This window comes from Triturus cristatus, chromosome 12 (genome assembly GCF_964204655.1).
Source record: "Triturus cristatus chromosome 12, aTriCri1.1, whole genome shotgun sequence".
Taxonomy (NCBI): Eukaryota; Metazoa; Chordata; class Amphibia; order Caudata; family Salamandridae; genus Triturus; species Triturus cristatus.
Genome location: NC_140595.1, coordinates 26,791,034 through 26,863,122, shown reverse-complemented (window position 1 = coordinate 26,863,122; position 72,089 = coordinate 26,791,034). Strand labels below are relative to the sequence as shown.

Below are 72,089 nucleotides of genomic sequence, written 5' to 3'. Positions count from 1 at the left end.
GGAGCACCCCGACCTTTGCCACCGCCTCCGCCACCGGACTGTGAAGCCGATGTTTCCTGTGAAGAACGAGGAGAACGTTGTTCAGAAACCTGAAATCTATCAGGAGACTTAATAGTAGCACGATCACGCAGATCATAAGTGCGCTCACTACCTGACTGAACGGGAGAGGCAGGCAGAGACCCCTGTTTCTGCTGCTGCTGCTTTCCCTGTTGTTTTGACCGCCAACTCTGTTTCGGAAAGTTTGGACGGTCATCCTTACCAGAGGCTTCCGCCTTACCCTGCTGCTTGATTTCGGGAGTTTTGATCACAGGTTTAACTCCTAAAGAGCTACGACCCAAATCTCTGTACGCCGACGAGATTATTTTCGCAAACTCCCGCGGCTTATCCTCATCAGCAACTTTCTTCAGTTCATTACGAACTTGGAACTGCATAGCATCACCCTTAAGGTTACACATTATCATGGTAGCCACCAGGTCAAACTGTCCGAGGAGCCGCATGCCTAATTCTATCGCAGACTCCGCTCCGTGGTTATCTTGAACACGTTTAATAACGGAGGGCAGCACCGACATAGACGGAGTGCCAAAGCACTGCGAGTACGTCGCTGCAAAGACCTTGCCCCAGTTTACACAATCATCAATGTCGGGGACCAAGTCTTTAGGCAAACTAATGGTAAGGATCCTGTGTTTCTCCACAGGTGTTGTATTCGGGTAAACCGCTTCTATTTGGTCAAATTTTTCAGCAAGCCAAAAAGGGAAATCATCCCTATTTTGGGGGCGCTTGCCCATAACAGAATTAACTATAACAGGACTAATGACCACCGCGTGGTGGTCAGTAGGCTGTCCCGCAACAGCAGGTGCCCCCGCCTGCACATTGCGTGACACGTACTGTACCAAAGCCCGATGTACTGTAATAAGGGCAGTGTGCAGTACACGCAAATCAGCCACCGGCACCGTTAGGTAACGGGGATGAGGCGTATATCCGGCTAGTACCGGCCAAGTGGCCCCTGCAATTGACAAAGGGCCCATTCTCGGCGGTATAACCGCATGGGGAAGGGCACCATTAAACCAAATAAGATGCTGCCAAGCAGATATCGGTATTTCTTGTGTCCTATACGGTGTATAGTTCGCTGGCACGGCAGTGGCAGTGTAAGTATGAAAGGAGTTATCGTCCTCACTCACCGCCGGAAGCGTCACCCAAGAGTAAAAACTCATAAGGATGAGCCGCATCGGCTCCTACCACAAAGATTACGTTCATACCAGTGTCCGGCACCCCATACTGCGTCAAATGACGTTTCAGAGCTGCACGGCTGTGCGCCGCTATATCTACCGCCATAAGGACAAGCTACACTCGAAGTAATCAGTAGCACAAGGGTTCAATAACCTTTTTAATGATCAAGCTTCAAGAAACCTATATCAACAGAAATAGGTAGGTTTAAATCCGTCAGACTTGTTATCCAGAAAGAAGAATGAGGGTGTTGTGGACTAATATAAGCACTACTAAGGCGTTTCAACTCATAGACCAAACGTTAGGTGCGCCATGTTGCAGGGATTCTGCTTATACACAGAACTATGCGTAGAACCCCAGGACCTCAGTGAATTGTGGTGTACCAGAAACCCACCTCAGAACCCAGAACCCAGTATCCGGCTAGCATAAGTGTCCCATTCGTTAGCCGCGATTTGGCTCGGCGGTCCCAATGAAAAGACAACCCAGAACAAGCGACTCAGTGTACTCTCAGGAATGGTGGGAATCGGAAATACCTGTTCGTATATTATTCTCACATCAGTCCACAACAAGAATAAACGGAGACACGGTGAAAATAAAAAGAGTTTATTTTATAGACCACGTGTCCTAAGATGCAGTACTTTGGCTAATACAAGCAGACAAATGATTATAATTAAAACCATCAGCATCGTTACAATACCATAGAATATAAAGGGAGTGATCATGCTATAAATGACAGTGGATACTACCACCTTCCCTTAACTAAGAAGCTAATATTATTATTATGCTAATAAAAGGTCTCTTAGGCTTGAACAGGGGACCCCATACCTCAAAGATCAGCTTAGTGAAATCACATCACAGGAGCATCAGAAGTCTTCTCGCAGGAAGGCTCGTCTTCGGTCTGAATATTAAACATGATGTCTGCAATATTAAAAGCAGCTACTTTCAGGTATTCGCAGCTGCCTGTGTGTTATGGCTAAATAGTGGGTCGATCAACCTAGAGTGGAAAACATGCATTGTCTAACAACCCAGACTGTTTGTTACACCATGTACAGACCAAGGTCGCTGCGCAGAGCTCGGGATGGTAACAACAGATTGCTCTTGTGTGAGGCAAAGCGCGAGTCAGCAGTTTGTTTAAACAGTAACATGAAGACGCAGTGTCGTGCGCAAAAGCAGCAAGATGGCTTTCTAACCTCTAACGTGGTTATGCTAACTTAACAATGTATGTACGTATTAAGGGATTCCTTACTACAGGGGATTGAAGTTATTCTTGTGACAATAGATTACAAAACGTTTCCACTTCTCTAATGACGTTCATGCAGTCAGGGGGAAGATTTAGATAACCGATATCTAGGATCTCAGGAGCCAGATAGCAAGGTTGAGCTGAGCTGGGTCCGGGTGCCTGATCTCTCCATGGTTCTGGGTTAAGAGGCGCGGAGAGAGGTGTAACTTTCGGTGCGGTACTACAGATAGTTCCATAAGTGTGGTGTACCACAGTTGTCTGGCTCAAGTTGGATCTACTAGTACGAGAGTGAGGGAGTGCTGTTGTAGTTTGCGCACCACTAATGGAATGAGTGGGAGAGGTGGAAAAGCATATGCAAATTTGCCTGACCGATTAATCCATATCGCATTGCCTTTGGACAATGGGTGTGGATATCTCGCGGTGAAGCTTGGGCATTTGGTGTTTCCGTGGGTGGCGAAGAGTTCTATCTGTGGATGCCCCCACATTTGAAAGTACTGGTGAAGAACTTGTGGATGGAGTTCCCACTCGTGAAGTTGTTGTGTTTGTCTGCTCAGCAGATCTGCCATAGTGTTTTGGACCCCTGTGACATGTTGAGCTAGGAGAAAGATTTTTTGGGGTATGGCCAATCTCCATATGCTCTGTGCTAGCTGAGAGAGCTGTGGAGAGTGTGTGCCGCCTTGTTTCTGTATATAGTACATGGCTGTCATGTTGTCTGTGCGGACTAAGACGGTCTTGCCTGAGACGTGTGGTTGAAAGGCTTTTAGTGCTAAGAATATGGCTAGTAACTCCAGATAATTGATGTGGAGTAACTTTTGTTGAGGTGTCCACCTGCCCTGCATGGTGTGATGTAATAGGTGAGCTTCCCAGCCGGAGAGCGATGCGTCGGCTGTCAGTACTATCTGAGGAACCGGGTCCAGGAACGGTCACTCTTTGGAAAGGTTTGTGGTGGTCCACCATTGCAGAGAGCGATGGGCCCGACGGTCTACCAACACCAGATCTGTAAATTGACCCTGTGCCTGGTTCCATTGGCGCGCTAAGCACTCTTGGAGGACGCATCTGGAATCTTGTGTGGGGTACTATGAAATAGAAGAGGCCATCATTCCCATTAGTTGCATGAACACTCGAGCTGGAAGAGAGTGCTCTGGCTGAAATTTGGCACAGAGAGCCTGAATGCTTGCTATCCTGGCCGTACTGGGGTAGGCTAGCGCTTTTGTGGGGTCTATGGTGGCACCGAGGTATAGCTTTACGAGGGATGGTTGTAGATGGGACTTCATGTGATTTATTGTGAAGCCCAGGTCGTGAAGTAATTGGCTAGTGGCTTGGGTGCATTGTACACATTGGTTGTATGAGCTGGCTTTTATGAGCCAGTCATCTAGGTATGGGAAGACATGAATGTGTTGCCATCGCAGGTGTGCCGCCACTACCGCTAGGCACTTGGTAAATACCCGTGGTGCTGTGGTGACTCCGAAGGGGAGCACTTTGAATTGATAGTGTTGGCCGTCCACCACAAATCTGAGAAACTTCCTGTGAGCGTTGTGAACAGGAATGTGGAAGTAGGCGTCTTTGAGGTCTAAAGTGGCCAGGAAGTCGTTTTGGGAGAGCAGTGGAAGTACCTGCTGGAGTGGGACCATGTGGAAATGGTCTGAGTGTATATATTGATTTAGGGGTCTGAGGTCTAGGATGGGCCTTAGGGTGTCGTCCCTTTTTGGGATGAGAAAATATAGGGAGTAAACTCCCATATTTTGTTGATTGGTAGGCCCTGGTTCTATCGCACCTTTTTGTAGGAGGGAGATTACCTCCTGCTTTAGTAATGTTAAATGTTCCTGTGACATTGGGCGTTGTTCGGTGGAATGTTGGGAGGAGGAGTAGATGTTAGTTCGAGGCAGTATCCGGATCGAATTATTTGGATTACCCATTTGTCTGAGGTGATTGTAGTCCAGACAGGAAGGACATTTTGGAGTCTTCCCCCGACCGGAGTGGGATGGTCTGGGGGGAGTGGAGGGAAGTCATTGGGTAGGGGTGGAGGCAGAGCAGGAGGCGTTTGTCTTGCCTCTGCTATTGTTGCCTCTGTAGCCGCCTCTTTGGTAACCCCATGTAAAGGTGGATTGGGTAAGGGCTTTATAGGAAGTGGAAGAGGTGTCGGAGGAGTAGCCTCTGGATGCGCTTCGAAAGGAAGAGCGGCAAAAGGAGCGTCTGGGAGGATGCGATTGTAAGGCTCCCATAGACTTAGCCGTATCAGTGTCTTTCTTCATTCTTTCTAGAGCCTCATACACTTTTGGGCCGAACACATGTTCCTGGTCAAAGGGGTGGTTCACAATGGAAGCTTGCACCTCTGGTTTGAAACCTGAAATCCGTAGTCAGGCATGGCGACAGAGGAGGACGCTGGTGTTAATTGCCCTAGAGGCGGTTTCAGCTGCATCTAGGGCACAGCGGACGGAGGTGTTGGTGATTGTTTTCCCCTCCTGGATTAGCTCAGTGGCTCTATTTCTGTATTTGTCAGAGAGGTGTTGCATTATGGCTCTTAGTTCGTCATAATGTGCCCTGTCATATCTTGCCAGAAGTGCTGGTGTGTTGGCGATGCGCCATATGTTGGCAGCCTGGGATGCAGTGCGCTTGCCCGACGCGTCCAAGAGTTTGGACTCTGTCAGGTGGTGGTGCCTCGCCTGATGCCTGAAAGTTTGCCCGCTTTCTTGCAGTAGACCCTACCAGGGAATCTACTGGTGCTGGCCCTCTGATGTATGCAAAAAAAAAAAAAAAAAAAAAGTGATGGACTGAATGCAGAACAATGTCTTACATTCACCCCAGTACAGAGATCTGGGCCTAAATCCATCGTTTTTTTGCTCACCATGCCGTTCCAGCTTGAACCCAGCCATATGCAAATCAGTCTTGACCCTGTGCCTCATGGGTACAGTCCAGCCCGAACTGCCAAGCCAGGTCCTCCCTGGACTGGAAACAAGCATCCTAGGACCGGTTTCGGGGCTTCGCCCCTCTTCAGCCAGGATAGCTTGATTCCAGTGGCATAGGTAGGATCTGTAGGGGCGGCCTTATATTTTTTGTCGATGCGAGGGTCGATGATCCTGGCTCTGACCGGGTCTCTAAAGACCTCCGGCGCATGTTTGATAACGCCTTTGAGCATGGGCAGGATGGAAGTGGCCCTGTGTGTTGTATCGAAGGTATCAAGGAGGAAGTCCTCCTCCACGGGGTCAGTATGGAGATCCACACTGTGGTAATGTGCAGCCCTTTGGAGTAGTTGGTTGAACCCCATTGAGTCTTCTGGTGGGGATGGTCTCGAAGGGTAGAGATCATCCTGTGGGACGTTGGGGATGTCTGGAATGTTATAGTCATCCCATGGGTCTGGGGAGCCTGTAGGAGTGGGGCCCCTGTAGGTTGGTCATGGGGCTCGTCCCCGGTGTCATCATATACATCATCATCATCATCCAGAGAGGGTGTGGGGGAATGGTGGGGGAGTAGGTGGAGAAGGGGGTGAAGGTATTCTCATAGGGGAGGTTGCAAAGACCTTCCTCTTTGGAAGTGGATGCAGGGCAGCTGTCTCTTTTTGATGCGGAGCATCAAATGTCCAGTCTTAGGGTCCTTGACCAGTGTTTTTTGTAATGGATCAGGCCTAATAGTTCTTCAGAGAGTGCCCGCTCCGTCGGTGCCGAAGGCATCGGGGCCATAGGTTTTTTTGTTTTGGAGTCTGCAACAGTTCGCCGTTTTGAACTGTGCGGCTTTGGAAGGGCCGGTTGGTCACTCGGTTCCGAGATGCTTTTCGGCTTCGAGGTGTGGGTGTCTATGGCTTTGTGTTTTTTGGTCTGCTCTGAAGACTGTCGGCACCGAGGTGCTGGTTTTCGGCGCAGAGTGCTTCGGTGTGGAGCTTGGTGCCGAGGAGGAGGCCATTTTCTTTTTCGGCGTGGGTGCAGAGGAGTGTTTCTCAGCACCGATAGTGGGCTAGCTCGAGCCGCCTGAAGGCTTGATAGGCTTCTTTACCGGTCCCGAAGGCGTGGTGTGGGAAGCAGTGTCCTTGGTCGTGCCTAGGCGCGAGGGCGAAGGTGTGACCAAAGTCTTTTTCAATGCAGTCGAGGGTGTGGGTGGATATTGGTACTCACGACCCTCTGTGCCGGAGTGATGTCCTCAACATCCGAGTCGTCAGCCTCGGAGGCGCTGACGAGGCCATCTTCGGTGTGCTGTCCTTCTGGAGAGTCGACGCTTTCTCTGAAGATGTCGTCCGGGATCGCTGTCGACGAGTGTTCCATGGTTCTTCTCGCCCTTCGGTCTCGAATGGTTTTCTTGGACCAGAAGGATTTGCACGCCGGACAGTCTCGAGCCTCGTGTTCAGGGGAGAGGCAAAGGTTGCATACCCCGTGGAGATCGGTGTGGGGGAATTTGGACCCACATTAAGGGCACTTTTTGAATGGAGTCCTTTCCATTAGCCAGGACCGGAGCATGGGTAGGCGCCAAGGCCGTCTTCGATGACCGGAATCAAAGATCTGGATCGATGAGTGTGGAGATCGCGATCCCCAAAAATACCGCAAAAATGTGAGAGGATTGCGCGTCGATTGAAGAACTGGGAACTGCTCGGAACCGGAGCGCAAAGATCACATCCGAGCCAGATGGCGGAAAAAGAACAATCGGAGGATGGAGCCGAAGCCCATGCGCAATACGATCCAAAGGAGGAGTCCCAGACCTCGTGACTTCCAAAGACTTTCCAAGAGGAAAAACAACTGCAAACATCCGAGCCCAACACCAGATGGCGATCTATGCACAATGTGTAATCTGCAGCTCATATGCCTCCCAACACAAAGTTTCTGATAGGTGCGAAAATAACAAATATTCGCTGAAAGTATACATTTCAGTAAAACTGTATGTTGTGCAAAGTTACTGGGCATTTCAAAGAAAATGTGCAGTTTGTAAATTCAGTGCACTTCCATGCCATGCCTAAGTGATATATGTGCAAATGTATGCTCCAAAATGCACCCTCGGCCTCATACCACACACTTACCACTCTGCTGCTGGAAGGGTGTGGCTTATCACTCCTGCAGTTCAGGAGATAGCTGGAGCCAAGAGGCATCTATTCTACTCAACTGATAATATCCACCAGCCTCGTCCCTAGGACAACTAAGGGCTCCCCCCCTAGCCCTTGCACCCCTGTGGCTCTCAGTTAGGTGTGTATGGAAAGAAAACACTTCGACATACGTACGTGCACATCAAGTCTGTGCAAAATTTGTGTCATTCCCTTCCGGTAATTCTGCAAAATACCAAATTAACATTTAAAACAATTTTTGTCCGTGAAATCCGTCCTAGGTAAATTTTGGAAGTAAAACGTGGTTTGCTAAATCACACGACGTGAACTGCAACCACTCGTGTTCGGTTCGTTCGCGTTGTGCCTATGCTCCTTAAACTTCTCCTTATTAACAACTTTCTCTATTTTGCACTTTCGTTTCCTCCTATGAAACTTTTTTCATTCAATTGTGCTTTATTGTAAATGTGTCGCTCCTGCTTACGCACACATTTGTGCGGAATGCTCCATGTGCAAATATTATTTATCACCCTGCCTTACCTCCTGTCACGGTGTTCGCTCATTTTTCTTACAGCCAAGCACAATACACGTGTCTGTGCGCGCTTGTTTATATATTTTTTTTAATGTTTATCCCTGGCCTAGGTCACCCGCGCCCTGCCTTTTCAACAGTCTCCTCCTATACCACGTAGTCTATTTTCCACTCCTGTTAACCCTTATGCAGCTTCTTCCATTTGTCAGAAAAAATTGAGATTGTGCGCAAAACCCGATTTATCGCTTTGTCTCCGCTTTTTATTAACTTTACAAAATGATAAACTACTAAATGGTACTGATTCACAGTGAAACTCAACTTTTTTGCATTTATTTTATCAAAGACAGAGATCGGGACGGTTCTGCCAAATTATGGTGTCTTATAATTTATAGGCGGTATCTTGCGTACAGTGTTCAGCCTGCCGCAGACTGCCTCCTTCCAGACGAACACCTTATGCACTGCATCACTGTGGGGCACTGCATACCACATTGGGCACAGGAGCCCTCTCTGAAACAACACCGTATAAAAATAGAGCACAGGAACAACACAACTATAGGCAATATTCCTAGAGCGCAAGTATGTGGCGTAATAAGCATAGCTTGTGATCAGGAAGCTGGGGAACTAGGTTTCAGCCACGGCGTTGGCTCACCAGTCTGATTTTGGGCAAATCGGTTAATATCCCTGTATCTTCGAAAAGGAGAGAGTCTTCTTGTTTTTTCAGCCTTTGTGTAAAAATGTACTTGCCTAATAAGATCTGTTTTTTTATATAGCGCTTTTTAATGTTTTTGCCTACTAAAACTTTAGAAATTAAAGGTGTTTATATACACAATTTCATTGTAACTGGCTGAGGGACTCTGTTTAAATGTTACCATGGAGGTTTAAACTGTTACGTAGAACTGTTTCAATTTGTAAGAAAACAAACTATTACAGCGACAAAGCAGTAAATGCTTTCGAACATTATTTGAACGCAGGTACTAACTTGCCAAATTCTTCTTTCAACATTAGACACAAAAGTGCCACTGCATGAACGCCACATTTGCATCGCATAACAATGATAACGATCTTTACAATCTTTAATGATAACGATATTTTACGATCTTGAACTAACTGCCTTAGTCTCACTAACACTCTCTCACTAACTAAATCTCTCACTTACTGAGTCTCACTCGCTCTCTCACTAACTGACTAACTCGATTACTCTCTCTCACTGACTCTCACTAACTAAATCTGACTCTCACTCTCTCTCTTCCTTACTATCTCTCACACCAACTCTCTCGCTCACTGACTAATTTTCTCACTAAATAACCAACTAACACACTTACTCTTACTGACTAACTCTCTCACTAACTGTTATACAGGTACGATTTCACAACCATCACCCTCCTGTTATTTATGCCCCTCCCATAACCAAAAATACCATAACAAGCAACCATTCGGACAGGCATATAAAAGTTGCACGCATTAAAAGGCTCCCAAAAAAAGGCAACAGATTATTTATTGTGAATACTTTAATATGGACGTTCAGTTGCTCATAATGCTTTCTTGATCATATATACGGTAACAAAAATGCTTCTAACACTTCTTTATTATAACTTTTCAGTATGCTGCACACTTCTATAGAGCACAGAATAAACAAAGGCAAAGTCAATATCTCTAGCTAAACACTTAAAAGGTCCCAAAAGCGAGACCTATTGGCTATGCCAATGCTTGTTATGTAGTGAGATTGTATATTAAATCTGGAACCACTGGGTTCTAGGTGCAGGTGGAACTCAACGGATCTGGGTGCAACAAGTTTGAAATATTCCACAGAGGTTCCTGAGCTCAGATCAGGACCTCAAACATTGTGAATTAAAGACCTCAAAATTATGACTACTCGTCACACACTTAACTTGTCCAACCACGTATACAATGCAGCAGAGCATCTGCAGTTTTGTCAACTATGGGCAAAAACTTGCCAGGGTTAGGGTTAAAGAAAAAACATGTTTTTTCCGATTCCCTAGGAGTGTGAGAAACTGCTCCATATTTTTCATGAAATTCAAGACACCCTTTTCGAGCGAAGAAATTTGCCAGTGCCTTGCATCATTTTCCACACAAGTGCACTCTTTGTGCTTAATACAAATCGCATTAACACACTCGTAAAGACCTGAAAGCCCTTCATATCGGCGAGGCAGGAAGACTGAATGACACAAATGCCTATTCATTTAGTGTACTTCAATAACAACTAGGATCATTACTTAACTAATTATGCTGTAGTTTGCCATGTGCGGATCTGCAGAAGGCACTTTAACCCACTGAACTATCTTACTGGAACTAGCATAGCAGAGAGAACAGACGTCCAGGAGGCTTAGCAGACATTAATAGCGGTAGGGACTTCAGTGTGTGGGTTCCAGCTTTTTCCCCATGTAGGGGGTAATTAGCTTGAGATTTCAGTCTAGAGCCAGCGCAACAATAGATGCAAGAGATCTGTGTATAGTAAAAAAAATCCAGCCAATGCATCTGAAGACATGGAGGAGATGGCCAGAGAAAGACAGAACTGAACTGTTAGGCAGTAAGAGGCGTCTTTATACAAAGAAAAAGAAACTAGCCATGAGACCACATCCTCTTGTGCTGTTACGTATGCGTGTAGTTTGAGTGAAAATCTACTTATTGGCTGAGAATTTAAACTTAATATTTACCTTTCAATAATATTTGTTCAAGTTCATATTTTGAGCTTAAACAAAAAATGACTTGTTTTATGTCGCGTTTCCGAACGCAAATTTTCAGTTTTGTATCGCTGTAAATAGCACCATTTCCAAAATAATGTTTCTCAACCTCAGAAGGGTGGGCAGGCAGCCGTACCTCAAATGTAGTTCCATCCGTGTACTGAAAGGAATATTCTACTTACCAGTATGCATCTGTTCTTGGCATGTAGAGCTGCAGATCTACACACTTGTGCATAGATCGCCATCTAGTGTTAGGCCCAGATGTTTGCAGTGGTTTCTCCTCTTGGAAAGTGTTTGGAAGTCACGAAGTCGGTGACTCCTCCTTTGGATCGTATTGCGCATGGGCTTCGGCTCCATCCTCAGATTGTTTTTCGGCAGCAGGGAAAGATGGAGCGTAGTAGTAACAGTGAAGATGCCCATGTGTGTTGTATCTAAATAAGATAAACTGGAACAGATAAAGGTAGCCGGGGAGGCGGGTGGGCGTGTACAACTCTGCAGCTCTACATGTCAAGAACAGATGCATACTGGTAAGTAGCATATTCCGTTCTAGGCATATGAGCTGCAGATTACACACTTGTGCATAGATTATATAGCAGGACCCATCCTTAGCGGCGACCACCCGTATCTGTTGCAGTGGTTTGAAACAATGTTTTGAGTACAACTTGGCCCACACTAGCCTGTTGCTTAGTTTGCACATCTACACAATAGAGTTTGCTGAAAGTGTGCGGTGTTGACCATGTAGCTGCTCTGCAGATATCATCTAATGGGATGTTCCCTAAAAATGCCATTGAGGCCCCTATTTTACGTGTAGAGTGGGCTTTAGGGGAACGGATAGCGTTTGTTTTGCTTTGAGGTAGCAAATCTGAATGCATTTGACAATCCACCTGGCTATCCCCGACTTGGAGATGGGGTTGCCTTTGTGTGGTGGTGAGAAAGAGACAAATAGTAGTTTGGTCTTACGGAAGGGTTGTGTTCTTTCTATGTAGTAGAGCAAGGCTCGTTTGACATCTAATGTGTGAAGAGCTCTTTCTGCAACGGTCTGTGGTTGCGAGAAGAATACTGGTAGTTCTACAGATTGGTTTAGGTGAAAGGGAGAAATGACTTTAGGGAGGAATTTTGGGTTGGTACGTAGAACAGCCTTGTTATGGTGCATTTGTAGATAAGGTTCTTGAATGGTAAGTGCTTGTATCTCACTGACCCTTCTGAGGGAAGTGATGGCTACAAGAAAAGCGGTTTTCCATGTTGGGAATTAAATTCACACTTGTGTAGTGGTTCGAAGGGAGGCCCCATTAGTCTGGTGAGAACGATATTTAGGTTCCACACAGGTGAGTGTGGCACTCTGGGGGAATTATTATTTTAAGGCCTTCCATGAAGGCTTTAATGGCAGGTACTCTGAAAAGTGATAGATGTTGCCTGTTTTGTAGGTAAGCTGCTATAGCTGCAAGGTGCAGTCTAATGGACGTGTAGGCTAGATTGCATCTTTGTAGGTGCAGTAAATAGCTTATGATGTGTTGAATGGATACATCTAGGGGATTGATGGCATTGTTGTGACAATAGACAAAACGTTTCCACTTGGCGGCGTAGCACGCTCTAGTGGTGGGTCGCCTAGCTTTGACGACGTTCATGCAGTCAGGGGGAAGATTTAGGTAACCGAATTCTAGGATTTCAGGAGCCAGATCGCAAGGTTGAGCTGCGCTGGGTCCGAGTGTTTGATCTCTCCATGGTTCTGGGTTAAGAGGTGTGGAGAGAGGTAGTTTTTGGTGCGGTACTACAGATAGTTTCAGCAGTGGGGTGTACCATGGGTGTCTGGCCCAAGTTGGAGCTACTAGGATTAGTGTGAGGGAGTGTTGTAGTTTGCGCACCACTCATGGAATGAGTGGGAGAGGCGGAAAAGCATATGCAAGTCTGCCTGACCAGTTCATCCATATTGCATTGCCTTTGGACAGTGGGTGTGGATATCTGGCGGCGAAGCTTGGGAATTTGGTGTTTTCGTGGGTGGCGAAGAGGTCCATCTGTGGATGCCCCCACATTTGAAAGTACGGTTGAAGAACTTGTGGGTGGAGTTCCCACTCGTGGAGTCGTTGGGTCTGTCTGCTGAGCAGATCTGCCACCGTGTTCTGGACTTCAGGGACATGTTGGGCTAGAAGAAAGATTTTATGGGGTATGGACCATCTCCATATGCTCTGTGCTAGCTGAGAGAGCTGTGGAGTGTGTGCGCTGCCTTGTTTTTGTATATAGTACATGGCTGTCATGTTGTCTGTGCGGACTAGGACTGCCTTGCCTGAAATCTGTGTTTGGAAGGATTTCAGGGCTAAGAATATAGCTAGTAAGTCCAGATGGTTGATGTGGAGTAACTTCCGTTGAGGTGTCCACCTGCCCTGCATGGTGTGATGTAATAGGTGAGCTCCCCAGCCGGAGAGCGATGCGTCCGTCGTCAGTACTATCTGAAGAACCGGGTCCAGAACGGTTGCCCTTTGGAAAGGTTTTTGGTGGCCCACCACTGCAGAGAGCGATGGGTACGACCGTCTACCAACACCAGATCTGTTATTTGACCCTGATTCCATTGGCACGCTAAGCACTCTTGGAGGACGCATCTTGAGTCTTGCGTGAGGCACTATGAATATGCAAGAGGCCATCATCCCGATTAGTTGCATAAACACTCGAGCTGGAAGGGAGTGTTGTGCCGTAAATTTTGCGCGTAGAGCCTGAATGCTTGTGATCCTGGCCGGACTGGGGTAGGCTAGCACTCGAGGTGCCTATGGTGGCACCGAGGTATTGTTTTACGGGACGGTTGTAGATGGGACTTCGTGTGGCTTACTGTGAAGCCCAGTTCGTGAAGGAGCTGGATAGTGGCATGCGTGTGTTCTACACACTGGTTGTATGAGCTGGCTTTTATTAGCCAGTCGTCTAGGTATGGGAAGACATGGATGTGTTGTCTCCTCAGGTGTGCAGCCACTACTGCTAGGCACTTGGTGAATACTCGTGGTGCTGTTGTGACTCCAAATGGGAGTACTTTGAATTGGTAGTGTTGGCCGTCCACTACTAATCTGAGGAACTTCCTGTGAGCGTTGTGTACAGGAATGTGGAAATAGGCGTCTTTTAGGTCTAAAGTGGTCAGGAAATCGTTGTGGGAAAGCAGTGGGAGTACCTGCTGAAGTGTTACCATGTGAAAATGGTCCTAATGTATGTATTTGTTTAAGGGCCTGAGGTCTAGGCTGGGCCGTAGAGTCTCATCCCTTTTTTGAATGAGAAAATATAGGGAGTAGACCCCCATATTTTGTTGGTTGGTAGGAACCTGTTCTATCGCCGCTTTTTGTAGGAGGGAGATTACCTCCTGCTTTAGTAGTGTTAGATGTTCCTGTGACATGTTTGGGGGGGGGGGGGGTAGATATTAGTTCTAGGCAGTAGCCTGGCCGAATTATTTGTGTTACCCATTTGTCTGAGGTGATGGTAGTCCAGACAGAAAATAAATTTTGGAGTCTGCCCCCGACCGGAGTGGGATGGTCTGGGGGAAGTGGAGGGGAGTCATTGGGCAGGTGCGGGCGGTGTTTGTCTTGCCTCTGCGTTTATTATTGTTGCCTCTGTATCCGCCTCTTTGGTAACCCCTGGTAAAGGTGGATTGGGTAGGGGCCTTATATGAAGTGGAAGCAGAAGCAGTGTCAGAGGAGTAGCCCCTGGATGTGCTCCGAAAGGAAGAGCGGCGAAAGGAGCGCCTCGGAGGGTGTGATTTTAAGGCTACCATAGACTTCGCCGTATCGGTGTCTTTTTTCATCTTTTCTAGGGCCTCATCCACTTTTGGGCCGAACAGTTGTTCCTGGTCAAAGGGGTGGTTCAGGATGGAAGCTTGTACTTCTGGTTTAAAACCCGAGATCCTTAGCAAGGCATGGCGACGGAGGAGGATGCTGGTATTAATGGCTCTGGAAGCAGTGTCAGCTGCATCTAGGGCACAACGGATGGAGGTATTGGTGATAGTTTTGCCCTCCTGAATTAACTCGTTTGCCCTATTAGATTTGTCAGCGAGGTGTTGCATTATGGCTTCTAGTTCGTCATAATGGGCCCTGTCGTATCTTGCTAGTAGCGCTTGTAAATTAGCGATACGCCATATGTTGGCAGCTTGTGATGCAGTGCGCTCGCCGGATGCGTCTAATAGTTTTGACTCTTTGTCAGGTGGGGGTGCTTCGCCTGACGCTTGGGAGTTGGCTCTCTTACGTGTTGTAGACACTACCACTGAATCTAGTGGTGCCGGCCCTCTGATGTAGGAGGGATCTGTAGGGGCGGCTTTATATTTTCGTCCATTCGTGGGTTAATGACCCGGGCTCTCAATGGGTCTTTAAAGATTTCTGGTGCGTGTTTAATAACTCCTTTGAGCATGGGCAGTATGGAGGTGGCCCTATGCGTAGTGTCAAATGTATCGAGAAGGAAGTCCTCCTCCATGGGGTCGGTATGGAGATCCACCCCGTGATAGTGTGCAGCCCTCTGTACTAAGTGGTTGAACCCTAATGAGTCTTCTGGTGGGAATGGTCTCGAATAGAGATCATCTTGTGGGACTTTAGGAATGTCAGAGATGTTGTAGTCGTCCCATGGGTCTGGGGAGCCTGTGGGAGTGGGGTCCCCTGTAGGTAGGTCATGGGGCACGTCCCCTATGTCATCATAGACATTATCATCATCATCCGGAGAGGGTGTTGGGGAATGATTAGGCGGAGAAGGTGGAGGTGGTGGTGAAGGCATTCTGAAAGGGGAGGTAGCAGATTCCTTCCTCTTTGGAGGTGGAGCTGGGGCAGGTTTTTCCAGCTGTCTCTTTTTGATGCTGAGCATTAAATGTCCGGTTTTGAGGTCCTTGATCAATGTCTTTTGCAATGGATCAGGTGTAAAGAGTTCCTTGGAGGGTGGTTTGTTCGTCGGCGCCGAAGGCATCGGGCCGGTGGCTTGGTTTTTAGAGTCTGTGCTAGTCCGCTGTTTGGAACTATGCGGCCTGGAAAGGGCTGTCTGTTTATTCGGTGCCGAGATGGTTTTCGGCTTCGAGATATCTGTGTCGGTGGCCTTGTGTTTTTTGCTTGGTTCCGGGGATGGTGTCGGTACTGAGGAGGTGGAGCTGGTTTTCGGCGCCGAGTATTTCGGTATGGAGCTCGGTGCGGTGTGGGAAGCAATGTCTTTGGTCTTACCTAGGCCCGGAGGCGAAGGCGTGACCAAAGCCTTTTTCGGTGCCATTGAGGGTGTGGGGTGGGGGTAGTTCGGTACTCACGACCCTCTGTGCCGGAGTGATGTCCTCCACATCTGAATCGTCTGCTTCGGAGTCGCTGACGAGGCCCTCGTCGGTGTGGTGTTCTTCTGGAACGTCGACGCCTTCCCCGAAGATGTCATCTGGAATCGCCGTCAAGTGTGCCATAGTTCTCCGTGCCCTTCGGTCCCGAATGGTTTTCTTGGGCCGGAAGGACTTGCACGCCGGACAGTCTCAAGCCTCGGATTCAGGGGAGAGGCAGAGGTTACATACTTCGTGGAGATCGGTGTGGGGGAATTTGGACCCGCATCGAGAGCACTTCTTGAAGGGAGTCCTTTCCATTAGCCAGGACCGGAGCTTGGGTAGGCCCGAAGGCCGTCGACGACGACTGGAATCGAAGGTTCTTGATCGATGAGAGCCGTGTCGAGTGTGGGGATCGTGATCGAAACAATACCACGAATTAGGGTGAGGATTGCGCCGTCGAGTGTGCCATAGTTCTCCGTGCCCTTCGGTCCCGAATGGTTTTCTTGGACCGGAAGGACTTGCACGCCGGACAGTCTCGAGCCTCGGATTCAGGGGAGAGGCAGAGGTTACATACTTCGTGGAGATCGGTGTGGGGGAATTTGGACCCACATCGAGAGCACTTCTTGAAGGGAGTCCTTTCCATTAGCCAGGACCGGAGCTTGGGTAGGCCCGAAGGCCGTCGACGACTGGAATCGAAGGTTCTTGATCGATGAGAGCCGTGTCGAGTGTGGGGATCGTGATCGAAACAATACCGCGAATTAGGGTGAGGATTGCGTGTCGATAGAAGAACTGGAACTGTTCGGAACCGGAGCGCGAAGTTCACATCCGATGGCGGGAAAAAAAACAATCTGAGGATGGAGCCGAAGCCCATGCGCAATACGATCCAAAGGAGGAGTCACCGACCTCGTGACTTCCAAAAACTTTCCAAGAGGAAAAACAACTGCAAACATCCGGGCCCAACACCAGATGGCGATCTATGCACAAGTGTGTAATCTGCAGCTCATATGCCTCCAACATAGATTTTCCCAGCAAACACGTATGACAAGCCATCATGGCCCATCCCTTGTTTAACCCGCTATAACGACGACAATTCCGCAAAGTGAATTTTCATGCTGTTTTTGAACTATGCCAGAATGTATAACGTTGTTGTCGATACAACTTTTTGCCTGTTGGAGCGCTCCTCACACGCTGAAAAGGGCATTTCAGCCAGGTATTTTACAGTCATTTTGGCACTGCTACCGGGTGTATCCCCAAAGCTGCCTTTCTTTGGCCTTCAGCAAGCCAGCACCCCGAAGTGGCTTAGAACGATCACTGTTGCATTGGTGTATTCAACAGAGAAAATTACACATGGGAAAAGAGGACGGATGTTCAACAGAGGTTAAATTACTTTGCTGTAACACTCTGAAAGGGATTCTCCAAAAGAACTGTATACAATTAATTAACTTGTGGTTGCTCTAGCTTTAAAATTGCATTTACCGTAATTTGTAGGTTTCAGGCTCACTGCATCCTTCTTCAGGGCTGAGGGAAATGCTGCAGCCTCCAGGGCTGCGCACCAAAGAGGGCTCACTTAGACCTAACCCATTGCTCATAAAACAAGCGGCACTGAAAGCGACCGCTTCGCGATCACTATTAAAAAGAAAGAAGAAAAAAAAAAAACACCAAACCCGCTAGTGGTGCACGCACGCGCCACAGCGACACACGTGGTTTCAATTATCGCGCCAGTGTCTGGTCACGATAATTGAAAACACATGGGCTTTGGTGCGCATAACAGACACCAATAGACCAGGGGTGGAGCAATGCGCCCGCTTTTGGCGTATTGCGTGCTCGGTTTAAAAAAAAAAAAACCACGCAAAGCCCAATAACGGAAGCCAAAACAAAAAACACACGCATGAGCGTGTACAATTCCAGGGTCCATTTCAGAACCCTGGACAAAAGGACTCTCGCTGCGCGATACACTGCATCGCTAGGCGTGAGACCTAAAAATCATGTAATTAGTATTAACTACCACGGCTTCACCTCTGCCCATCAGTTCAGCACGTCAGCGTGGAAATGGAGCTTGCATTCAGATCGTCCATTTCCAGTTTTTATTTTTTTTGAAGATTTCTCTGTGTGCTGCCTGCTTTAATCATAAAGCCACCACCCACTGCCATAAAGAGCTTGTCCACTCTGATCGGTTCTTATGCCCCATTACTTGCTGCTAGTCCATTAACATCTATGTGACTACCACGGCCCTTACTGCGAACCCCTTTCACCTCCTCAAAGGAACATAGGGAGAAGATTGCTGGTCCTAGCATAACGGCTGCCATGTTCCATGTCTTTTGTTATATTAGGTGGCACAATCTTTTTTTGTTTTGTTTGGCACTTTTAAAAAGATTTGTAAAAAAACACAATCAGGTTTGTATAGATGTTTAAGTGTTGCCTTTAAACACAGAACCCATTAACATCATAAGACTGTTAATGATCAGCCTTTCAATGCATAGCACTTGATCACAACACCACTCAAAATAAAAACACAATTTCTTTAATTGCCACTAGTTTGACATTTATTGACAAAAGAGAAAATACTTTCAAAGCTTTTGCGAAACTAATAAATGCGCATGCAACAGGACAATTTTCATCAACCACTACTTTCAATTTATGCAGCAAAATAGATACTTTCACTGGATTCCATATTAAAAACATAAAATATTGAATTCGCCACTGAAGTTTTAACAAGTTTGTAGTTGCTTGTGTTCCCCGCAGAAGGTAACCTGAAAAACTAAACAAAAAGAGCTGGTGAGTGTTTTAAGTCATCATAGTTGGACAATGCTATATTTTTGCACGTTAGTAGTTCTCAACTCGTTATCTTCCCTTATTGCAAAATCTACGTAATGGGAGGTTTTCAAACCCAAGTTGCTTTGAATTGCAAACTGAACTCACTAAGATGAAATCTCAAGAACAAAAAATTTAATGTTTTGTAAGAAACCTAAAAAAAGCGTATCCAATAAAGTGCCCTATTTAATTTCCGGTTGCAGTTTACTGTGCCCTCACGATCTTGCCAGATAGGCTTGGAACATTATCCATACAGCAAGGGTAGATTTTAACTTACTAAAATACTATAAAATAAAGTGAATGTTGCAGCAAATCAGAAACGTGGTTGTTGACTTTCAAAGTTCTAAAGCCTGCTTGAAATCATAATTAGTCCCTGGCATCCTGAAGAAAGCATGCATCCCAGCACAAACTGCTGTGGAGAAGGGTCAATGGACTTCCTTGAAAGGAGAAAATGAGCAAGCACCAGAGATCTTGACCATGTTAAACCAATTAATCCACCTTAAGTCAACAACCTGAACAAAACCTTAGCTCGAAACTAAGAAATTAGAGATGTCCACCAGTTAGTAACAAGTGAGAATACCATGGTTCTACCCTTTTTTTTTTTAATCAGCTGAACAGGGACAATTTGGTTGGCTGACTACATGATAGGTGCAGGCTAAGCAGCAAAGAATACGGCCTTTGGGGTACCATAAGAGAAACCTGACAAAGCAGAGAAAAACCCAACAGCAAAAAGAATGCTCCACTCATACAACTAAGAAGGCACAGAGGTTTATAGGCCACAGAATCTGCTAAGGGAAATGAGTTCACTGAATGAGTGTGTTGTGATACAGGCGTTTTTCATCCTATCAACAAAGGCAGGCTACAAGGATTTGGGTACAGGCGTTTGTGCTTCTGTGTGTTTTCAAGGCCATGGTGAAGATCCAATGCGTGGACCGTAAACATAAGGGACCTGAAAAAGCTATGTCACGAGTTCCAGGGAAAGAGTACTAATAGCTCCTAGTTTCTCGGATAGAGACCCTTAGAAGAATCATCAACCAAATACAAAGCAGATTTAAGAGATTGGGAAGGGGGGTTGGGAGTGGGTGTCTGAGTGCACTACTCTCCAATAGGTTGGAGAGTTAAGGAATGAAAGTGATTTAAGCATCTCACTTTGGAGTACAAAATAAGAGTACGGAGGTAGAAATATACCAGCCTTAAGGGCAGACTAAGACCAGATAATCCAAGCCTAAGATTTGTAAGATTGGTTGTATGGACCATGTTGTTTCTGTTCCATAAAATTCTGAAAGTGAAAATGGACTTAATAGTTGGAACAGGCAACAATGCAGAGTAGAAACATTGATGGAGTAATATAGTTGGCAAACTATGGGACTTAGCAGTAAACCTTGATGCTTTCTTGGCAGAAAGAATTCTCGAAGAATGGGTTTAGGCTGCTAAATACTGTAGATAAGCACAGTCCAGAAACACTAGAACCTTTGTAAAAACACTACCGAAAAAGAAAAAAGTCAAGCCAAAGAACAGACAATGGGGTCGAGTTCGCTATTCATGTGAAAACTCTAGTTACAACGGAGGTTGAATAATTTACATACACCTGTAAAGGCTAAAAAAGTTAGACAAGGTCCTAAGGAAGGTACTTAAAAGGGCAAGTCGAGGTGCCATAACGTGAAAGCTGAAAAATAAAGACTGAATGCTACCTTCAATAGTAGAAGATAACAGAGTGCCACACACTGCTTTAAACACTAATATAAGAAGCTTGCACCCGTTTTGCTGAGTTGGTCAGTTGTGATTAAATTAGCTGTTTATAAGTGAGGGCGGAGAAAGAAAGATCTTGAGAATTATGCAGGATCAGAAATTTGGAGAGGTCAGTCCAATTAAAGTAAGAGTAGCTTTCTGAAGAAGGTAGGCAACAAGGGGATGGACAACATAAGAAAAGAAAGTAGAGAAATACACTAAGTGTTTTTTTATACATTAAATATTAAGATTACTTAATTGCCTTCCGTTTTTGAAAATCCATGTTGCTGTCTGTACAGGAGTGCATGTTTTACAAAAGGATGCAAAGTGGTTCCAACACAGGGAGGTACCACAAGGTATACTTTGCTCCAACAAGAGGAAAAAGGAGGGGGGGGGGGTTATCAAAACAAATCTCCAGACCACATGTAGACAAATTAAAAAAAGTCAGAAAAGAGACAGATAATTATTAAGGGTGATGAGAAAGCTGTGTCAACCTAAAGTACACCAAAAGGTATTCATCTTCTAGGAAGTGAATGTGATGGAGACATTTTGGAGATCAAGGTCATGCTTGGGCAGCACCACAATGCAGTATCATAATTTGATATACTAAAATTAACTGGTCTTCCAAACGGTCAGCATACACATACCTCAAGTACAAAATCTCGGGAATGAGACTACGTATTGCAAAGAGGTGTACAAAGACAACACATTTTCTCACATGTATGCTGAACATACTCACAAATCCTTGGGATCAGACAAGGAGCTGGCTCCAGCCGCATCTGCAGGCAGCATATTATCTCAAGTCCATCCACTGCTCATGCTCAAAGTAGACCTTTGTGCAACATTATGCCAGCAGAGGCTTATTCTCCCTCGAAGTCCCCCAATCTGAAAAGTATATCCATTATCTGTGGATGCGCTCTTCAGCTGCAGATCAGATTGGCCCATATACCAAGATCAGAAGTTAAGAACGAAAGGTGCAAGTGACACCTGCTAGCCAAGATCTCCTAATTGGGTTTTAGTTTCATTGCATTCGCACATATTCCATTTAAGTGAAGGTTTGTTTAGTGCTCGCCTTAATTTTAAAACTTGTGCATATTGTGTTTTTTTTTTTTTTTTTAATGAGTTCACATTTGAAGCTGATGTGCTTCTCACCCTACATGGCTCATAGTAGCTTTGAGCTCTTTCAAGGCTGAGGATAGCCAACACACATGCATATATAAATATACTAGAGTTACAGTAATTGACACAGGACTATATACAGCGTATAATACAAAAAAACACCAGTGTGAACGCACAGCAAACCTATCCCATCGACTTCCATGTTTGTTTCCTCATACAATCTGTAAACATAGATGGAGTTCAGTGATCGCTATAAATTATTTTTTCATGTGTGTATAGTTGTGCGCACTAACCGGTAGAGTCCTACATATTAATGCTTAGATCATGTTTACACAACTGTATGGCTATGTAGAAAAGAAAATGACTGGCACAATTTCTGTTGTGTACAAAGTAAAGGTATATGTACAGTTTATCAAATTCTTGAATGCATAAGGTTTGTGGCTGTAAGGATGCACGAAAGAGTTGCATTTAGTAAAAGGCAGTCTCACCACGTCAACTTTAGTTATTGGGTTTTGCAAAAAAAATTGCTGCTTACCCATTGACGCCTGTTGCATGATAAGTCATAAATTCTCTAGCACTGGTGTACGCAAACATAGGCGTGGACTGGAAGGTCTATTTAAAGAGATCCATTGAAGGTCTAGGACAAACTGTATCGGTGAACCTAATGATGTACTAGAGGCATGAGGGTTTAATCTGTGCGCTCTGGAGCGCATCATTATGGATGTCATGCTGGGTTTGCCCAACTCCAGTAACATGATTTTTCCATGTTAAGCACCATATAAATTATCGGTTAGAACATCAGCATACATTATCGTCCAAACTGTGGGGTAGAATATATTTGCTTTAGATTTCATATGGACTCTGGAACTGCACAGGGCAGAGGTGACACACTGGCTTCAGATCGACATCATCTGTGCTCCTCATTATGTTAAAGTATGCACACAAGAATTAAAACCAAACACTAAACAACATTTCTTCTCTGAAATAGAATATATGGTCATGGTATAACGCAAAACGAATTATTGGCATGCTTATTCTGTATATTATTCCACTATACCTGTATCTACGCCACTCCAGCTTGAAGTCCATTTGAATAGGACAAAGACAAGAGGCAGGTGAAGGTGCAATGATTATGAAGCACGTATATAGGTGTCCACTAGAGACTGCAGTTGACTGGCTGAAATGTGCATAGTGAAGTTGATTTGGGGACCATTAAATATCTTCAAGGCAGTAATTGGAGGGAACTAGATAGCAAACAAAGACCAGATGCATTAATAAGAGGCTAAATATAAGCTGAACACTCAACCCCATGCCGCAGATAAGATTCAAGTGACAGAGTTTAGAAGGCCAAAGCTATAAGCTATTTACTGAATTGGAGACCATGCTTTTGTAAAAAAGATAAACACAGAGGGTGTTTAGGTCTTAGTATATCTGGCTGTGTGGGACAAAAGTTAAGAAAATGAACGTACTGTTTCAAGAAAAAGGATTCAAAGAAAAAATGCCACCCAATGGCACAGAAAATAGAAGCATCTGCAGTAAATACTGGCTAGACTTTAAAACGTAACTGTGTGAACACCGAAGGCATAAGCCTGTCAAAGTAATTGCTGTAATAATTATATAATTAATTCCTTTCTGAACCACACTTAAGCACCTACAGTGAATGCCCGTGAAATTTACAAGTTCTCCTCAATGTAAATTGAAGGCCATTTGCAGTTTGCAAGTGGGAAGAGGTTTATGCTATTTTTGGGGGAGAGAAAGTGTAAAGATCTGCTTAAACTGCCTTGTATTGAAAGGATACAAAGATTTTTCAGAACGGTTGGAAAATATTAACTGGACTTAAGAGATTCTGTGTAGGAATTTAGTAAGTCACACAGGGAAGGACAGAACCAAACTATGGCATGCTAGTGGCCCACATCATATTTGAGAAGGAACTAAAACATCGCAAAAATAATAGAAAATGCACTTCCTAGTAAAAAGTGCACAAATAGGAATCGAAAATACCCTACTGGGATTAAAAGGAAGAGAAAACTTTTCTAAATCTACATTCAGCGCGTTATTGCAATAGGCATTTATGGAATTTTACAAAAATAGACATTCACATCCTGAATTTCTTCGAATATTCACTGAAAACAATTCTTACATTCCCATATTACATTATACATTTTATTTGAATGCCAATCAAGATTAATCACGTTAGCTTCCAAAGCAAAGCAGATTAAGAGATCTAGGCTTACGAAATCCAAATATTTTGTGTAATTAGACGCTCGAAAGGAAGGCTGAATTTATGAAGCACCCCAATTCTTAAAAAGGTTGAATCCTACATATAAATCTCTAACAGAGTGCAAAAGGTAGCTTTGATCAATTCTCACAATTCAGGCTAAAAAGTTACTGGTGCAAAGTAGAACGAAGAGCACCATTAGTTCACGCATTAAAACAAGATGAATATATGAAAGTTTTGCATTAATTCAAAGTTTAACTGAAACCAATTGTACATATTGAATAAATTACACAATTAGTTTTTTGGGGGGAATAAGAAAAGCAAAGGTAACTTCTATTAGGCATTTGGCAAACACGTCAGATGCAAACAAATCGTCTGATTTAAATAGCCTAGTAGGATGCTGGGTTTTAATCACTTACATTATGAGAGTAGCAGGTAATAAAGATATGCAGTATTCATTTAGAAAACTGCAAGTTAAAAAATCTGAAGGCTAGCTGATTTGTTTCGAGCCCTGGTTTTTTAAATGAACAGGTCATTCCTTAGCAGCCTGAACAGATGAGTGCCCGCCTTTCTCTATCTTGAAGCAAGGGGGCAAGAGGCCAGCTGCAGTGGACAATCACAGAGATACGTCTCCTTAGCACACAGGGCTGATAATTAGCTTGAATATAAGCAAGCATGAGCAAGTTAAACGCCCGATGGATAATGCAAAGGACAGCCACTGCAGCTTATTAAGAAACAGCAAGATATGCATGCCTCTATGTAGACCCAGCATCATGCGTGCTGCCAATCCGAAAAGTAAACCTTAAGAAGCATCTGAATACAGCACATTGCAGTATTCCAGCAGAAATAAAACTGGCTTGGAAAGCGGTTTCCTAACACAAAATGGCAAAAAAAGGATAGGGTTTTCCCAATTTCGTTAATATATGATGCAGTTAGATTGTGGTCTACAAAACTAGTTACCACTTAGAAAGGAACCGGTGTGATTGGTTGGTGGGGGGCTAGCAGTGGGGAGGTTTTGGTATGGGTGGATGAAAAGGTTACTAACTTGTATCCCAGGTATGCATCCAAGGAATCTTCATTGAAGTCATTAACACTCGAAAAATTACACACAGGCAGCGAGGAATTACTCAAGAGTTTATGACTATCAATTAAGATCCTAAGATGCAGAAACCTAAATATGGGGGCCACTAGCTTTCAGATCAAACATACTGGGAGCTTCCGAATAGGACAACCTCAGTCTACAAGACCGTTTTCCCATCTAGAACACAGCTGCAGAGAGGCAATGTTAAAAAATGGTTTTCACTACCAGAGGATTCATCCAAGCAAATGATTAGCTGTGCATCTTCAACTTAGGTTCCAATGTGAACTTGCAGCAAAGCTTAAGTGATAGCAAACTACTAACTTTATAATATGTAAAAGGAAAATGAATAAAGTAGAGTGAAAAAGCAAACAATTTGAAAGCTTGGTTCGAACTAGTAAGGAAACGTTTTTATAGTACCAAATGAGTTTGATATTACAAGCAACCACGAAAAAAGTAGGGTAGGAAATGTAATGATTTCAAAATTGAATCAACGCTCACTTTGATACTATGAACAGACAAATATTTGACTTTCAATATCTAGGTCTGTTTTTTGGGACACACAAATATGCCCTAGCAAATGCCCTTTTTCCATCTTGATGACAATACGTGCAAATGTTGTAACGAAAAGGCTTATGAAAGGGGCTATACAGACAACAGTTATGCAAGCTCCTGGTGAAAAGAACACAACTAAGTATGTAAAACTGTCCAGCTAGGGTACTTATGACATTAAGATTTTGCAAGTACCCAGCTCTCTACCCAGAATACACAAGCCTGTAACAAGTTTAACAAATAACTTTTTTTGAAGCAATGATTTTTCAATGGAACCAAAAGGAAACGAAGGAGGGATTCAAATGGATTCAAAACAAGACCTCTGTAAAAATGTACATTTTTAAAATAAACATACATTGCTTTAGATACCACATTTTGAGGTCAAATTCTAGGAAAGATATGTTGCATTGCAGTAAAATGCATCATACTGTTGGTTACTGCAACTGAAAAGGTTGATCACCAATATTTTGCTGTACTCTAAACAGTTCCTGAAAACAAAAACATTCTTATAATTGTATATTGTTTCATAATGAATAGAAAATTATAAAAGCAACCGCCACTTCACTTACCTAACTGTTGACTATTTTATCCCTGTACATTTGGATCATCCTTTGACGAAAAGACTCAAATGAATCTTCTTTCGGTTCTTCAACACCCAAGCCCTCCCCTCCAGTGATTGAACCCCTGTGGAATAAAATGCAGAGTCAGCACTATTTTTGCATTATGCCTTGCTTAGGAATTACCAGTTTCCATTGGAGATATTTAACTCATTTAATACAAGGAAAGAATTAATGAAAATGTACTTCGCAAAGCACCCAAAATAAAGAATACACTTACCTAACTGGGGGAACAGTGTAGGACGCCCGACACCGAAATATACAAATAATGACAACTAAGAAAAAAAAATCTACCAGTCTATAAAATTAAGGATGACAAAGTAAGAACCACTGCCAGAATATTAATTCAACTTTGTGATGCCACCAATAGGAACAGAAAAAGCAAGTTCCTAGTAAGTTTTAATGCCTATGGCTATTGACAAAAATGTTAATACCAATTTAGAGATAATACCCAAGTTTGAGTCCCAAACATAAAAAAAAATTCATTAGCAGTTAGACCGGACATCCCTCAGATGAAAGGCAGAAGGAAAACAGACAGCTAGCAGCTGGGACTAGCATCATTAACCGACAGAGGCAGCAGGTAGCTGATCCCCACCACCTACAGGATCAGAATGAATTATGAAAGCTGCAGTGACCATGCAGCCGCTGAAATAATGAAAGGACAACCTCGACCTACAAGGCAGCGCCCTACCTGCTAGACACCACCTGAAGGGAACACTAGCAAGACTATCAGAGACGCAAAGATTAAGAATTGACAAGACGGTTTATCTGATGAGGAACTGCACACAAAACTAGGTAATATTTGCAATGCAGAGATAAATGGGTAAACTGACGTTATGCTAATGAGAAATGCATTCCTTATGTCTGCTTTATGATGAAAAGCAATAAAATGTTAAAAAAATAAAGTAACATAATGGCTCTTGCTCATAACAGGAGGCAATTGTCACTAAATGTCAAAGTACAAGACAAAAATAATTACAGCAACAATGGATTTGAATGTCAAAAGTTTTTTAATTGCGGCTGACTAGCAAAGTTAATTGCATAACGAGGCATAGCAAGAGTGCATAACACAGTGGCTGCCTGGAGGATGCAAGAGGAATTAGTCTAAGCCATGGTCAAATAATTGTAAAAGTAACGATAGAACTGCCTTTGGTATTGATCATTTAAGTAATGAACTATGAAAGTGAAACTCGCAATAATTCTGATTTAATTTATGGAAGCTGTAGTCCAAAAAAGCGTGCTGCAAAGTTGCTGCAGAACGGGCATGGTTATGTTCAATATCTATGCTTCAGTGCTTGGCACAGAGCTTACACTACTATGGAGTTGATAAAAAACAAAATACCGCTACTAAGCCCTACATTACGGTTTATTTCTTCATTATAAGGATTAACAGAGATACTTTATAAAATAAAACTGCAACACATCAGGGTAGATGAAGTGACTAATGATCTGCTATCCGATGCAAATCAAACTAACACATCATAGGGAGAGGCATCAGGATAATGCTGTACAAACACTAAACAATGCGGCGCAATCCACAATACCCCATGTCCAGAACTAGAAGTCAAGACAAAGATGCCCAGCGGCAGACAGCATTTTCACAAATACAAGGCTCTCTCAACAACAAAAGCTCTAACAACTGCACGGACTAGCTGTAGTGAACAGTGAAGGTACTGAGTGATTACCATAAAACAGTGTGTTTAGGAATGACATGTTCTTGGACTACACAAAGACAGGTCTCGTGTGATAATGCAAGGTCTTCAAATAGACACCGTCCTCAAGGACTGGTAAATCAGTTTGAGAGAATCAAATTAGCAGGAGCAAACCTATTCTACTAAAGAGTAATTAGTAAATGTCAACATGGATTAAAAAAACATTTAAAGACAATAGGTTAGCTTAGACAACAGAGAAATTATGATAGAAATCAAACCTTTTGTGGTTTAAGAATGGGGTTTGCAATTAGTGACTAAAAATTAAGCACATCCTTCCATTTATCTACTGAAAGACAAACATCGAAATTATTCCAAAATATGCAATGCAAAAATATATAAAAAGTTTAGATTAATGTTACAGACAAAAGGGATATAATAAAATATTAATTTGGATGAGGCAGGGTGTGAAACACTGGCCAAACCTCAATGTGCTTCTGAATTGACACCTTGGTACAGGATTTCACTTCTTAAAAACAGAAATCTTAAAAACAAAAAACATTGCTGAAGAAATTGAAAAACTATATTGAGATGGGTTAAGAAAACAGGCCTAAGCCACAAAGGAATGACTAGGCTTCCGCAAAGTGATTATCCTGTCGACCATGAAGAGGCTGAAATAATCGTCTAGTTACTTCAAATAATAAATCATTGAGGATCACAATTGTTATAGGCTAATTAAAAAGCGTAAGCAAAAAGAGTTCTTGCATAACAATTCCATAACGTAAAGAATACTTTGTGTCCGGGACCTAGAAAGACTATTAGCTGGTTACCTAACAATTGATTTTAAGATTATTTTTGTGTGAAAGTCAGTCAAGTGATATACAGAGGATCCCCAAATGTAGTACTGTCTTCACTAACCACATCCAACTTTTTAGATGAGCAACGATGAAAGGTGAAACAGGAAGAATTAGGAAACAATGGTTCGGTACGGAAAGGTAAGATGAAGGGCGGGGCACGTAAAAATAATTCGAACGTAAAGGGAAAGTAAAATACAGGTCTAAGAACTCGAAAGAATTTACAATTTGTTAGACCAACAAAATCATACTCTTCCAAGGTCCCAAAGGGCACTTGTAAACTCACCGCCATGTTGTTACTATTGGCCAAACGTCAGGTGGCCATACACTGGAAAAAGCAACATCCTCCTACAATTGCAGAATGGCTGAAGGCTGTCATTTACTGTAAAGACCAACTAACATGCTACTGGGAATTGATGCCAAGTAGGTCTAGGCCTAAAGATATTTGGACCTCGTTGGTGTCCTGGTTGGAGACGGGCGGGGCAGACCTCCTGAGAACTAATACTACCTACTGTGTGGGCAGTGATCCTGTGCTGCAAGTCGCAGGGCATATCTAACAGTGGTGCACTTCATACAATGGGGGGAGTTAGCAAATGTGTGATGTCATGATTGATGGGCCGTGGTTCTGACGTGTGGGGGGGGTGTTTGCTTTTTTTTTTTTTTGCAGAGTTTTATATGCGCGAACTAGACCCGAATCCAATCAGGTATCAGAGCGCTTTACATAGCACCAGTTACGTTACATGACACAAGTTCATTTTTTTTTGTTAGGCACAGGGAGATTAAGTGATTTGACCAGAATCACAGGATGTTCAGCGTCATTGCCGAGACTCGAACCCAGTTCCCCAGGTCCGTGGTTGAGCGCCCTAGCCGTTAGGCCAACTCATGATAGCTTATTCTGTATCCTGTCGGTAATCCTTTATGCTGTGTATGCCATTGGTTAACGTACCACTTCAATCGCTGCCGAACCTCCGGGTTGTCGCTGTATCAGCTGTGTCAACTCAACTTTATTCTTTCTCACTGGTTCTACATCCACCTGTGGTTGTCGGCCTTGGGATGCAGACATATAGATGTGTATGTGAATTGTTGCTTCAATTTGAAGAAGAAAGAAAAAACCCTCGCAAATGCACACCTCTTTCTGAACACCTTCTGCTCTTTCCTTCTGGAGCACCTGCGTTTTTTATATGAAAATATACAGACAGTTCATGCGGTTTCACGGAATAAACCAGCATATCTTGAATACGACAAACTAACATTTGATTGGTGGTGATGTATTTTTTGTATTGAATTTTTTACCACTGTGACCATTACTTCTTGTACTTCAAAATAATACTCAGATATATGTTCTGGCATCCACATGGAGATGTTCTATTGTTGGAGTATCAGAAATGTATTGCATCCCTTGTGAACAGTTTTATTTTTAGTAACTTGTTCCCTTAATAGGGAGTAAATCTCAATAAAGGCTCATTTGCCATATATTGTCAGTATTCCAGCCAGTTAAAAAAAATAAAAAATCATACTCTTCCAAAACTTCCTCTGTGCTTAGGTTCTGAGACCTGCAAGCAGCTGTGAATAAAGTTTCACCCTCCACATTTTTTCTGCCTCCAGCTTCTTAAGGTCCTCCAGGAACATTTGTGCCACCTCAGACAGGCAAGATGAACACAAAGGATTTGCTACTTTGCTTCACTCACAGTGAAATGTCAGCCAAGCAACATATAGGAGAATCCAGGTCCTATAAATCTGAAATAACTTTCAGCAAAGCATCAAGTACTGAAAGTATGTATCCTTCAAAACCACAAAGAAGGTTCAATAAGCCCCTTTTCCAATTGCCCGGGCCACTGACCCAAACCACTCTACTTTGTGAGGTGCAAGACACTAAGGGGATAGCGTCCATTTTGTAAGTTAAAGATATATCTGCAGAAAGGCCAGGTAACCCAACATGTGCACTGTGACTCAAATTCCCCAACATTTTAACCCGCTACCTAGGGTTAGACGAGCTCTCATCAGCCGTTAAATATATTCCTCCGTTGCCTCAGGTTATTCCTTCATCCGATGTACCGAGAGATTCAGCTACTGCACCTTAGATGTCATCCTAATCACAGAGCACTCAAACCCCCTCTTCTTACTTTCTACTCGCTCTAGGCCCCCCTCCACTGCCGCGGAGGTATTTTCTAACTTTCTACAGAAAGAGTGCAGGTTTACCATTATTTCTCAGTGGCCCCCTCCCAGGTCCCCGATAGTCGTACCAGCTTTTCTAGACATCCTATTTTTTGTATTTCTGGTCTTTTTCTTTTATGCCAAGTTACACCAATGTTGCAGTGTTCTTAATCAGGGATTAAATCTTCACAGTGATTTGCCCTTACTAACAAGCCTGACAAGTGCCTTCTTGGAGTGTATGCTCCCAACCCCAGCTCAACCAGGCTAAAAGGACGTGCTGTTCACAGCAGTGTGAGTGCAGTTTAAGTCTGCTCCACCCGCTTCTCTCACCAGGGAACCACAGAGAACCTCAGGTATCCACCGATATCAGATTGTCACTGCCACCGCTCATCAAAGTACACTGCAAGCTCTATATTCACTTAAGTCATAATATTTAGATGTAGATGGCTATCTTAGTTGCATGGGGCTACATATTTTTCTGACTACTTGCGGAGCATAGATTTCCAAAATAGTTTGTTTGTTTAACACAGCAAGCGAACAAGCAAAACACAGAAGCGTCCCTGTACTACTACTCAAGCATGAAGTAAACCCAATTATGCTTAAACAGATCTAAACTAACACAGTTTCACCTGGGACTGCACTATCATCGCAGTAATAAAACACCTTCCTCCCAACTCTGTACTTAGCCCACTGGATAGAACCAAGTACATCACACATTAGGGAATGTATGTGATAACCAATCAAGAGTAAATAGTCTGCAAAAAAAAAATGAAAACATTTCTAAAATGCGCATACAACTTCATGTGAACAAGCGCAGGCACTTTCCACTTAGAAATAATTCCAATGACTTTTGGCACAACACAAGTAAAATTTACCATGTCGTACAATAAAAGTCTGCAAGAAAAAATTAAAACAGCTTGAACTCCATCAGAGCACCCTGCCCCCAAAATAGCACCTGGCCCTCTGGAATGGAAATGGAAATGGATTTGTTAAGCGCGGTTGCTGCCCACGGGCGTCCAAGCGCTGAGTAGAAGCAGAGATGTGACGGAACAGGGAGATTAGGATTAGAGAGATTTGGCGAACAGTAATGTTTTCAGCTTTTTCCGGAATGCGAGCAAGTCGGGGTTGGAGCGAAGAGAGAGGGGGAGAGCATTCCAGAGCTTGGCGGTGTTCAGCGAGAACAGCCTACCCCCGGTCCTGGCTCTTTTCACTCTAGGAACAACTGCCAGGAAAGCATCCGTGGATCGAAGGTTCCTATTTGGGTGGTAGGGGATGACAAGATTGTTATTTATTGCTGATCCCGTCATCCAAAAAGCCCGATGCGCAATACACAGCGCCTTAAATGTCACTCTTAGCCTCACTGGCAACCAGTGCAGGCTTTTCAGTCCAGGTCTAGCTGACTGGGTTCGCGGAATCTGGAGTAGGGTACGTGCGGCGCAGTTTTGTACCACTTGCAGCTTCCTAAGGGTCATCTCAGGGGCCCCTACGTATAGAGCATTGTTTGAGTCCAGGCGGGACTGGATGAGGCCTTGTACTGCCACCTTTTTGGCCTCTAGAGGCATAAGTGGAAGGACCTTCCTCAGGACTCTAAGTAGGCCAAAACAGGTGGCGGACAGCTTGGTGGCCTGGGTGGAGAAGGAGAGCCTTTTGTCTAACCATACTCCCAGGCTCTTGACACTTTCCTTGGGGGTGGGGGAGCACCCAGACCGCAGGGCCACAAGGAGGTGAAAGGTACTGGCGATGCTGGGCCTAGGAGCATGAGCTCTGTTTTTTCTCCGTTCAACTTGAGGGAGGAGTTGGTCATCCACTCCTTCACGTCCTCTAAACATTTCAACAGACCTACCGGGGATTGCCGGCTGCTCTCTTGCGCCAATGAAACCACTAGCTGAGTGTCGTCGGCGTACGACACGATTTTAATGCCGTACGGTTCGACTACCCCAGCCAGTGGTTTCATGTATACATTAAATAGCACAGGGCTCAATGAAGAGCCCTGCGGTACTCCGCAGCTGAGAGGCTTACTGGGTGAAATTGTATCGCCGTCGAAGATCTGAAAAGATCTGTCGGCTCAGCGCTTTATCCAGCCACTTACAAATAACAGGATAATTTAATCAGCTGCATCAGGGCTCGGGCACTCTTTAGTGGACAGGACTCCTCTCTCGAAGCAATGTTCCACAATCAACTACCCAAGACTGATCTACAACAGTGAACCACTTCCTTTAAGTGAATGAACACAGCATTTAATTCTAGATTACCACGAGAGCAGATGCCAAGCCAGAGAAGTCAGTCCAAAAGGACTGGTTTACTTCATCCAGTCATCAGTTTATGCTTAGAATAAGGTTTTTTTGTAACAGAAGATTTGTGGACTACAAAATGAGAAAAGTTGCCTCAGAACCACAGCAATCAGGTTAATTTAGAGATACTAAAAAGTAACAGGAAAGAATGGAATTGTCACCAACTTGATATCGTACACCCAAAAGAAAAACACATTTTGGAACAGAAGCCAAATTACTGATCTATTAGGGAATTAAACATTTCTGCTCTGATGAACAAGTTATGTATTTCATGATACACAATTAAATTGATCAACTAAGTAAAAAAGCAATCTTACCACGATATAAAATGAGATAAAGCAATTAGACCTGTGCTGATCTCCTTGTTGGAGAAGGAGTCTGCTGGAGAAATAACTGGTTTTACGAAATGTGTGTAAAGTTCTACCAAGTTGTGATTTTGTAGTGGGAGGCGAAGTATAAAAAGTAATTTTTATTGACCTCTTCTATTGTTATGAAGCTATTCTATTAAAAAGCTTTCAAAATGACTTACAAAAATGGTAAAAAGATGAAGGTGCAAGAGAGTTTTACACTAACTCGCTCAAGTTACAAGGAGAAAACGAACATCTGGCTCTGTGGTGTAGCCATGCTTGATAACACCAGATTGATATCTGCAAATTGCACTGGAAACAAAACCTACTGAGCACAATTTGATTCCAGTTTCCCAATTTCCATCCTTTAATTTTCTAAAATAATTTTAGCCTTTCAACTGCTTAACCAGCACTAAGCCCACTAAAGAAAACTGTGTTAAGTGCAATATGCGTTAGATGAGTAACTTCTTTTGATTAGATTTGAATAAAAAAAAATCTGTGTGTCTTTGTGCTACTGTACACATAGTGCTTAATTTGTAAAAGAATGAGCACACAGCTCTGAATGCCACGATCGGTGTAATAAGGTGTCAGCACGCCGAATACCGAGGCTGCGTAGTCCAGAATCCACCTCAGGCCTCTTTAATCCACCACAGTAGACTCCTTGTCCCTTTATCACCACCTTGCAGGTTCTTGTCTTCTCCCTTTGGGAATGCCTTTTCATTTCTTTTCCTTCTCCTTTCCGGTTTGTTTTTCTCTCTCTTGCCAAGTACCAGTCCCCAAAAATGAGTGCCGGTGCCCACCATCGGCTCAAATTAAGCACTGTGTACACACACGACCCCATATCAAATGTGTACAATAAAACCCCTGAGGGCAAGAAGTGTGTCAGTGGTGTCTTAACTTGAGACACATAACTACAGAGGCTCAAGAACAAGTGGTTCACCTACTGAATTGGACTATGTTCAAATATGTTAAGCAGCATCCAAATAAGTTCAAGGAAAATACAATCGTGCAATCTGAAAAACTGTTGCATGAAGGAGGTTAAAAAGGAGCCTTGTGCAACCTTTGATAATCTAACTATTCATATCCAATAACTAGATGTTGGGGAGAAGAGACACTGGAGAGAAACAAGCCTTCAATAGGTTACACCCTACTTGAAAGATATATTTTCTTTAACCAGACATCCAATAATAGATTGTCAAAAAACCTTAAGACAATACCATAAACTGTTTTTCAATAACGTGGAAGCTGAACAGGAGAACTTCAAAATTAACCTTTTTAAACAAAGGACAGTATCCAGTAACATGAATGGATCTTGGAAATTGTTTACAAGACATAGTGATTTCAAAATCCTAAAATATTTGAGAGACAGATGTAGTAATTAGAAGACACCTAAGAAGAATATAAGTAAGCCTACTTAAACCACAGAATCATGTTCTCCTACAATCCAATCTAAAAATATATCACACACATTCCTTGCTATTCTAAACACCAGTTTGTTGTTAGCCGTATTTAAAAATGTGTTTTACCAAGAAACATCCAAACCATCTCTGCTCAGATTAAGAAAAATGTACTTGAACTGTATTCAGACTTGTACTCTCCAATAAAGGCAGGTATCAAAAAATTGACGCGAAGCTGAAAGGCAATTAAACAGGAGTTGTCCCTAAACGAATTGTGTTACAAAATTAAATAATAATCATGAACTTTGTTGAAGGATTAAACAGGAACGCAAATTTCTTTTACTATTTCAAACTCCGTACCGACTGCTATACCACAACAAGCAGAGTGCATGCCATTTGCAATCAAAATTCAAGAACAAATTTTCATTTGTGCGATTCCATGAGAAGCAAATTATTATATTCCCCCGACAAAAACACGAATATGTAATAAAATGACATTCCTACTACATACACTTTGACGGGCTCTTTGATTCCAGCTCCCACAGTACCAAGACCTTGCCCTTCTTGCCATCCCATCTTCTGCAGCATCTTAAAACCCACATTCACGTCTGTGATTTTCTTATCCTCATACACTAAATCCTTTGGTTTTGGTACTTTCTGTACAAGGAGAAAAAACATTTAGTTGCTATGTACATTTGAACATCTTAAACTGCAGAGAAATCCTAAAGTTGAATTTCAAACTCAAGCAGCATGACAGGAAACTTGTTTGCGATTTACCTTGCACCAAAGTAAAACTAACTAATTTGTCTGGCATGTGCAGCTACATTATCAACATTTAAGAAATGTCAGTTTTATATTTACAACAAAGAAGAAAAGTTACTCACCAGGAACTCCCGTGGAAAGTACTAGACAACATTTCAGGAAAAAATACATAAATCACGGACATGCGTTTGAGGTCATCTCAACCCTCTAGTCTATGGTCTTGAATGATTGGCAGATACTTCAAAGCAAGGTTTGGGTTTGCCATGCTTCGTGAAAAGAGTGTAGACGCAGATGTAGTCAACAATGCATTGGTCCTCAACATCAAGACCGTATACAACCCGTTCAAGCTTCAAGGAAGACATGGATGATTAGGGATTGATACTGCTGAGTGGTGTTAAGACCTGGATTACAAAAATATTAAGCTGAAAAGAAAGTTAACATAATACTGACCAAGTTGTTGAGTTCCATTTCACCATCAGGGGCACCGAAATAATACAATCACTAGGACAGACCCGCTGGGACCAGCGATAGAAGTACGTCTGATGCAATTGAAGCATTACAAAGAGGGGACCCACTAGGAATGGAAACAATTCCATACACAGGCAAAAACACTAGACAAGTATGTGGTTCTGTAACAAGCCTAACATGGGAAAATCATTTTGGACAAAATTAAGTTTATGAATCAAAAGAACCCGAAAGTTTCAAATAGACAATTGTAATAATCTAATCATGACGAGCTAAGAATTTGCATCACGAGAGGAATGTAAAACAATCATAAGATGTGTTTCAAGATTCAAAGCTTAAAACAGAAGAACAATTGTTACTTACCTGTAAACAGGTGGTTCTCCAGTATTGGTGTCTTTCATAGATTCACATGCTTGAATATTCCCCGTCGTCGGAGTGGGAGTCCCACGGTAAATAATATAGCAATATATACAGCCATAATATATATATATATATACATAAGTAATCATATAAAACAGAGATATAAGTAAGTAATAACATCAAGAATGTCCCTATATGAAATTTCCATAGAGATACATGGAAAGAGAAAAAAAGACATTCGTAGTCTATCTCTGTCATTATGTTAGTCCGAACTCCGGCCAATCAGGCGCCAGCTCCTCTCTAGAACCTTCTCCTCAGAGCTCCTCACCTCAGATTTTCGTAGCACCATAGTGACTCAGAGTGTATGAGGAGAAGAGAGCCTCTGAAGGGAGGAGGGAGGGTCGCATGTGAATCTATGAAAGACACCAATACTGGAGAACCACCTGTTTACAGGTAAGTAACAATTGTTCTTCTCCAGTATTGGGGTGTCTTTCATAGATTCACATGCTTGAATATAGAATAGCTAGCAGTAACAATATCATTGTTTCCATGATCACACAGCTTCGAAATTGTAATGACAATCAATCTTCTTATGCATATGACAGTACTGAATAACTGTAACAGTATAAATGCATCATTATGTCAATTATAAATGGAAACAATATGGAGGAGGGAAGGAAGAGGCTCATCTTATTTAAAAAGATTGCGAAGCACTGCCTGCCCAACTGCAGCATCCTCCTCGTTTAAAGTTGTCAAGCAATAGTGTCTTGTAAACGTGTGTCTGCTCGACCACGTAGCTGCTCTGCAGCTCTGATGCAAAGGCACTCCAGCAAATAAAGCAGTTGAGGAAGACATTGCTCTGGTGGAGTGAGCCCTCACTGGTGACTGCAATGGCTTGTTTGCCTTTTGATGGCAGAAGACGATGGCAGCTGAAACTTAACGTGCAATAGTTGGTTTCGTCACTGGACGACCTTTGTGAAAGCGTCCATAAACTATGAATAGTTGATCAATCCTTCGTAAAGCAGCCGTTCTGCTGATGTAGAATGTTAAACCTAGTTTCACATCCAGGGAATGTAATCTCTGCTCCGTAGGAGTTTGCGGATAGCAAAGAAAGTTCTTAAAATCACTGGTTCGTTAATATGAACGTCTGAAGGCACCTTCAGCAAGAAATTTGGATCTGTACGCACTACTACAGAATCTGGTTTGAACTGTAGGAAAAAGGTGGATTTATTGTAAATGCATGAATGTCACGGACGCGACGTGAAGACGTTAGCGCCCGAAGAAAAGCCACCTTCCATGTTAGATACTACAACTCGACCTTGTGAATCGGTTCGTACGGTGGTCTCATTAGTTGAGCCAATACGATGTTCAGATGCCACAATGGAGGAGATTTACAAAATAACCCCTAGACGAATTGATGGATAATCCTTGAAGAAACAAAAGGGAAGTTGAACCATCCTGACGGAAACGGAAAATTGCCGCCAGAAAAAACCCCTAAAGGTTGCATGAGAGAAACCCGGAGTTAGCTAAATGCAAGAAGAACGGTAAAAATTGTTCTGGTGTGGAGTGAAAACGGGTGCACCCCATTAGATGCACACCAGTGGGGAACACTTTTCCACTTTAATTTGTACGTTTTCACCGTAGAAGGAGCCCTCGCCTGAGCTAAAATGTCTCTACAGTCCTGTGGAGTATCCAAATGGGCAAATTCACAGTGCTCAGGTTGCAAGCTGATAAGCTCAGTGAGGAGGGATTCGGATGACCAATTTTCCCCTTGTCCATCGTGAGTAGATCTGCACGAGGCTGTAGAATGATTGGTTCGGATTGAGACAATAGGAGTAGTTCTGAGAACCATGCCTGCCGAGGCCAACGGGGGGCTATAGAAGTAGATGGCAAGGTTGCCTCCGCATCTACCACAGAAACTCGAGGTACGAGTGGGATTGGGGAAAGAAAAAACGTAGTCAAACAGATCGTACCAGTCCATCAAAAGGCATTGCCCAGAGATCTTTTGTGGGGAAGCCAGCTTGCGTAATCACGGCATTTCCGGTTCTCTAGTGTGGCAAAGAGATCCAGCTGTGGGCGACCCCATCGTTGAAATATCCTCTCTAGAGTTGGTTGATGCAACTCCCATTCATGGGTCGATGAGGAGGACCCGCTCAGGGAATCCGCCAGGATATTGGATACCCCCGGTCGATTAACTGCTGCATATCGTGATGCGATGGTTGATAGACCAATCCCAAATCGACTGAGCTAGTCGAGACAGTTTCGGAGATTTTATCCTGCCCTGCTTGTTTATATAGTGCATGCAGGTTGTATAGTCTGTCTGTATCAGGACTGATTCTCCTTGGATTAAAGGATGAAAAGCTTTGAGAGCCAGCAATATATAGCCATGAGATCCAACCTGTAGAAGTGCCAGGTTTTTTTTTTTTTTTTTTTTTTTTTTTTTTTTTTTTTTTGACATATTGACCATTTTCCTTTTATTGATAAAAACCTCCAAATGAGCACCCCATCCTTCCAGAGAGGCGTCTGTTATTGTCATGTCTGGTACCATTGTCAGAAGAGAAATGCCTTCCGTTAGATTTAACAGTTGCGTCCACCACCTTTGCGCCAACTTCATCCGATCTGTGACGTTTACAACATCGTTCAAAGAACCTGTAACCTGGCGTTCTTGGACATCCAGTACTCCTTGGATGGGGCGTGTCTGTAATCTGTAATGAGGGATCAATGCAATGCATGATGACGCCATTTTCAGAAAGGACTTCAATATTCTTACAGAAACGGGTCTTTTTGATCTGATAAGGGTTACCAGTCGGAGAATTTTTTGAAGACGGTCTTGGGAGAGAAGTGCCCTTGCTGACACTGTGTCTAAAGTTGCTCCCAGAAAATCCGTGCGATGAGAAGGCAGTAGATGGGACTTTGTGGTATTTATGGAGAGCCCTAAGGCGCGAAACCACCGCCTGTCAAAGATGTGTGTGTTGTAGAAGTTGAACTTTCGATTGTGATTTTAGGAGATAGTCGTCCAGAAATGGAAAGATCTGAACACCCTGGAACGTAGGACGCTACCACAGGGGCTAGCACCCTTGTAAACCCTCGAGGGGCCGAGCGCAGTCCGAATGGTAAACTTTGAACTGGAAAATCCCCTCGACCCACTCGAAAACGAAGAAATTTCCGATGTTGTCGTAGTATGGAGATATGTAAATATGCATCTTGGAGGTTGATTGTTTCCATGAAATCTCCTTGTGAAAATAATCGCAAGATCTCTACATGCGTTCGCCTACGAAAAGAATGTTTCTTTAGATACCTGCTGAGAGCCCTCAGATCTAGAATGGGCTTCCATTCCCCCTTCCTTTTGGTGATAAGGAAGAATCGGGAATAAATCCTTTCCCTCTTTTGAAATCTTGGTACTACTCCTATGGCTCCCTTGTGTTATAGAAATTGAACTTGTAACAGTTCTTTGATATGAGCCGGTGGCAGTCCGGTAGGTGGTGTGGGTGGAGGGAATTCGATGAACTCCAAAGTGTGACCTCTTGCTATAATTTCCAAAACCCAACGGTTCCTTGTATGGAGGACCATTGAAAATAGTACCGATAGATTCGATCTCCAATTTTCTGGGACTGATGGAAGTCATGTCTCTTAGGAGTGTAACCCTTGTAAGAGGATTTTCCTCTGTAAGTCTTGGAAGACTGCTGTCGAGAAGTTTGCTGTTGGTTAGAGGAATATCGGTTTGAACCCTGGTTATAAGGTCGATATTGATTGATTCCTCTTCGAAAATAGAGGTGCCGCGTCCGCGTGCACCCCGAAAGGGTTGTTATCAAAATTGCAATGTGCCCAGAGAGCGAGCAGTATCTGTATCTTTCTTTATCGATTGGAGAGCTTCATCCACCTGATCTCCGAATAAAACCTCTTCTTCGTCATATGCCATGGTCTTTGACGGTTCCGGCAGTTGCTCAACTAGTGTTGACATATCCGCCCATACTTGACGGTCCTAACGACCCAGGATGGCCAAAGCATTAGCCGCTCTCACCATGGTGGAAGCCATCGAAGAGAATTTTCACCCTATGGCATCCAAACGACGTCGACCACGATCAGGTGGTGCAGTGATCGTAGATGCAGGGTTTCTAGCCCGGCGTTGCTCTGCCTGTGTGACTACAGAATCTGGCTTCGCTTGACCAGTGAGGCACGCTGGTGCTCCTAATGGTGATTTGTACCTTTTTCTCCAATCAAGGCACCCGTGCTGGAAGACTATGAGGCCTCCATAATCTTTTTGCCTTCCTCCCCAATAAATTCGATTATAGGGATTGTATGTGTTTGTTTAACAGGCTGATCTTTGAAATCGTACAGGAAATAATCCTTCGTTAATTTGAACGTTAGTGCTGTCCTATCCCTTAACTGGTGGAACTTGCATATCAACAGGTGGTGAGTCACCAGGTAGCACCGGAGAGGGAGATGGTGTTTGGGCATGATAGTTATCCCACTCCGCCATACCATCATCATCATCATCAGCATCGCCACCATCATCGAGAATCTCACCATCCTCCCTGTCCTGAGGAATTTCTTCTTCTTCTTCAGTATCATGAGGAGGTACTGTCCGAGTTGAAGAATGTCTCAGCGGTACTGTAGGTATTACCACAGAAAGTATTGGAGCCGGTACCGGTTCCGATATAGTTGTTGGCACCACTGGAGTAAGCGGAACCACAGACACTTGTGGTGATAAAGGAAAAACCGCCGATTATAGTTGTCACAACCGATTCAGCTAAACCTTCTTCTGAATCTTGATCTGAGTCAGTGGTAAAACAATGGTTAAGGAAGGCGGGAATCCTCCACCGATATAACTTCACCCGACCTTTGTCAAGTACTCGGTGGTAATGGTAATAAAGGAACAGCAGCAAAGGACGAAGTAGTCGCTGTATATGTCGAAGAGATTTGGATTTTTAATGACCTCTGTGCAGAAGTCGTCTTTTTTAAACCCTTATTTTTACCGATGAGACTGCAGTCAACGGGCTCTGAGGCATAGAAGGCTATTGAAGAGATCTTTGTAGACGGAATCGTCTACGGAACCATCGTCGACGGAAACCACCATCGAAAGATTCATTGCCGATGGAACCATAGTCGACGGAACCATCGTCGACGGAATCATCGTAGACGGAATCACCGTAGACGGAACCACCGTAGACGGAACCACCGTAGACGGAACCACCGTAGACGGAATCACCGTAGACGGAATCACCGTAGACGGAATCACCGTAGACGGAATCATCGTAGACGGAATCATCGTAGACGGAGCCACCGTCGACGGAATCATCGTCGACGGAGCCATCGTCGACGGAGCCATCGTCGACGGAGCCATCGTCGACGGAGCCATCGCCGACGGAGCCATCGTCGACGGAGCCATCGTCGACGGAACCACCGTAGACGGAACCACCGTCGACGGAGCCCCCGTCGACGGAGCCCCCGTCGACGGAGCCCTCGTAGACGGAGCCCTCGTAGACGGAGCCCTCGTAGACGGAGCCCTCGTAGACGGAGCCCTCGTAGACGGAGCCCTCGTAGACGGAGCCCTCGTAGACGGAGCCCTCGTAGACGGAGCCCTCGTAGACGGAGCCATCGTAGACGGAGCCCTCGTAGACGGAGCCATCGTAGACGGAGCCATCGTAGACGGAGCCATCGTAGACGGAGCCATCGTAGACGATGAAGCCATCTTTGAAAAAACTGGAAAGTTGAAAACCTCACTAGCCTGAGAACTATGTCTCGTGGGCGACACAGCAGTATTCAAAGAAGAAGAAGTGGCAGATGTCATAGTCAGAGACATTTTCTTCTTTTAAGGAAGGAGTAGGTAACTCCTGTACACTACTGCGTTTTGAGGCTGTGTGGGAACGGCCAGAAGTAAAGTTTTCTACCTCAGAAAATTACTTCATATTTATCCTTAAGTCTCTGGAGCCACAACAAGAGACGGCCTTCCCTGTCTTTCAGAGTTTTTGTAGAAAAAATTCTACAGAATTTATATTCACCCACTTCATGGTAGGGTAAAGACAGTAAATACACTTACTGTGTGGATCTTCTGAGAATAACGTAGCTTTCCACAAAAGAACAAGGTCTAAACAAAGACTTCTTACTTGAAGTCATCCTGAAGAGAAAAAACTGAGCAGAGCTCAGGGAGACTCCCTTTCACACGACGTGCGGTAGAAAATCTGAGGTGAGGAGCTCTGAGGAGAAGGTTCTAGAGAGGAGCTGGCGCCTGATTGGCCGGAGTTCGGACTAACATAATGACAGAGATAGACTACGAATGTCTTTTTTTCTCTTTCCATGTATCTCTATGGAAATTTCATATAGGGACATTCTTGATGTTATTACTTACTTATATCTCTGTTTTATATGATTACTTATGTATATATATATATATATTATGGCTGTATATATTGCTATATTATTTACCGTGGGACTCCCACTCCGACGACGGGGAATATTCAAGCATGTGAATCTATGAAAGACACCCCAATACTGGAGAAACGAACTGCAGCCATGCCAAGCCATGGTCAGCGCAGAATCTAATTTGAGATCTACGATTTTGATGGGTTAGTAGTTAGTAATGTGCATGGATCCAGTGAGCGTTAAAAAAAAAAAAAGTATTTTTTAAAACGGATGAGTATAGCGAGGAGACAACTCTTGGGAACGGAACCCCTTGCTTAAAACGCATTGAACGGGTTGAATGGCCCTAGACTATCGGGTGCTTTAAAACCTTAGATGAAACTAAATGACAGAAAGTAGTCAGAAGAATAAACAGACAACAAGTTACTTAACCCAACGGAGGGAACTTGGGGCAGCAGAAAGGGCTGTAGCAGGCTAGAATCAAAGATAGAAGTCATCACTGCGGAGATTTGGTTAAAAAAATAATGTCATCTGTAAGATCACACTGGGCATATATTCCTACTGACTAAAGTAACAAGCATTGGCATAGCCAATAGGTCTCGCTTTTGGAACCTTATAAGTATTTAGTTATGCAGCACAATAACCTTGGTGCAACAACATCAACTGTTGCATGGGTAAACACTTATAAGGTCCCCAAGGAGACCTATTGGCTATGACAATGCTTGTATTTTGTTCTTGCAATGCTGGCAACTTTTTTCTGCATAATGATAATAGACCTTAGGGACTTTTCTTGCAGTTTTATATAGCGCACATTTGATTCAGTGCAGATTGCAACAAAATGCCTATTTTGCATAACAGTTTACATCGATCAACACATGCAAAAAAAAAAAAGATGTGCATGGGCTGTTCGGAACAAAAACACATTTATTGCATCAATTCATCAGTGCAAATGTTAGTGAAAAATTGCATTTGTCTGCATAAAGTTATGTGCCAGTCCCTTGCTTTTGGGACCTTATAAGTGTTTAGCTATACAGCACAATATGCAACAGTCCAAGGTGAAGCCTGAAAAGATAGAAAGTGGGAACCATAGGGGAGAAAAATCAGAGCAGGAGAGGACAGGGAGTGCAAACTAAGATAGAAATGAGAGAAAGAAAACTAGGAAGACAGAGGGACAAGGAAGGGTTGAGAAATAGATACAAGGTGAAGAAAGGAGAGAAGTGAGTTAGACAGAACAAGAAATGAGTGAGGAAGAGTAACGGGCAGAGACTGAAGTTGAAAGAATACAAATATATAGAAAGCAGAATGAGGAGCGAAAGGGAAACGAAGCGAGAAAAAGCAGGAATCATAGTTCAAGAGAAATATAAACGGCATGATCATGGACAAACAAGTGCGCAAAAAAATGTGAGGGCTAGAAAGCAAAACAATAGTTAAAGAAACGAGATGGAAAGAAAGTGAACTGATAGGTTGAGAGGGAGAGAAAGAAATGGAGGCAGAAGGAAAAACGGCAGCTAAAGAAAGAGAAAGGAGAGGGTGAGAAGAGAAAACCAAAACTAGAGGGTAAGAGAAACGAGAAGGAAAGAGAAATACGAGAGGGAGAAATAAAACAAAACCAGTGATTTTTGTGCAATACTTTGTCTCCACACAAATCATACAGAAATCCCTGTGTTATGAAGCTGCTTCTTGGCTGTGAAAAAGATGCTGTTTTTTTCCTGATGAATACAGATGGCTGCAGCGGTTAGAGGAAAGCATTATGGTTTAGGTTCACAGCTCGACGTTTCATGCAGTGCATTTTTTCCGTCTACTGTATGAAGATGGCAGTACACGTGCTGCCTATGCGAGACCTAAAAAGTGTGGATATTACTTTTGGACTCAAGGAAGCATGTCTGGCAACCCAAGCGGCTATGTATACACAACGAAGCCTCCAACAACTAAGGAGGTGGCAAAAATGAACAGTGATGGTTTTATTGGAGTCGTGCAAAAGATATGAAGAGAAAATATGTGCAGACGGAACTTCCATAGTCCTTAGCGAGAAAATCATATTGCGTGGGTCCGTGGTATAAATAAGGGCCCTGTCCGGTTCCCCGTGAGCCAAGGTCAGAATATGAGAGGGGGCGTGGGGGTACCACTGATTTGGTCCCATGAGGAGAAGGATCACGAGAGGTGTTCAGGACTCTAAATGCTGAAAAGATGTAATGGCTGTAGAAGTGCATTTAATTGTTTAAAAAAAAAAGAGGGGGCATTCAACGTAACATATGTTTGTTTGCATTTTGGCTTTCAATCGAGAGCAAGTTTAGCTTTAGAGTGATATTTCTTGAAGGAAAAATCTGTTTAAAAGCCATTGCTGGTCGAATGCCTTTTCTAGACAAGAGTGACATCGAGATTCGGTGGAACAATTTTATTATTTCAGGTCAGGACAGCCGGCGTGGTTCAGTTTGCAAGGTTTACTACAATTTCCTGTGTTTGGCAGTAGAATTCGTTTTTTTCTTTCTGTACTTGTGAACTCAGCTGTGTTTGAGTAATTTAATAAAAACAGCACAACCAGTAGAACTCAACAGCATCCAGCAGAAACTGTTTTAACTTATGATGTATAAAAGCAAACAAAATGACTGACTTGGAACAGTCAGACTGGTGGCAGCACGGACGCACTGGGAGGATGTGAAAGCACACCGGGAGAGCAACAAACGGAGAGGGAGTGTAACAGGAGCAGCTGCACATACACTCTGCAACATTAAACAAGCATTGGCAGCACCTATGCACTGGGGAGGACGTGAAAGCACACCGGGAGAGCAAAAAAAAAAAAAGAGCGTGAGTGTAACCAAGGACGTGAAAGCACGTCGGGAGAGCAACAAACGGAGCGGGAGTGTTACAGGAGCAGCTGCACATAAAAAAGCTTACCTATATACACAACAAAAACCAGCATAAAAACACTAACACCAACATGCAAGTTCAGAGCTCGAGATAGAGATAACAAGCGTGCGCGAAAAGCACTGGCCGCCGAAAGTTAAAGTAATCGCGATGCACTTAATTACCAGTGACTGAGAAAAGACAGATGGCGGCTGCGCGCGATCACGCGCACATGCATGCAAGCTTGAAGCCAGCAAAAGCCTCTGGTAGCACTTTGAAAAACCCCTTACTAAAAGTCGAGCAAGCAGCACATGCGCTGCTCTAGGCTAGACCTAAAAAGCAATTCAATTGGAGGGAAGAGAGAGAGACTGGAAGAGAGAGACTGGAAAAAGAAGATTTTGTTTACTGCATCTTCTCAATATTTGCATTTACAGTCAAAATTAAGTAAACATCTCATTTTTGTCCATTCCAGTTATTCGAACAATAAAAACTTGGCCGCTAGGGAGAGCTTCAAATAAAAATAAGATGGAATGAGTAGCTCTGGCAGGGAAGAGTTAACCCATCAATAGGTGATCAACAGTTTACAGAACTACCTTGTATTGCATCTCCTACTGGCAGATCTGACATCCATTTACTACCAATTATCAGTTTTATTAAAGCACAGAAGTGTTCTGACAGGTACAACTAGGATTCAGAAGTAACTTAAAAAACAGTAAAGAATTTAAAAAAAATGTATACATGATCTTTCTGTATACATTATTTCAACAGACCGCTTACTTACCTTCTTGTTTGTTCGTCCCTGTGGCCTCTCATAGGCAATTCTGACAGGGTCGTGAACTAAAATTTAAACCAGACAGATCAGATCTTCGTTATTTAACATTAAAAAAGGGGATATAAAATATTGCCACCAGTAATGCATAATTTACATCAAGTCAAACTTTTAAAAGGCAGGCATTTGGAGCTCACAAAATCAGATTACTTTCAACTATATTTGCAATGCTTACAAGAAATTTCAACTTGGCAAAAAAAATGTGTGCACCTCATTTTTTAATTTTTTTAGTTTTTCGTTACTTACCTGTTGACAACGTTGGTTTCTTTTTTAATGTGAGGGAGTGGCAAGTTTTTAACTTTAACATACTGAATCACAATTTTCAAAACTCCTCCACCTCCTGGAATAAGCTTTTATGCTAGCACGCGCTATTTTAAGAAAGTCAAGGGTTTAAATGGAGTAAATTGGCCATACAATTTAAGGACACCAGTGCTGTGATCCTTGGATGTCAACAGTAAACATCAATATTGTCAGTAGCCACTGACTGCTCCAGGGCCTCATCTTGTAAAGAAGGATGCTTCACACAACTGGCAGAGCAGTGCTTGCTCAACAGGTTCTGGACAGCCCTGGTTTATCCTCAGTGAGCTCAAAGATAATGGAAGGCCACTAAAGGTGTTCCATGTAGTGTAACACTTTTCAACTGCAACATCAACCAGCTGTAAGTAGACTGCTTACTAAACCGCCCTTGTATAGGTCTATCAAAGCCCCATAATTAAGGTCCTTTGCGATGGATTGTCTATTCCGACATACCAAATATAAAAAGTCAAGAAAAAACGTTTCATATTTTCAGAGAGCCAACGGACCTCAAAACACCACTTAAAGGGTAAGAAATACATAAGAAGAAAATATTTCACCTATCAGGGACCTGGCCAATTTCTTGTAAAAAAGACAGCAGTGAGCACTGCTGTTGTAGACTGTCCATTATCATATTTAAAATCTCACATTAAGGTATTAAACTTTTGTGATAACATGAATCCAGAAACTACACCCTCTGCACTGCACTAGCATAACACAAAACGTGTGGCAACATTCAGGTGCTTTTTATTGTTGTAGGACAACAAGCTCTGGATATCGCCATTGGAATCTGTTACACCAATGGCACCAGAGGTCATTAGACTAAAAAGAGATAGGGGTTTTTGGATCACAGCACTCCTCGTAGTGTGGCCTCCACTGCAAAACGTAACCTTGAGGAGCTGGAATAAAAACTGCTGGCCAGCCAGACTTTATTGAACAAACTGGTCTGAAGTAAAGAAATTAAAATCTTCACATAGGGATGTTCCAGAAACCGCTTAGGGTCTCCACTGGCAAATTTAAGGCCCTGAAATAGGAAGGACAGATTTAGATTTCACGAGGGGGTAAAGCCAAACTACAATGGTATCGGAGAAGGAGCAAAATGCCCCCCTTCCCAAAAATTTAAAAAATAAAAATTAAAAACTGAAATGAGAGCACATTTTAAAGCTGTTGATGGTGAGCTTACTGGGAGGGCTAAGCAATGTAAAATACTTTTATCCCAACAGAATGTTCTTATAAGGGCTGGAGAGCACCAATATTTAACCTGGAATTTTTCATGTTTCTCTACTCCAAAGTACTTGCTTTAAGCTTGGCCTGCACCTAAAACTTGTACCAGAGGGATCTTTGTACTTCTCTAGCCACAAAAGAGCAGCATGATTAAAAACACAATGGCACATGTAATACACCTTACTAAGGAGAGTTGTTGCGACCAATGGTTAACTACAGTGAAAAAGTAAGCACGGAATCTGCTCAAAGAACGTGCCTTGCACAGAGATGTTATGTAGTGCATAAAATACAAGAGTGCATTCAAAAGAGAAGTGATGCAGAAACTGAGTAAGAAACACAAAAATGGTTTCTAGATTCAAACCAGGGAACCTGCGCAACCTCAATAAATCCACTACCTCCATATGGTACGTTGACTAAACCATTATACGACAGACCAATATTTCAATATGGCTCTAGTGATAGAGAAACAGCCATCTATCCCTGCACCGCACTCGACTTGTAGGCATTGATTTATGTGGTTCCGTCGACACTTCAGCTTTCGAAAACGCGATATGTCTTATGAGATACTGCACGGCATCCTGACCCTTTTGGACACAGTTTGGCAATTTTTTAATGATTTTTCGACCGTGAGATGGAATTAGAACCACGAGATATAAGCATTTTACTCTAACGACAAAGCTTGAAAAAGTTGTGGGATACTACCCATGCTGCGACGAATCACGTGTCGGCTGCCATTGTTTTAAGAGATCTTTCAGCCTGGAGACATACAGGAATAAAGAACAGGAAACATCACCTGCATTGTTGATATTTGTACTTACTGTGGTACCTTGATCCATCATTTGTGAAGTTACTGTTTGGACGAGTGCTGGGGAGTTGCATATACACTTTGGAAGTTTTTGATGACCGTGGTCATGAATATTTAATTTTGGGGAGGTCAGTGGTTCTCCCTACCCTGCGAGCACCGTCACCCAGATATAGATAACTTTATTACTTATTAGTGAATTTCTTCTTCAAAGAAGACATTAAACTGTAGAAGCGTGGAGGTACTATTAAGACAAAAGAGTGGCACAAGAAAATAAGCCAGTGTGAACAGGAACAAATGCAGTGAAGAGCTATGTTCTGCCACCTAAAACTCAGAAATGGGAATGATGTACGGAACGGATATCTGAATTTCAGAAGGCAAGGTTTGTGCACTCAATTTTTCCACATTCTGGCGCCCGCTCTGGAACGTATAAGCCTGAAGACATGGTAGTGGAACAGAAATTAATGATCAAGTGAAGGCAATAATCCTAAAATAAAATTAGAGATAAAAGATGGGAACATATATTTTTAAGGGCTTCCCACATATCAAAGCCCAAATAAAATAGCGATCCCCAATAAAGCCATATTAAGCATTTAGTAGGCACTTTTGCAAGAAGACTTGCCTTTCAAGTCCTCCACCAGGCACACCCTCTTTGATGGAAGCATTCCAACCTTCAGTGCTCCAACTCTCTTCCTTGGGAGCGAAGCAGGAGCAGGAACAGACGTAGTAGATGTCGCCTGCGAGACATCAGTTAAGGCCATACTTTGCTTCCATTCACCGAAGGCAGCCTGTGGCAAAACAGCTGCCATTTGTTCAAGGAGCTGGAAGGGTTGTTTCGCCAGCACACTGGTGCCTGCCACTTCTGGTTTCTGATCCTGAGTTTCTGAGGCAGAGCCCGGGGTTGACTTGGAATCAGGAGATGGCCGTTTTGAAGCGCCGGGTCCTGAAGCTTTCTTTTCGAGCGCCTGATCTTTACTGTCTGTCTCTGGTACTTTAGAAGCTTCTGCGAGCGCTTGTGCTTTAGCTGCTTCTTCAAGGGCTAGTCTTTCAAAATAGTCATCAGGTATGCCCATGGCTCGACGAAACTCTGTAATCTTCAATTGATAGTATTTGTAAGCAGGACTATTTTTTGCATGTAAAAACCTGTGAAACAAACAAATTATAATTAAATGATTGAGCTTAATACTGGTACTCAAAGCCCATGTGTTATCCACAATTAACTTCTTATACCCCAAGGGTCAATTTGAAACTGCTCCGAAATGTAGACGTCTAGAAGTGTGCAGCAAGTACCACACATACAAAGCAGTCAAAAACAAAAATCACAGGTAAAGGAGCAGATACTCCAGTCAGAGGCCAAATTCTGCTAAAAGAGTATTAATGACTGGCTAGCAGGATAACCATGCACCACTGACAAATGCGGACCAAAAAAGTTTAACTATGTGCCCGTGACTTCCACAGACCACTACTGGATAAAACTGTGTCCACTACTGTTGGAAAACAGGCCCAGACAAATACCACTACTGTCAGAAAACACAGTGCCCTTCTCCAACATTATACCCTGTAATATAACATTGCAGTTTTTACTAACACGGGACATGGATTAATTGAGGTAATAAAAATAAATACTCTGAAATCCAGAACAAACTTCAAACTCTTCCTAATATACTCTACACCAACCTGCTCCAGATAAGCAAGGGCATGTGCTTTTTGGCCCAGCTTGATATCACGGGCTGAGAAAAGACCACCTCTCACCCAATGTGGAGAACGACCCTATGATGAGGCATGCCATTTCGGTGGGGTAGGGTCAGTGCATCCTGAAAGGGCTATACCTCGCATCATGAGGGGCCAACCTGCAAAATTTACCCAGTCCTACTTTTTTTGTGGAACTACACAGTATTGTTGTATATTTTTTATAAGGGATTGGGACGGCAACAGACATCCGATGGACAAATTTCTCGCATTCCCCTCGTTTGTGCATAAAGTTTACATCACAATGTAGCGAATGGACAGAGATGGGCGAGCAGCTTTTACGCGGTAGGTAGAAGACCCACTATACATAAGCCATGCATAAGTATAAATAAACACTTGAGTGGCAGTTTTGGGCCACGCGGAGTCATAAATTCGTGGGTTAGCCATAATAGGGGAATTTGAAGGCACGAGCATTTAAACATTTATACTTCTGATTAAAACGCACCAAAATTCTGGATTACTTTCACTGTTCTCCATACTGAATTTTTCAATTTCTGGTCCCATCTGCGCAACAAACTGGGCCAGTTTCTCAGCTGTATCCTTTGTTGCAGCATCAACTGTGGAAAAAATAAAAAAAACAGACTTAAGTTTACAGCTGCCAGAGCAAAGAACACTTTGTGTCCCAGTCTATAATCTGGATCTCTGAATGTACAGTTTCTTCAAAGAACGTTTACTGAAAAAAGAAAATACAATCAAGTAGGGCGGGCAGGGGGGCTCAAACCTACTACTTGCTTGTAGTGCTGGAAACCCACACGATGTGCAGCAGTCTGTCATCTAGTATTCGGCTCAGATAGTGGTTTCCTCTTCGAATGAGCTTTGGTTTCAAGGGGACTGGTGATCCATCCCTTGAAACCCACAATGTCCCAGCACACAGACTCCACCCTGGGTTGTATTCATCCCAAGCGGGAAAGTGTAAGATAGTCAATACTAAGCATTAGGTCAGTGAACTGGAGAACGAATGTGATTATAAAGTAATTCATCATTAAAGACATCACAAGTGTTGCAGTGAGTTGGCATCCAAGGAGGTGGGTAGGCTACGTCAATCTACAATAATACAAACGCCAAACAGTTTTTTACCAGTAATATTTTCCGTCTGAAGCATATACTACAGTAGCTTGCATACAGCGCATAGACAGAGAAGCATTATACAGCTCTGTATAGCGATGGCTCTGTGGTATGGGCAGTACGGGGGCCGGAACGCCCGATAATTTCAAGATGGCACCCGAATGTGCAGGGCTGTGGGTCTGATCAGCAGGCCCACAGCCACATCTAAGTCGAAAACCAGTAAAGCAAAAAGCAAAAAGTGGGGGTGAACATAGAAAGCAGACCCTACTCTCCTACACAACCCCCCCCCAAACTTAGGGACATTAAACTAACCTTGACCAGTTGAGTCTTCATGTTCTAAGTGGAAATATCTGGAGAGTCCATCTGCATTGGCATGGTCAGTCCCAGGTCTATGTTCCACTGTGAAGTCCATCCCCTGTAGGGAAATGGACCACCTAAGAAGTTTGGGATTTTCACCCTTCATCTGATTTAGCCACAAGAGGGGCTTATGGTCTGTCTGAATCTTGAAGTGAGTGCCAAACAAGTATGGCCTCAGCTTCTTCAGGGCCCAAACCACAGCAAAGGCCTCCCTCTCAATAGCTGACCAACGTTTCTCTCTAGGGGTCAGCCTTCTAGGTAGACAGTTCAGCTGTGGCAGACGCGCACGAAAAGACGTCACCGGGAGACTCCGAGGGGGTGAAAAGACGGAGTGCGAGGGACGGAGGGGGTCGGAAGGGGAGTGGAGAGCGAGGAGATGCACGACAAGGAGAGAGCGACCGAACGCCAACCACAAGGAGCAGCATCCCGAAGACCCGAGGAGGAGGACGGTGCCGAAGAGAAGCCCTGAAACACAGGACAGAGGAACAACGCCGAAGAGTGATGTTTCCCCACCAACCACTGGCTCAGTATCCAGACGCCCCCGAGAGAGACAGGGCGCCGAGATACCCTGCACTACGGTCCCGGAGGGCCGTAGCTCCAGGCAAGTGTCCCTTTTGGTTTCCTGGAGAAGGTTTGCAGGGAGGGGGTTAAAGGGGTTACTGCCTGAGTAAAAGGGGCACATTTTTTCGCTAAACCCTATCACAGTGTCCCCTCCTTCCCCTCTCACCAAACCTCAGGTGATACACAGGCACTGGTGAAGGGATAGCACCATAGTAGAGCTACGGACTGACCAGTGACGGTATTGTGTTAACTGTGTCTCTTTTGGGGACGCAGGGCCCTGGCGGGTAAATGACTGGAGGAGTGCTGACCTGAGAACGAAGGCATCTCAAGTGAAGACTGAAAGCTGGAGACGCTCTTATCCAGCGCTTTGTTCCCCTTTCCTTTCTCAGTTTGTGCTTTGATTAAACCTTCAACACCTGAACAGACTTATGGACAAAATCCCCTTTAAATAAAGTCTCGCCTTAAACCCTACAAAACCCCGTATTAGGCCTCTATAGAGACCCTAAATTCCTAGATAATCTCTGGTGCTAGTGGGAGCCAATACCACAGGCTCCTTAACCACTATAAAAGGCATATGGAATAATATCTGAACAGTAATTTCGATATTTTGCCTTTCCTGCATTTCAATCAACCTGCATTCAATTGTAAACACATCATAAGATTATACAAAGCATTTACTTCACTTACCTGGCCCAGGCTTGACTTTGTTGTAGAAATAAAATAACTTAATATTTTTATATAATCAAAATTGGCCCGAGTTCAGTCTTTGAGTGTGTGACATCATTTGCTGCTGAGTGTGTACAACGAATGTTTAACACTACCCTCTGAAAAAGCCTTACTGCTCGACCACACTACCACAAATAGAGAGTAAGGTGATATCTACATTTAATTCTGCCTACATTTGGGGTTCGACTGGACTCTGTGCACACTATACCTCATTTTGGTATAGTATATACAGAGCCAGCTTCCTACAGTAAATTATCAAGGAACTGAGTTCTAACAGTTGTCTATCATCTGCAATACTACAGCTACCTGGCAGAGACAACAGTTGAACAGACTTTTTTCCCCCACAACACATTAACATATTTTGTAGTTACCAGGCAAATGGGATGAAACTATGTGGAGAGCTTAATTAATTTTAATTCAACCGTTTATAGATGCCTACTATACAATTAGGAAACGGTACTTCACCAGTTTAACTTAATTGTAATGTAGCAGTGTTTTGGTCTCATCACTTATCGGTTGAATTTCCGCTTCTCTATTCCCATACCTGGTTTTCCTGGTTTGTCTTGACGCACTTCTTGTGCAGATGTTTTCCCAGCAGCACTTTTTCGTGTGGTCCCCTTTCTAAGCCCCTCTTGTTGATAGCTAGGACTAGTAAATAAATGGTACATCTTTTTCTTTACACCCCATATGTAGAGCCGTTAAATTGTTATGAAAGAAAGATGTGTGGATGCATTTTTACTGAGGACACTGTTTTACATATTAAAATCTAATACGGCATGTACTGCCAACAGAATAGATACAATGACGCTCCTTTCAAGCATGTACATTCTACATATACCGATTCAAACTGTCATGCACGAGAGCAACTGATTTTAAACAAAGAATGCCGTTAATAGCCTTCTCTCTCTCTGTGTCACTTCATAACACTGATACGCGTCAATAGGCATGTACTTACAAATACAAGGGAAAGGAATGTAAAAAGGTTACGAGAATGCAATCAAGCGACTCGAGAAAATAAAGGAGCATACATGCTGAATACCAATCTCTCAATATCTGGACTCAAGAATATAGAACACAATGTGCCTACCTCCAAGGGATTCAGCATCAATAGTTTCCTTCTTTGGAGTTCCGCTTTTGGAAGAGTCAGTTGTGGGCTTTTTATCGCCGGACTTCCGCTGGTGTGAACCACGTTTTGCTTTTAGCTTTAACATCAGCGAAGCAGAGAGGACAGTCTGGGTACCTATATTCCAGCGTTTCACCTTCCTTCGTCTTGACTCTGCTAATCCCCTCGCAAGTTTTCTCTTGACCTCCAGGGCCTTTCGAGCATACCTTACCGCTCTCATGGACTCAGTAGCAAGGTCTTCCGGTGTCTTTATTTTTTCTGTCTGCATTTCGGACTCCTTTGTAAATTTTTTCACCTTCCGTAATTCTGCCAGTTTTTTCTGATAATACTTGTACTCCTTACTCTTTTCAGCAAACAAAAACCTAAAAACGCATAGCAAGGAGTGACTATCATTCTTACATTAACAGACCGCTATAAATAGGTTTCAAACAGTAACATGTTTTCAATCCAAAGTGACACGAGAGAATGTCAGCCTAGCCACGCACGCATAAGTTAGAGTGCGATATCAGATGTGCCTACCATGCACTTTATCTGATCTAACACAGTCCACAATTGCAGTCAAAATGTAATGAGTAATTTCACAGATATGAAGCCTGACCTATTCAACAGCCTAATACAGTCCTGCTGAACGACCTCCAAGTCTTTCAAATATTCCATTACTTATTCTGTTCTCCGTTAATTGCATAGATTTAAACGGTTAAATAAATTAAGATATGCAAAACAGTTATAAATAAAGTCAAACTTATCTTGGATTTTAAATAATAGTTTGGATAGCTACCCTGTGGGCTTTTTAGGTTTCTCTTTCTTTGTTCAAAGATAATTTGTCTTTAGCAAATAAAAAGATCTTCAACATCTCTTGGAACTTATTCCCAGGAATATAAATTGGTTGCAAGACGTTTTACCGATAAGCTAAGCACTTTGCCAGGATGCACAGTGCTCCTGGCTAGAACGGTAGGACTGCCAGAAGGTGTCAGACATGGCATGCTGCCCCTTGCAAGTGTAGGCAGATGCAAGGGGCCCCTGCATTATATGGGTAATACTTTTTTGGTAAATAAAAACCTTACTTTACATTATGAAGGATACTACAAGTCACCTCAGTAAAGGAGTTCAGCATGTGGCCTTGAGGTTCTGCGTTGTCACAGAACTCTGTGGTGACTTGGAGTGCTTAGAGGGTACAGAAGTGGAGGTATTTGGACCATTACTGATAAAGTATCTGTAAAATCATAATACACAATGTACATTTTAAAAATGTTCTAACACCAGCACACATGCAGCAGGTTTGGGCAGTTACAATCTATTGCAAAGTTGGCCTAATTAAGAGCCAACGCTTTTCAATTGAGTTAAAAACGTAATTTTCTTTGTTGCAATATGGACAGAAGACAAAAAGCATAGGTACACAGTGCCAAAAGGCCACTTGATACAGCAGAATTAGCATAAGCAGGCCCAATAACCCCTGTCGCCCTTAAATGTCAGTCATATGCCCAGTGCACCAGTATCAATTCCCTTCTCTGCTTGTTTAGCTCATGTAAGAAAGGAGTGTGCTGATCCTGTATGACGAAAGCTCCATCTTCTTAGTTTGAAACTCTAAGCCAGTACATGAAACATTAGCATGGATACTTTGAATACAATATTTCCATTCCAATTACAGAAGCAGTCTAATGCCTTTAAACAAGATGGAAATTGACTTCATTCAGGGAATGACTGAACTGATTCCAATAGAGATGGCAATTACTTTTTTGTGAGTGTAGCAGTTTCTAAACTATGCACGCAAGCTCCTGGCCCACAAATTAAATCGCTGCTTCTTAACTTACCAGAATGCAGGTCTCTTTGCTTTGTCTGCAGTTCTAGATCTCCGAGAGTCCATGGCATTCTCAAGAAGACGATCAATCGTCTGAAACACATCAGAATCTATAGGGCGACACAAGGTACACTGAACTATAACTGTGCTTGAATCCAAGCATTGACAAAAGATTACAATTAGTTGAGTGGCAGCTTTTTCTGCAGTGCACCAACCACAGGTTTAGTCAGAAAATTCTTAAATGAATCTAAAAGAATCATTTGCTTATGGCATGCTGTGCAAGTAATATAGCCAAAAAGTTTGCACAATTTCTGCATATCCTCCCACCCAACAAGGATGAGTGGCACTGGTAATCACCACTATACACAGCAGTCAACTCTCTCAAAGGGGTCATTGCAAAAACCAACACAAAGGCAATTTTAAATAAAAAAAAAACTTGCTCCAAGAAATCACACATTACATGAATTTCCAGCACTAATGTTCCTGAGCTGACTTGCAACACTTGACAGCAGGCCAGATATAGAAAGCACTTGCGTCAAGTTTTGCACAAACTCCGATTCCAAGGGAAGCCTGACAAAACTTTGGAGATATATATTTGGAGTTCTTGATATTGAGAAGGCTTTGAAACGGACCAAATGCTATGTATAGAATCTGTCTTGAATTGAAGATGTACTTACTCTCCTCAGTAACCAGAACTTATCATTTTTGTATTTACTTTCAATATTTAATACCATGTTGTCACTTGACCTCAGTAAAGGTCTGCTGCCACCATCAAGATTGGTGTACACTGTAGTAAAGAAGCTAGTTACTTACCAGTAACTACAGTTCTCCAGCACATTTGCCTTTCATAGACTCAAATACTTTAAATATTCTTCTTGATCTCTACTCCGCATTCGATACGGTGAAACATAACATGATTAACCTTCAGGAGAAAAGGATAGTCTATCTTGTCCCGTTCTAAACTTGTTTGCCTCATTCCTGTATAACACAGCTCGAAGAATCAAAGTCAATAAAACCCTTTCAGACATCACTCGGATCTCCATTGGAGTGCCTCAGTGGTTATGGGCTTATTTGTGGAGGTGTATACGAACGTGTGCATGGAGGTAGGCGTCCCCATGGGACAGGAGACAGCTTAAAGAAGAGAGCATTTTCACAACACTGCTTGGTGCGCAATTGGAAGCACACAAACGGGTGGGATTTTTAGGCTTTGTCCAGTACAGAGCATACCACTATATCATCTCTTACCAAAAGAGGGGGCAGCCCTAGCAACTTGAAGATCAATTTCACAATGGTGAGCACAAAAATGGCTATAGGATGTGCACGTGATGGGAAAAGCTTTAAAGAGCCACCATGAAACCATTACCAGAGATATATTTCTGCAAAAAAAACTGAATTGGCTGACCATGTGTAAAGCACAGACATCTTTCAGTTAGCAATAGCGTTACTTTGGTTTGCTAGAAACTTGATCTACCCGCTAAACTTAATAAAGTACTTTGGCCCTTTCCTCAGGACTATAAATCCATGTTCTTAAACATCTTTAGGGACATGACAGTGGAGCAGTTCAAGGAGTGTAACTCGGCTAACAATGAAATGGCAGAACAAGGGAAAATGAACACTTAAAAAAAACAAGAGCTATTGGAGGTAAACTGAGTCGGGAAATAAGCCACACTAAATTGCAAGTATGTGCAGAGAAGATTAATTATAAACATAACCTCGGAAACGGCTGTGGAGAGCGAAGAGAGATAGGTACATGAAATAGCAGGCAGGTTGATTTTCTGGCAGACTCATTTCGCAATCAGGTTAGCTTTGAATTAATTTACCGCTCCAGTCATATTTATCTGCTTACTGTGGTAATAGAAGTTTCCAGAGGCAGTCTGCAGATTAGGTACAGAGGATCACACTGTACTAGAGGTGGGGTTTAGAATCCCTTTCCTGCACGGTTAACACCAATTAACCTGGTGACTACATTCCACACAAATTCCAAGCAATAATAATAGATCAAAAAGCAATTCAAATGCATATTCTCATTCATTCAGTAGCACAATAACTCACTCCTCTAGCCTTGATAATCCCACAGTAAGGCATTCAAATGGCCCAACTATACTGTGAATCCCTCATCTACAAGCCAACGTACACCCCGCCCCCCCCCCCCCCCCCCCCCGACTCAGGAAACCTGATTAGCACCCGAGAACCAAGTTTTGCAAATTTACCTTCAGGCTCCGACTTGATCTGCGAATCATCTTTTTCCTTTTCTGAAAAATTGGTATTAGACTTCATGCGGAACGGTGTGCCACTGTTTTCAAGATAGGATTTAAGATGCGACATGTACTCTTTCCCAAACAGAAAGGAATCATCGAGATTTGGGAATCCGGAAGGTTTTGCCACCTTGCCTCTTAAGCCAATGGTTTCCAGAATTCTCTCCTGCCTCAACCATGTAGCGAGTGAGTAGGTTTGGCCAAAGAGCACCAGGGATTTACGACACAAAGAGATTGTATTTTCTAGAGCAGCAGGCAGCTCAGCAGGATCAAAGCCTTTCTTGAGTTCAAAGGTATTGCAGGCCATAAGCAGGGGAACAACACTCTTCAGAAGCGACTCTTGGATGCTCCTCATGCTTCTATCAAATGGTTTAATCAGTATAAAGAAGTCATTCTTTGTTTGTACTGCATTTTTATTCACCAGCAGGTTTAAAAGATCGTTATCGACTTTGGGACTCTTCAAAGCTGGGTGCTTTAACTCTCTGACCATACTGAAACAGAAATCTCTATGCTCAGGTTTCAGGGAGCATTTGAAAGAAGCTAGTGTTTTGGCACATGCCTCCGTTTCTGCCAAGAAGAGTGCATTGTGCTGCTGATGAAAATCAGAGGAGTGTTTAACTTTGTGAAACTCCGCCCAGTGAATCAACTGACTTCCAACTTTAGAAAAAACATCGCTGTCGTCCACATCAATCTTGGGTTCTCTAACATTCCATGCTTCTTCATCTCTTGTAGGACCAAGCTGAGCAAACGAACCCTCATGAGTCTGCGCTGCTTGGGCTCTAATTTTCTGCCGCACTGATTCATAATCTGGACTCATTATTCCTCTAAATGCTTCTACCCTTCGACTACCTTCAAAGTCACGTTCTTGTGCTCGAAGGGGGCTATGATCTCTGCGTCGAGAAAGAAGAAGTTCTTTTTCTCGCAACCAAGCAGAATCCATAGCAGCTGAGTTTAACTCTCGTCCCCTTAACTCAGTACCAGCAAAATCTCCCTTAAAGTACAGCTGTTCACCTATTGGAGGGCTACGAGACCTTCTACGATCTGGAAAAACAAAATGAAGACTTGCAGACACTTCATCTTCTAACTCCCGAGGGGATGGTCCTGGAAATTCACCTCTACTTGATCGCAAAAACCTTTCCATGTCTCGCAAATCACCTTCATATCTCTCCATTCTTGGGACAGACCTGGAAGGAGCTGAAAGTAATAAAAAGAAAAAAGCTTTAGCCTACATTATAACAAAACTATTGTCACACACATACGGATACCATTTGAGCAGGTGGGGAAGGGGGACGGAAAGGAACCAAGCAGCATGCAATGGCCACAACTTGCATTCAGACCAGCATTTGATGGGCTTTCAATATGAACTACACTCCATTAAAATACATCAATACCAAGATATCCATTCATGTATTTCGTATAATTACCTCACCTAGTTTATTGTAACAATATTTAGCTTGCACAAACATTATAAAATGCTGCATTCCTCCAAAACGTTATACGAGTAGTGGCATGAACCGTCTAACTATAAATACAATGAAAAGTGGCAGTACAAACCCCTTTCTGGAGCTCCAGCCTTCGGGTTAAGGTTGCCTAGAAACATTTTAAAGCTAGAAAAAGTATTTAGGCTGTGCTTTGTTGCACAGCCTGCAAAGTAACATTCGTCCTACTTCAAATTGAAGTTTCTCAATGCCTACATAGACTTTCTGCAAGGTGAGCTTGTGTTTATATTAATGTTACCTAAGAAACAATTGTTCCAACTATAGATCAACAAATGAATCACCTCAGACATCATACAACAAAGGAATCACCTCAGACATCATACAACAAAGGAATCACCTCAGACATCATACAACAAGCATTCAACTTTCATTAAAATTTAAATCAGAAACCCTGCAGTCCTGCAAAAAGTAACTATTTGCCAGCGTGGAGCTGATGGGACAGTGGTGTTCTCGTTAATGCAACAATTTTAACTTCCGTAATCTGCTATGCGGAACAGTTCACATTGATTTAACAAGCATTTACAATGCAATGGTCTCTGCATTGTTAAAGTTAGAGCTATTGGCATTGCTCATGACATTTTTGTTTATATGTTTTAGTTTTTAAAACATTTAACCCCTTGTGCGCTCATGACGGAACCACGCCGTCATGAGCCACGGGAGGCGTGTGCTCATGACGGCGTGGTTCCGTCATGCTGCGACCGTTGGCGGCCGCTCCTCCCACGCGGCACTAATTCCCCGCCTGTGCGGGCGAAATAGAGAGTGGGCGGAGTCGTGACGGAACCACGCCGCCATGAGCACAGCTCGCCCGTGACTCATGACGGCGTGGTTCCGTCATGAGCATGGCGGCGCCACGCTCACCCCTCACCCCCCCCAGCGCTGCGGCGGAATTTGCGCCGCAGCGAAGGGTTTAAAGAAACGGCAGTGTTATTTACAATGTCAATAGCTTAATCACTCTCAAATGCGAGACCTATTGCATTTGCACACAGAGCCACCCACACACACAGAGCCACCCACACACACAGAGCCACCCACACACACACAGCCACCCACACACACACAGCCACCCACACACACACAGCCACCCACACACACACAGCCACCCACACACACACAGCCACCCACACACACACAGCCACCCACACACACACAGCCAGCCACACACACACAGCCAGCCACACACACACAGCCACCCACACACACACAGCCACCCACACACACACAGCCAGCCACACACACACAGCCACCCACACACACACAGCCAGCCACACACACACAGCCACCCACACACAGCCACCCACACACACACAGCCACCCACACACAGCCACACACACACACACACACAGCCACCCACACACACACAACCACCCACACACACACACACAGCCACCCACACACACACAACCACCCACACACACAGCCACCCACACACACAGAGCCACCCACACACACAGAGCCACCCACACACACAGAGCCACCCACACACACAGAGCCACCCACACACACAGAGCCACCCACACACACAGAGCCACCCACACACACAGAGCCACCCACACACACAGAGCCACCACGCATAGAGCCACCTATACATACACAGAGCCACCCACACACACAGAGCCACACATACATACAGAACCACACACAAACACACACACAGAGAGCCACACACATAGATCTAGACACATACACATTGATCATGGGAGCCAAAGCAGAGGTGGTACCCACTTCACCTCCTGTTCAAATGTTAACTGGTCTCTTTGTTGCTTATGGCTGTACTCGCGTGTTAAACTGGTACTAATGGTGTAAAACCTTTCTCCATGCAGTTTTAACATGTAAAAATGACAAACTAATTAAGCAATACCATCACAAAATGCACCGCATTATGATGCATAATGTGCCTTGTAGTGCCCCATAATTTAGTCAATCCTGCAACATATTTGGCTCCTTTCCCGTTGCATAATTCAAATGGCTTTGCAGGTACCATATTGCACCAACATGACTACGAGATTAATGGGGAGCCTTAACCGTCCCAAATGTAATGTTAAGTACGTGACGTTCGACTGCCACACTTAAGTAAATACATTCTCGCATGAACAAACCTAAAGGGCACACACCACAGCAGGCCCAAGTCTGAATAATCACTAAGCTATGTGCACTATGTACAGCAGCGCCACATGCACTACTCGCACAGAAAAGAACTTTCCTCTGTCCAACACCTGAATCTGATCCCACTTCTTGCACCCAGCGAGACTTGTCCTCATGCCTTACATCCAAGAATCACATAAAACACAAAGCCCGCAGCCTGCCCCAGAACCCTTAAGTCGGCTGAGAACCGCAAAAGAAAGAGTTAGGAGAACATATGGTAATACGACCTATCTCGAGACCAACACCTTCCACACAGCAAACCAATCCCAACATACACATGGTTCCCAATCTCCAAAGCACCCCCGAGACCACAACTTACAACATCCCGCAGCATTCCTACGCAGTTTCTGCTCCTTTCACCAGGTCACACCTTAAGCGCTCGCCTCCTCAACACCCACAATGTTCCAGCAACCACGAAGACCCTAAACAGCAATACTCCAAGCTCCGTACTCGCTGCTACCAGTAAGTACACCAAGCTTACACTGATCAGTCTGCTAAACACGTCTCAACGCCCGTCATCCGGCACCAGGGGCCGCGTCCTCTCCGGGACACCCACTTTCACAATGACACCCAACACAAGCTAGAGGCGGGTTTCACTCGGTGCCGATGGAGGAGCATGAACACGCGCAATTGTGCAAACACCATTACTTTGTGCAAGCATTACAGCACACATCACAGCCTCCAAGCATCCACACGACAGCCTCCAAGCATCCACACGCACACACGACAGCCTCCAAGAATCCACACGCGCACACCACAGCCTCCAAGCATCCTCAGGCACACACCAGTTTCTGTCTTGGTATCCCCGGTTCCGGGGCGTGCTCTCATTTACAGTAAGACATCATGGTAAGGCACATAGGCCCCGTTTGCGATTGCCTCGCCCTACCGAGGTGGTGCCCTGGAGAGGACTGGATCCAGCAGGGTTGCGGCCTCTGCTTCTGCTCTCCGCCCTTGCTCGGCAGCAGCAAAGGGGCCGGAGTCCAGTGCATCCGAAGTGAGGCTTTCAAGCCCAGGTTAGAAGTCAAAAGTAGCATTTCCAAACACACTTCAATGAAAGACGGCTACGATTTCCAATACAGCATTATTTAAATAATTATTATTGGCTCCGTTACGGAGCTCTTAACACAAACTAAATTGTTGCTGCTAAAGATCAGGAATTTAGTTGCTGACTCACCTGGGCATCCTCAAAAATAAATGGACGCCGGGACCCCGAGGGACTCACTTAACCCGGACAGGAGCGTAGGGTGGGGGGGTGGGGAGGAGAAGAGCCCAGGAGAAGGGAGGGGCTGAGAGCATGCAGCAGCGCTGGGGCGAGAGAGGTCGAGGGAACAAATCACCCAAGCGGCAGGCCGCAGATTCTCCCGGAGCAGGCTCATGCGTCAGAGCTAAGCGTCACGGGGTAGATCCGGCCCAACATGAACACCACCATCTTTAGCCCGGCGAGAGGGAGCAAGCGCCAGGGGGAGGAGAGCGAACAGCGCCAGCCGGAGAGGACAGGGGGAGGAGTCCAGAGCAGCAGCCGGACACAGGAGCACCAAGGGAGCCGAGAGCAGGGGGAGGGGTCGAGCACCAGCCGGGCCGTGTGGACAGGGATGACGCCATGAACACCACCATCTTTCTCCGAGGTCAAGCAGAAATGCCTCGGAGAAACGCAGCGTTATTTTTGGATTCGGGGGCGTGTTTTTCTTTCTCTCCTCTTCCCATTGGCTGCAATGTTTACATTCCAGAGGAGAGAAAGAAACTAAAAAACACGCCCCCAAATCCGAAAAAGATGGGGCTTAAATGGACAGACGCCCCTCTCCTCCAATGGCTGGCCTCCGTTTAGGAAGCCAGCCAATGAAGAAGAGGGGCGGGTTCAAGCCCCACACTAAGAAACATAAGATCTCGCAGACGAGACTGCGCAAGCGCAGCCTACGCAGGCCGCGACCTAAAAAAGGGCTACATTTAATTTATATCTGCAGAATTCACAAGTTGTCCGAGCATGTTTCCAGCGGTACCTACCATGCAGTTGTAAGTCGCGTAAAGTTTCTCGAATAGCTTCATCCTTTGTTAAGTTGTATTTGCGAACTTTATCGAGCACCAAAGCATCAAATGCATCTCGGGTAATTCTATGTTCCGGCATGTTTTAAACTGAAAAACACAGAAAAGTCATTAAGTGAATAAAACTTAAATTTTCAGTTAGAACAACATTTGAAGGATTATTTAAACACTAAAACCTCAAAACCATCTTTGCTACTATGCGATGCATTTGAAAAATGACAAAGTTATGACAACTCAAACCACACAGGCAAATCACTGCATAAACCGCTTTTGAAATAGACATCAAAAAGCCAGAGGAAAAGAAATTCTATTGTAAGGATCCTTCAGCTCTAGACAAAAGTCAATGATATCGTTTTCAGAAAATAGGTCAGGGAGATGCACTTTCAGATGACACCATAGCAGTTGCCTGAAGCTCAATGGGAAGCAGGAGACAACCTGGGGGTCTAGCAGCATGCTGGAGTTCATCATGGGGGGGGAAACGTGTTATTCCACGCCAAAATCCAACAGATGATGATGAATCCATCAAAATAGGCTCTACAGCACGTTTCTCTAGGTCTAGTGAAAAGAAATATATAGAAATTGCAACCAGTCTCAGAATACAATCTTCACTGGCAACATATACAATAGTCTATAACATATCTCTCAACTGCGGTGCAGTGTCAATTGCACAGCAAAGTCCAGCAAATACGCCTTGAACACAGTAACTCCTGATCAAATACGGACAGGATTTAGTGCCACCCGGGTGCCCCAAAAGTGTGATTTAAGAATCCTACGGTACATATAGTAGCGCTATAAAACTGAAAGCCCTGATATGCAATGGGTGTTGGCCTTCTCTGCCCAGGTTTCTATAACAAGTACCATCTTCAAATGAGGCAGGGTGTTGCTGTACTACAGCGTCTTGCTCCAGGTGTGTAGAAGTCAGCTTTTCCAGAGATACTCGTAGTGACGAGGCACGAGAACTCAGTTCTGAATACTTTTAATGAAAAGAAACATGGCAGTAACCTAAACGGGTAATGCAATCTCCTCTAGCGTATGAACGCTTCACAAACGATTTATTATTTTTTAGGTCTCGCCTGACCCAGCGCATGCACTGGCCTGGCGAGACTTTTTGTGAGGGCTCAAAAAATGCTACCATGGCCAGCCTAGAGCTACAGTGCATGTGCGCAGGCTCGCGCTTAGGAGCAGAGGGACCATATGGCAAACCTCATCATGCTCATTAAGCGCCCGCGATCACTTTCACTTTTGCCCGCGATCACTTTCGCAGCACCCCTTTGATGTTCTCGTTCAAAAAACATCAAAGAACATGTGTTAATGCTTTGCTGCGCCTGTTTGACTTACAATGTGCTTTCTCTTTGCACAAACTCAATGTTTGTGTTCCTTTATTTTGATATGCTTTTAGTATTACTGTCACACACACACACACATACAACCACACCAAGCATTGGCATAGCCAATAGGTCTCGCCTTTGGGACCTTATAAGTGTTTAGCCACGCAACAGTTGATGTGGTTGCACCAAGGAAGGGGAGAGGATGGGGTCCGTCTGCTGCGCTGCTGCCTCTGGTGCAGGAAACCAGGGTTCGAGCCTCGAGGTCGCGTCCACATCCTGTGATTCTGGGCAAATCACTTAATCTCCCCGTGCCTGAATATGTAATGTAAATACGGTGCTATGTAAAGCGCTCCAATACCTTCGGGTCGAGATCGCGCTATATAAATATGCAAAATAAATAAATACATTTTTAAAAAAAGAAAAAGGATATTGTGCTGCATAACTAAATACTTAGAAGGTCCCAAAGGCGAGACATATTGGCTATGCCAATGCTCGTTTAAATAGAGATCTGGCAACCAGCCTACAGGTGCCCTAATGCGGTTCGGGGAAGAGCTGCACGAAGAACCAATCTCGTGGTGATGAATGGCAGAAGAGAAAGATCTCAACGGGCTAGTCAGGAGAAAGGGCTGAAGCTTTGACGGCTGAAGAGGCCAAAGGCATGTCAACCTCACGCCAATGCAGGTAAGTCACTTAGATAATATTAAGGTATTTTTATTTCAAGATTAGTTAAAGGAAATTGGGAGGCGAGCATCAAAAGACGGTTTTACCTCTACACCGCAACAAAAATAAAACCAACAGATTCATCAAATACAAGAATAAAGAGATTTAACCCGTTCATAAATTATAGTTAAAATATACACAAAGCTGATACATTAAATACGTGTATAGATATATACACAGAATATATCACCTCCAAGACTTTACAAAACCCGCCGATAAAAAACACGGATTGGCTACCGCTTTTATTCATAAAAAGGGATCAGAGGCGCTTTGAGGCGAGGTCCTGGCAGTGCCGGTGCCCGGAGGAGGTGGTTTTAGCCCCCTGAAGCCAGAAAATGTTCCCTTGACCCAAAATGGCGTCCGCAGCCATTGCCGTGAGATGCAAGGCCCGGGTGACTAGTGCGGAAAAGGGGGTTCGGGAGAGTGACTCTTACCGGACACTGGGGTGTCTGCTCCTCGCCGCCGGTCACCGGAGTCCAACGCACCGACCCGACCGCTCGCCGCACGCCCGTGACGTCACAACAGGAACAACGCACTGCCGGGCGCAGCAAAGACAAAAGAAGGACCAGCCTCCGAGCGAAACGGAAGTACGTCACTGCGCTGCGACCGTGACGGCCATGATGCACAGGAACCATGGTTCTCAATCTTTTGAGTTTTGTGGCCCCCGCTTAATAATTACTGGAACACCCCCTCCACTGAACGGAGTCTTTGTTAACCTTGGAACTCCCCCAATGAGTAATTACTGGAAGATGGGGATTCCAGCAGAAACATTGTCTTTCATTTTGTACCACAAAAAAAAAAATACAGAAGCAAGCGATTATCAGATAAAGATACAATATCTTATTGTAAGAACAAACATAAATAAAAATCAACATTTTATAGTAAAGATTGGAACTGTTCTAAATCTAATTGAGGCCACTCATCCATCATACTATATTCTCTTTGATGCTCTTAAACTGCTCCCATTAATCAATCTGAAACTACCAACTTAGTAAATTTTAAGCCTTTAAATTCCTAGACATTTTCAGAAAGTTTTACATTTTACAACTTTACATTTTGCTTATTTATATACACTTTATTACTGTTAATATTGTTTAATGTTCGAAGCACAATAATCATAAGGGAAATGGATCATGTGTACCTGTAATACCAGGGTCAGGTGTGGTAACCAACTTGAAAACACTCAATCACGTACAGGAGCAAAAAGCGGCATATCTTGATTCTCCGCTTCTAGAGACGTTGGCAGAGTAAGCCCAGACGTGGGTCCCTTGCTCACTTTGCCACTGGATTCAAGCAAGCCTGGCTGATGACGGCTAATTAGCCAGAAACCGGTCCCAGGATGCTTGTTTCCGGTCCAGGGAAGACATGGCTTGGCAGTTCGGGGTGGACTGTTCCCATGAGGCACAGGGTCAGACTGATTTGCATATGGCCATGTCTGAACCGGGGTGGCGGAGTGAGCTAAAGAATGATAATGGATTAAACCCAGATCAGTTGACTGGGGGTGAGTGCTTGCATTGTTCAACACTCCGTCCATCATCCCCTTTGGTTTTGCTCTAGAGACGTGAAAGCATCATCATTGGGTCTTTTTTGTTAAAATGCTTTCCTCTACCTGGAGGTTGGACCACTGGTTTTGACAGTAGTGACCAGAAATAGGTAGAAAAAAGTGAGGTGAACAAAAAGGGCTAAAGTGAGATAATATTGCTTCACTCTCCCTCCTAAACACTTTATTCAGAAGGAGAGGTTAAAAAACAATTTGGTGCTTTTATAGAAATATTACTGTCCTATAGCACCGTGTGGTTCTTGTGGAAGTTGATGGAGCAGGGGAAAATACAAACATTTGTGTACCCCCTTTGAAGTTAATAACCTCATAACTTTAAAATTACTAATTGTTTGACTGAATGTACTAATCAATCAATGCACCTTTAATTAGACACTACACACGGGAAAACTAACTGGCATATGCAAAATCTAATTTACTTACAGATGTGAAAATAAGAAAACAAGTTACTTACCTGTAACTACAGTTATCCAGTATTAGTATCTTTCATAGATTCACATGCCTGAATCATTCCCCGTCGCTGAGGCGGGAGTCCCACGGTAAATACAAAAGTAGTGCCAAGAGTAAATAATAGTAGTAGGCTAAAAGAAAAAGCCTAAGGCCTAAGTCTTAGTAGCCTATCTACTTCATTATAGAAAAAAGAATCAAAGTTTGGTCCCAGCCAATCAGCTGCCAGCACCCTCCAGAACCTTCCCAGCAGAGGCAGTTCTCCTCAGATTTTCCTAGCACAAGTGAGAAGTAAGTATACCAGATATAGAGAACTGACTAGCCGGGGAGGAGGGTGGGTGCATGTGAATCTATGAAAGATACCAATACTGGATAACTGTAGTTACAGGTAAGTAACTTGTTTTCTTATCCAGTATTGGGGTATCTTTCATAGATTCACATGCCTGAATCAGAGTAGTAAGCAGTATAACCATATACTGTCGTTTGCGGATGGTGGGAGACACTGGTTCATAAACTCCCAAATAGGATCCTCAGTGCTTGAAAAACACATCTTTTTTTTTTTTTTTTTTTTTAAAGAGTAGTCTTAAAGGAAGCAAAGCTATATCCAAGTATTAGCTATTATATATATATATATATATATATATACACACAAATATTTAAGATCTTGCAGATATACAAATCTGTACATATGCATGAATATTAAAGAATGGAATAATACATAAAAGGGCAAAGTATCTGAGTCTGGTCTTAATGAAAGAGGTGGCATAGAACAGCCTGTCCAACCGCTGCATCATCTTGATGCGAAAATTGAAGACAGTGATGCTTTGTCGACGTGTGGACATTTTTACATGTCGCAGCATGACATATTTTCCGGAGTTACTCCAGCAAACAAAACTGTTGACGTCGATACTGTTCTTGTTGAATGAGCTTTGACTTTCCTCTGCAAAGGTCTGTTAGCCTTGTCATGGCAGAAATGAATAGCAGAAGCCAGCCATCTGGCTATTGTTCCGCTTTGTTACCGCATCTCCAAGAGTTGCTTGACCATTCGCCACAAACAGCTGGTTGGATCGTCTGATATCCTTAGTTTTCTGTAGGTAGAGTTTAAAACAGTGTGTAACATCCAGCGAGTGTAATGTTCTTTCAGCTGGAGTGGATGGATCCGGAAAGAATGTTTTTAATCTTACCGGTTTGTTCAAGTGAAATTTTATGGTACCTTAGGAAAGAACCTGGGATTTGTTTGAAGGGTTACATAGTCCCGAGCAAAATGTAAAAGGGGGTTCATTTATAGTGAAAGCTTGGATTTCACTAACCCTTCTTGCCGAGGTAAGAGCCAGTAAATGGGCAACCTTCCAAGTGAGGAATTTGAGATCAGCTTTATGGATAGGCTCAAATGGACGCCTCATTAACTGCACTAGCACAGTGTTGAGTTCCCACTCTGGAGGGGTGCTCGCACTGGAGAGAAGGCTCGGAAGATTCCTTTCATAAATTGTTTGATAAGTAAAGGCGAGCAGAGAAATGGGAATTTTGAGCATTTCCTGAATCTAGAAAGTGCAGCAAGATGTACTTTGACCGGTGAAAAAGTAAGCCCAGACTTGGCTAGAGAAAGCAGATAATGGAGAGCTTGAATTGAGTGAATATTATTTGCCTCACACCAACAGCAAAATCGGTTCCATTTGAAGCGATAAGTTTTTGGATTGTGCTTTGGCCACGAGATTTGGCTAATATTTCACAACAGTCTTGTGAAATGTTGAGGTCCTTGACCTCTAAGAAATCAGGAGCCATGCATGCAAGTGCAGTGACTGTGGGTCCAGATGAAACACTTGGTCTCCGACCCTTGACAACATCATAGGCGTCAGCAGTAGGCAAATGGGTTTGCCTTGAGACAATAGTAGAAGTTCCTGGAATCAATGTTGTCTTGGCCAACGGGGTGCAATCAGAATTAGACGGCAACCTTCCTGCTTCATCTTGCAGAGCACCTTCGGAATCAATGGTATTGGGGAAAAGCGTACACACCAATCCCTGATCCCTGTTGAGGGAACCTGCTGGCATAATATTGACATTCTTTGTTCTCTCTTTTTTCGTAAATAGGTCCAGGGCTGGCTTACCCCAAGCTTGGAACACTGTGTTCGCCTGTTCCTTTTCCAGCTTCCACTCCTAACAGTCCGACATGCTCAGCGTGTCCGTCAGGGTATTGAGGAGACCCCTGACGTGTTTGGCTCTCAGGGCATCTCGTGGAAAGTGACCTATTCCCACAATTCCTAAGCTTCTTGCAAGAGCATAGCTGATTTTTATCCTCCTTGTTTGTTGATATAATACATGCTGATGGTATTGCCAGTCCGGACTAGCACCGACAAACCCTTAATCCTCGGGAGGAATGCTTAGAGAAAACAGAAAAACGGCGCAACGCTCAGCCTGTTGATCTGCTGTTGTTTTTATCTTTGAGATCAAATCCTGCAGATGACCTCCCCATCCTTCCATGGAGGTATCGGTCGTTAAAACAAAATCTGGAATGGTCTGTAGGAACGTGAGACCCTGGGTTAGATTCTCTGTCTGCGACCACCAATGTAGAGAATTTATCATGTGCGGCGTGAGCTTGATGGTATCGTCAAACGAATCCATAGCTTGTTGCCATTGAAGTTGCGGTTCCTCCTGAAGAGGTCACATTTTGAGCCGTACCAAGGGTATGAGATGTATCGTTGGAAAGCACATCCTCAGGAGCGAAGCGAACATTCGGACTGAAAGTGGCCTTTTTTTTTTTTCAAATTATCCTTGCCAATTTTTGAAGATGCAGTTGGCGACCAAGTGACAAGAATGCGTTGCATTGGACCGTGTGTAACCTTGCTCCGAGAAAAAACATGACTTGGAGAGGACGTAACTGATTTGCTGTCGTTGAGAAACAGCCTCAGAGAAGAGATGGATACATTCTGCTGTGGCAATCTTGGTTTCATGTTCTGAAGGACCTTTGAGCAGCCAATCGTCTAGATAAGGGAACACTTGTATTCCTCGAGATCGCAATGCTGCTGCCTCTGGTGCCAAGCACTTCGTGAAGGTTCTTGGTGCCAATTTCAGCCCAAACAGGAGCACTTTGAACTGATAATGGGCGCAAGGCACTTGAAAGCGAAGATATTTGTGATGTTTGGTGTGGATAGGTATGTGGAAATACGCATTTTCCATATCCAGAAAAGCCATAAAATCTCCTTTGTTTAAACAACTCAAAATCTCATGACGACGAGGGGGGCACTTGGGCAGAGTCATAGGTGGCTGTTTGATGAATTCCAGGGTGTGGCCATTGGTTACTAGGTCTAGAACCCATTGGTCTGATGTAATTTCATACCACTTGTGAACAAAGCTGATATCTTCTGACCCACGGGTAAGAAGGGTAAAATGGTTTGTGCCCTATGGAGATCACTGCTTCCTGTTAGCGTCTCGGCCTTGATACTGCGATCTCTTTCGACCACCCTGACGGGAGAAACTAGCCGTAGACTATTGACGGTATGATGTCTGGCTGTAAGGCTGTACTGGGATTGATCCTGCCTATTCTGTTGGTTTTGGTATCCTCCTCTTGACGAAAAAACCATGTCCTCTCGCTCCTCCGAAAGATCTGCACCCGTATTAAAGGGTGCCTAATGATCCTGCAGTATCCGTATTAATTTTTATAGCTAAGAGGGTTTCATCAATATGTTCACCAAACCAAAAACCTCTTCATCATGGGCCATGTCTAGAATCTTTGATTGCCCCTCAGGTTTGAAAGTAGTGGCTTTAAGCCATCCCTGGTGTCCAAAGACTGCAGCCCCTGCTAGCTGACGGAAGTTGGTGTTCACTATGTCCAAGGCGCATCTATAGTTTTCGATGCAGCACATTCTCCTTCCAACAGAATCTTTCTTGCTTTCTGCCTTCGGTCCTCAGGAATGAGGTCAATGAGACTCGCCATGTCTGACCACATTTGACGGTCATAACAGCCGATTATGGCTAGAGGATTGGCAGCTCTAATAGAGGCCGCTGCCTTGGTAG

At 43.7% G+C, this 72,089-nt stretch overlaps 1 protein-coding gene across 1 annotated transcript; it reads right to left on the bottom strand.

Annotated features, from left to right (window-relative positions):
* Positions 1 to 18,470: 18,470 nt before the first annotated feature.
* Positions 18,471 to 66,662, bottom strand: LOC146772275 (SURP and G-patch domain-containing protein 2-like). Its single transcript, XM_085639885.1, has 11 exons — positions 66,508 to 66,662; positions 63,987 to 64,115; positions 58,299 to 59,537; positions 56,102 to 56,198; positions 54,255 to 54,652; positions 50,904 to 51,015; positions 49,332 to 49,852; positions 46,342 to 46,397; positions 35,281 to 35,426; positions 26,030 to 26,144; positions 18,471 to 18,712 (listed from the first exon to the last, which is right to left on the bottom strand). Exons 2-10 carry the CDS (start codon positions 64,105 to 64,107, stop codon positions 26,030 to 26,032), a joined length of 2,805 nt encoding a protein of 934 aa, XP_085496011.1. The 5' UTR covers positions 64,108 to 64,115; positions 66,508 to 66,662; the 3' UTR covers positions 18,471 to 18,712.
* Positions 66,663 to 72,089: the final 5,427 nt, after the last annotated feature.

Bases quoted from the DNA above. Each gene is read 5' to 3' on its own strand.
- LOC146772275 (XM_085639885.1), bottom strand. From the start codon at position 64,107: ATGCCGGAACATAGAATTACCCGAGATGCATTTGATGCTTTGGTGCTC. The intron at 59,538-63,986 runs GTAGGTACCGCT...TATTACTTTCAG, and splicing joins ACGCGACTTACAACTGCATG to CTCCTTCCAGGTCTGTCCCA. The intron at 51,016-54,254 runs GTAGGCACATTG...TTTTTTCCACAG, and splicing joins TGATGCTGAATCCCTTGGAG to TTGATGCTGCAACAAAGGAT.